Raw genomic sequence first — 57,226 nt, 5'->3', positions numbered from 1 at the left:
ACGACGGTTAAACCATTATGAATACACTTATCGGAGGTCATAGTAAATTTTTTCGATTAATCGGCCGATTATTCTCGATTATTCTCAATTATTCCGTTTATTCTCATTTGATCCTCCGTTTATTTCCATTTATTCGAATTTATTTTCATTTATTCCAGTGATTATTTATTTTTACATTGTTTTTTTTATGTGACTGTGTGATAATAAATTTCATAAATATATATTGCAGTTTTATTTGTGCTTGGCTATACATCCAATTTTTTATATATGTTTTTTCTTCTTACTTATTTTGAATTAATTGATTAATTCCTCTATTATTTATATACCATATATTTTTCTTACTTACTGATGTAATTTGTTCAATTAGTACAGCATGTTCATATATTAAATTAAGTTGTTATTACAAACTAAATTTAGTAATTTTATGTTGGAACGTTTCATGTCTTTCAAATAATATATTATTAGTATTTGAAAATGCTTAATTCTTGAATTTATTTTTTCATTAAATAAATGTGTTACTTACACATGTAAAGTGTGCATGTATTGTTAAGCGTAGTGTCATGTTATAATAATAGAACTAAGTTAAATTAAGTTTATTTGATAAGTTTGATGAGTTAAATAAATTATTTTTTAATAAATTATGAATACACACACATAATTTTAATAAAAATACAAAATTATTTGCATAATTCTGATTAATCGCTTGACAATATCCCGTCGGTTTGATAAGCGCATACTATTATTTACAACACTGATATATATAAAAAAAATTATTGATATACCAATAAATCATACCTATTTATAAAAAAGTTTGAACTCTTTATATATTCAAAGTTTGAGACCTAATATTTTATTTATTTTTAATATAAACAGATAATTTTTTTAAATATATATAAAATATTTTTTTTCTTTTGGGTCCCCTTGAATCTTGGGGCATGGGGCGGTCGCCCTGGCTGCCCAGCACTAGGGCCGGCCCTGCTGGTTACATTTCTCATGTTTAACTATTTTTTTTTTCATAATTTAAGTTAGTTTATTCAATATTCACTATTTGATTAAGACCTAACGATTCTAATTACACATGACTTGCGTAATTGTGTGCCGTGCCATGGCCGGATCTTTCACATGACGTGTTGTGCCGTGCCAAATTTTCAAAAGCTGGTCATGGCACAGGACACACGAGTCACGGCACGGAACAATTACATGTGCCGTTCTGTGCTGTAACCGTGCCGTTCCGTGACGGAACCGGCTTCGCCGTGTCATTTTTCTCACTCTACTTGGAGGGCAAGTTTTCTAACTATTTAATATTCACAATTCACAAAGAAAATTTTCATTTGGTTTTTGAACATTTATTTTTTACACAGAGGGTACTGTTTTTATCACTAGATCAAATCATATGTAGTACCGTACAAGTGGAATCCACTATTTTACAGTTTTAGATTAACTCAAAACAGTGTCTATTCGGGATAGTGCGAGGAGCCAATATTATTTGTGCTTTGAGATTTGTGCAAAGTTAAAAGAACAGTCTGGGTCATCTCACTCGATAGAAATGATAAGCATAAATTATATACACATTCGATCTAGTTTTTATCATAAAGTAACATCAAATATCTTGTATTTTGAATATAAAGTGAATAGAATACATCTAGAATCAAGTTACTGCGTTTCATTGACTTTAATTTGCAAGAAATAAAGAAAAATAAAGAAAACTGAAGAAAAATGCTTAGTGCGGACGCACGGTTTTTAATATGGCCGCACTAACTACTTAGATGGATTTCTGGACGCGCGCCAATTTAAAAAGATATAATAAGTTATGCATCAAAATCCGTGCGGATGCACAGATCTCGATGCAGCCGCACTCTGGTCGCACAAAAAAAATCCTAGAGCAGTGCGGGTGGCCTGACCGCACTGTAGCAGAACGCAGAACTAGAGCCTGAACTTAAAATAGCCATAACTTTTGACTCGTAACTCCGTTTTGGACGTATGACCACTTTTTGGAAAGCTAACAAGAAGATCTACAACCTGAGAATCTAAAAAAGGAAACTTGGAGTCAGTGCGGACCCACTGGACCCGCAGACAGCCAAAATTACACGGTTTGACAGTTTTTCTATTTTTGGCGCACCAGGGGCGCGTTTTTACAGCCAAACTTGGACATGGTATTGTGAGAAACAATCCAAAGATAGCACCCACTAACCCCACTAACTCCACAATTATGCCTTTTGATTGGGCATGGTCTTTTGCTATAAGGGGGGGGGGGGGGGGGGGGTCATTCCCATTCAAGACACACAACTCTCATCTCTCTCTTTCCCCCTTGGTGCATGTCCATTTTCATAAAACACACACTTAGCGTAAAAATTATGCAGCCAAGGAAAACTTTTCAAGGAGGGAGAAGAAGGAGATTCGAGCAAGAAATCGGCAAGATTGAGGGTTTTGATCCAAGAAAGGGTGTAATAATTTCTTTATTTCATTTCTTCTTATTTTTGTCAATTTTTGTAATGGATCTCTCCAAGAGGGAGTAGATCTCTCTCTAGGGGTTTAGGTCAATGCATGAACTTGTTTAATTCTATTTTATTTGGATATTTGTTTTTGTTATGATTATTTTATGGGATTTGATTGTTAATTTCTGTGAATTATCATTTGTGTTAATTACATAATTAGTGCTTGAATTGTAGTTATCCCGTTTTGGATTTGAAAGAACCAAAATTGATTAGGATCAATAGGATAGTACCAAATTATGAATGCAAATACCCTAGGTTTGGATTAGGATCTAACCAATTTGTAATCTAAACCGGAACTAGAGAGATTAAGGTTAGGAACTTGGTGAATGACCTAACCGTGAAGTCAAATCCTAATTAGGACATCTCAAATCGAATCAGATATTGGTATGATGGACTTAATCGTGAAGTACCAATATTTGAGGAGAGGAGAGACTAACAAGAGCTTATGGTCTAGGTAGCTAGGGTGAAGGACCTAACCGTGAAGTCCGAATAACTTATGCACGTTATTAATTCACGAAAGTGACCCTTAATGACATATTAGGTTAGAAACCTCATCAAATCATACATGAACTTAAACAAATACCGAATAGATGGAATTATCAAGGAATTGTAGACCGAATACCCCTAGATCTCCTAAACTTGAAAGCAAACCAATCTTTCTTTTCTTTGTTTTATTTTCATCTATTGTTTAAATCTCCTTTCTTTCGGGTATTGAACCCAAACTTAGGACTATTAGAACAAACCCCCCAATTTACTTTATTTGCACTTTACTTTCTTTTATTTTCTGAAATTTATTTGACAAAGTTTAAGCTAAGTATTTACCATACTCCCTGTGGTTCGACACCTGGATAGTACAAGGGTAGGTTGTGCATTTGCAACTAACATTTCTTTGAGTGTTGAGGTTAATAAATTTAAAGGCATAAAGAGTGTTGAGGTTGTGCATTTGCAACTAACATTTCTAACCTAATATGTCATTAAGGGTCACTTTCGTGAATTAATAATGTGCCTAAGTAATTCGGACTTCACGGTTAGGTCATTCATCCTAGCTACCTAGACCATAAGCTCTTGTTAGTCTCTCATCTCCTCAAATATTGGTACTTCACGATTAAGTCCATCATACCAATATCCGATTCGATTTGAGATGTCCTAATTAGGGTTTGACTTCACGGTTAGGTCTTTCACCAAGTCCCTAACCTTAATCTTTGTAGTTCCGGCTTAGATTACAAATTGGTTAGATCCTAATTCAAACCTAGGGTATTTGCATTCATAATTGGGTACTATCTTATTGATCCTAGTCAATTTTGGTTTTTTCGAATCCAAAATGGGATAACTACAATTCAAGCACTAATTATGTAATTAACACAAATGATAATTCACATAAATTAACAATCAAATCTCATAAAACAATCATAACAAAAACAAATATCCAAATAAAATATAATTAAACAAGTCTCGCTTATCTTATTAATAGATTAGATTTACTTAACAAACTCAATGAATATAAATTCTTTAATCAAATGCGCAAACTTGTGAAATTCAAACATCCATTTGGATCATCGGATTTCGTCAGAATATGAGACAATCCAGTTCAAATATGTAATATATGAGGTGTCCGTGTCATTAAGGTTATTGACAATATGTAACGAACGTATCAAATTCAAATTCAAAGAACGAGGCCCCTCAGATGATGAGCATAAGCGCAGTAACTATGAATACAACTCACGTCTATTGATTTTACGTTAACATATAAATTTTAATTTTTTATTATTTAAAATAATTAAAAATTAGAAATATTTGAACCCTCCTTCATATTATCATCCAGCAGTTCGTCTTGACTAACTCGATCGGTAGCTAAGAGCATCTACATCCCTAAAACTCAATAGGATTTCTAAATAACTATTAACTAATTTTTAGAAATTATGGTCTATAAAGTTTCTAACTCTCACATTCCTGAAACTCATTTTAGAGTTTCTATTAAGCAACGTCAACAACAAATTAAAAAGGAGAAACAATTTGAGCCAATCATTTGACCAACATAGAGTTTATAAACAGTTTCTTAATAAGAAACTTTCCTACATAGTTTCTAAATAAGAAACTCTCTCACATCCCTGAAACTGAATTAGAAACTGCCACGTCAGATTAGAAACTCTAATAGTTTCAGGGATGTAGATGCTCTAATTGGATTGATATAAAAAGGCAGTATTTAATTGCCTGATTTTATTTGTACTTGTAATATCAATTGATATTATACACTGTTGTACTAATTTTGGACGAAATAGTTGAAATTCGTGAGTCGTCCAGCTTGAATCACGTGAAAGAATCTTTTATAACTCTAACAATGTATTAAAGAAAATACAATAATAATTATCAAGAAAATTGTAGACGACTTATGAGCAAATCATTTTCCTTTGCGATTTTCTCGTTAAATTATTAAAGAATAATGACTTGATGCTTCTAGTACTACTGTTATTTAAGAATGAGTATTTAGTCAGGTGACAAATGACAATATTGTCCGTGTGAAAAATTGTGAATTCAAAATTTGAATGAAAGTTTTTTATGATATTAAATAAAAGTTAGTTAGTTAGACTCCACATTTTTATATCAAAAATACTGTTGTTTTTTATTGCCGTCAATTTTGCGAGCCTAACAAAATAACGGAATAAAAAGAGACATTTTAACATTTTTTTTTTGAAAAGGAACATTTTAACAATTATCGAGGGAAATTTCGTCTCCACTTACAAACAAGGTTTATTTTTATGTATAATTAAGCGCGAATTTGACAATTGTAAGTCACATAGAAATTTAAATTTACGATGCTTCAAACTTATGATCTCTTGTGCGCTGAAATAGTGTGCTCCTATTGTCAAAGCAAGCGAATTTTTCTTTGACAAACCAAATATTTTTTTTCTTAAAATCAAATCTAAAAAAATGGAAGACAATGATATGCCGCAAACACACAAGAATGTGTTTTTATGCATAACACGAATAAAATAAGTCAAATTGTCTGCTAGCAGACCGCAAGACACACATGGCAGGCCGCCAGTCATCTGAAACATAGCTGCAGAAAGGAAAAGATTCTAACTGAGAGTTTGGCGACCCACAACTCATCTAGCGGACTGTGACTTCCATTTGGCCACCCACGACTTCAATCTGGCAGGGCGCCACCTAGTCCAGGCGAACCACAACTTTCTCCTGGCTCGCCGCCACCTACCAGCTCTTAGAAATTCAAATCTAGAAAAAAGCGAAAATCAGGTATCTAGTGGGCCATGAGATTCCTCTGGCACCTAATTTGAAAACTTGCCTTCTTCATTATGATGCCTAATTTGTTTCCTGATCTGTTCATGCCCCTCCTTAATGAGATTTTGAACCTTTTAAAGAGACAGAGAGGTCTTGGAACATATTTACCTCCCCTTCCACAGTTCTACACCACAATTCTCCATTCCTTCTCTTCTCTCCTAAGGAAACAAGGCACATAAGGCTGGCGGGTTGTGGAGCACTCTCAAGAGCAGCAAGAGATCGACTTTGATATTGGTTTAATCTTTATATTTCTTTCTTTTCTGCTACTTGAGTGTATTTCTTGTCTTGCATAGTTGTTTACATTGCTATGAGAGATTAATTGCTCTTTAATTCTAAGGGTGATGACTTGTAAAACTTGATAGATTAATTAAAATCTACCTTACTCGGTTTTGTTATCAATTATATTGTGATTATTTGTGAAATTGTTTGTGCTTGTTTTATTATTCTTGTGAATGTGTATTCGTGTACATAAGGCTATCTCATTTTAGTTGAAATGGAGATTCATTAGTACTTGATACCGGGTATAGTAGCAATGAATTAACCTTAGGGATTGGTATTAGTCCCACTTTGGTTCAATACCACTCCGCACCACAAGTACAATAGTTAATTGTCTATGGTGAAAAACTAAACATGAAGTCTAGACAATATATTAGATTTATATGATATAATCATTACCGGTCACGAAAAACTAAACGTGAAGTATTGGTAGTTGAGAATAACCAAACTAGTCGGAACCAACATCTTGATCAACTTGTGACGAAAAACTAAACGTGAAGTCCAAACCGATTAAGACAAGTTGTCAAGTGACGAAGAAATAAACGTGAAGTCCTTGACATAATATTAGAATTAGGAACTACAATTACACAAACATGATTGACCAACTGAGTAGGTAGAATAGTTGATTCGGATAGTGAGCCGTAGTCCTAGACTTTTCCAATCTCGTTCTAAACAACCTTTTAATTACTTTGTTTTATTTAAATTAATTTACAACCAACTCAGGCATTGAGCCCAAAACTGAACCAATTGCGAACAAACCCCTAACTTTTACCTGCACCTTTTTTAAAAGTTAAATTAAATTAGTAATTGTTATTGCTTTCCGTTGTTCTTGTATTCGACCCTGATATTATTCCGAGAGGTTGTATGCTTGCAACCAATAAAAAACTGAATGTTGGATAAAAATTTAAAATTGAATTGACCCAAAAATCACGTATACAAAATACTCAACATACAACAGTGTTATACAACACAATGAAGTATTGTAATGTAGTAAATATTAAAAATATATTACCAATAATTGAAAAAAAAAAATTGGACTGAACCGAGACATTAGTAAATATTGCAATAATATTTTAATGTCATCCACATCAGTGCATAAATTATCAAATTACTATCTATATCAATCGATTACGGGTGGTTGGATTTATTAATTAGTACGTTCGTTATGGGAAACCCGAATTCACAATCTTACCCGTTATGAAGAGGTGCTGACCCTTTATGAAGAGGTCCATTGTTTTTTATATAAACCATATCCTTCTGTCTCTTCTCTCAATCTAAGAACGAAAACAGTGTATGCCAAGAAAGAGAGAAAAGATAGAGAGCATCAGAAATACTCTATTAAACGCTTGAAGGTTTTAGGCTGTGAAAAACGCAAGGCTTCCGACTTCGGTTTGTGATTTCTTGCAGAACTAGTAATACTGCTACGCTCTTAAGATCCGCTTCCGCACGAAGATTAATGGAGTAATTTGTAAGTTATATCCGTTAATTAACACATATAAAAAAAATTCATACTTGGTTGTCTGATTTAAAGTTTCATTAAAAAAATTCATATTTGGTCATTCTGTTTATATTTATGCAAAATGAACGGAAATTTAACAGGACATTATAAATTTAATCCGAACAAGATAATGAACACTCTTAATTGGATCGCAACACGTTTGATCCGTTGGATCCCAACTGCCATGAGGTAAAAATGTATCAAATCCATACCTTGTGGCTTGTGAGATTTTGCAAATTTTGTGAGTTTCATTTAAGAACTGATATGGAGATATAATCGATCCTAATAAGGAAAGAGAAATATATAAAAGAGTTTCGCTAATATAACATTAATGTTATTTTAACTTATATAACACCAACTCTAAAACCTATCAAATCGACTTCAAATGGTGAATCCAAACCGATCTACTTCATTAGTTGTGCATTTACATGCAAAATTTATAACTTTTCGAATTTATTTAGTATTAAGTAAAGCGGTCAAATATGTGAGTTTTTAAGTTAATTTTAATACATTAATTTTTTAATATTTTTACCGCTTGATTTGATACTAAAATAATTCGAAAATATAAAAAAAAAATTGTATATAAACGCATCACTCATAATGTAAATCGGTTTGAACGGTTTGAATTAGTCGTTCGAAGTCGATTTGATAGGTTTTAGAGTTAGTGTTATATAGGCTGAAATGACACTGATGTTATACTAGTCAAACTCTATATAAAACACACTCCAACTAATATCAAACAAGTTGTTACTAAAAGCATTAAAGACGACAAGATAACAAATGATTGCAATAGCAACATTACGGCATCGTCGGCATGGATGTATGCAAGCAAACTGTCACAAAGAAAATGATTAAATTCACAATCAAAACTTATTGTCGATTTATTCAAAATATATATGATTCGTTCGTTTGTAATTAAACAAAATTTAAATCGCTGAATATTGGTAATCTGTCTCTGTTGCAAGACAAATAAACTATTGAAAAAAAAAAAATTATCACTTGGATTTTTTTTTAAATAGAATTAAAATTCTTTGAATGAAGGAGCACCAATTACAAAAAACAGCTCTGGAGACTGCAAATATATTTATCCACCGCATCAATGGTTCAGTAGAACAAATTTTAAATCCAACCAAATTATAAGTTATATAAAATTCCACTCAAGATGTCCACCGGATCGTAGATTGGAGGGATCTTTTATTTGAAAATTTTCTGTCATACCCCTCTTTTTTTTCTCTCTCTCTTTTCTTCTCTTTAAAATGAGGTCTACCGAACTATTGTTGAGGTGGAGAAATTTTGATGAGACCAAGTTAAAAAAGTTAGTCTATCGAACCATTAGGACCTGCTCCAGTTAGAGGTACGTGAAGGGAGGGGAAGAGATTGGAGGAGAAGGGATGTGTAATTTAAAGGTGAACGGATAAGAGAGAAGGGGAACGGAGATGAAATAAGTTCAAAATATAAAGGGTATGTTTGGATTGTGCAAGAATAGCGATTTTTGGGTTAGTAGTTGAGAATAGTGCTAATCCGATTGGTTTGAGAATAGCGCTAACTTTGAACTATTCGGGTTAGTAAAAATATTGTTTGGATTGTATATGTAGAATAGCGATGGAGGGATGAATAAAATAATTATTAAACTAGTCTAATATTTAAACTAATATTATATTACATTTAAGTTGAAATTTTTTAATACTAATCTAACATTTTATTTAATACTAATGTAATATTTTATTTAATACTAATCTAATATGATATTATATGATATTTATTTAATACTAATTTAATATTTTATTTAATACAAATCTAATATTTAATTTAATACTAATCTAATATGATATTATATTTATTTAATACTAATATAATATTATATTACATTTAACATTTAAAATAATATTATATTATATTTAACATTTAAACTAATATTATATTACATTAAATTTAAAATTAATATTATATTTATTTAATACTAATATAATATTTAAATTAATATTATACTACAAGTAATATTTTAACTAATATTTTATTTAATACTAATCTAATCTAATATTATATAATACTAATATAATATTTAAACTAATATTATATTTTATTTAATACTAATCTAATATGATATTATATGTATTTGATACTAATCTAATATTTAAACTAATGTTATATTATATTTAACATTTAATTTAATATTATATTATATTTAATCTAACATTTATCTTATATTAATCTAATTTGATATTATATTTATTCAATATTAATCTATTATTTAAATTAATATTATATTACATTTAATATTTAATCAAATATTTTATTTAATGCTAATTTAATATTTAAATTAACTCTAATTGAGAGAAATGAAAACTATTTTTTTATTAGTATCACTAACTCCACTAACTCTATTCTTGCTAACCCACCATTTCTATGGGTTAGTAGAATAGAGCTATTCTTGAGCTAACCCAATTTTCTAATTTGTGTTTGGATCACCTAAGATTAATAATAGTGGAGCAACCCAAGGTTAGCTCTATTGAATGAAGGAGCACCAAATTACAAAAAACAGCTCTGAAAATAGATTTATCAACTGCATCAATGGTTCAGTAGAACAAATTTTAGACCCAACCAAATTATAAGTCATATAAAATTCCACTCAAGATGTCCACCGAATCGTAGTTTGGAGGGGTCTTTTATTTGAAAATTTTCTATCAGACCCCTCTTTCTTTTTCTCTCTTTTTCTCTTTTCTTCTCTTTAAAATGAGGTCTACCGAACTGTTGTTGAGGTGGAGAAATTTTGATGAGACCAAGTTAAAAAAGTTAGTCTACCGAACCATTAGGACCTGCTCCAGTTAGAGGTACGTAAAGGGAGGGGAAGAGATTGGAGTAGAAGGGATGTGTAATTTAAAGGTGAACGGACAAGAGAGAAGGGGAACAGAGATGAAATAAGTTCAAAATATAAAGAAATAGTTAGCGATCCTTTCACCTCTGAATTATAAAGTGTAGACGAAACAAAATTGCTGCTTCTTTATCCCTATCTTTTTCCTTCACTTTTCATTAATAATGTTTCACCTTCTTTGTGTGAAGCACAGTCTTACTATGGTAGACAGAGTTTTCCCCTTCCTCCATCGAACCAATGGTGAAGTTGTTTTTTTTGCAGAAAAAAAAATCAACGGTGCTGATAGTAGATTTGAAAGATTTTTGTTAAAAAATAATCCTCGGTGAGGCCGACAGAGTCTGGTTAGAGGTGCTATCGGGTCGGATCGGATCCGGATACTATTTTATTTGGATCCGTACCCTAAAAGTGTTAGGGTCCGAATTTCGATCCATATACTTATTTGTTTCAAATTGGGTCGGATTCGGATCCGGATACCTATCTACTCGTAGATATTTCGGGTCCAGTCTTTCGATTCCGAATAGATAGATACCCATAACTTGTTTGTAGATTATCGGATTCAGTTCAGATACGGGGCGGTTCCGGATCCAGAGCGGGTATATGTCACAACTCCAAAGCATTTGAAAAATCATTTACATTTAAATATAATAATTTCTTAAACATCTCATATAATAAATCATTATAATATAAATTAAAAATTACTGCAAAATAAAAATTATACTATTGATCTTGTTCATAAATAATAAAATATATCATGCTACATAACACAATAAAAATAATAACTCTAGATTATTAGTTATCTATCTAATTAAAAAATACTGTCACATTGATTCAACATATGCAAGTACTCCTTCCATACTACAAATTTTTTACTTTTTTCTCATTAGAGTCTTTATAATATTTTGTGGAACTTTCGTAGTATTATTTTCAGAATTTGATTGTTGATTGTTTGGAGTACTCATGGTGTAACAAAAAATATTGAAAAGTTTTTTGCTAATAGCTTTTGAATTCAGGAGGATGGAGAGAAATAACTTTTGAAAATAAAAATATTGAAGAATAAATATAATTTTTAGAAAGTAAAATATTGAAGATGATGATTTCCTTTTCTATGGTTCAAAAAATCTATAAATGGAATACTAATAATTTGTAGAAAAGACATATCAATAAGAGAGCAATAAATTTTCATTATTATGCAAATGATATTAAAGCAAATATTGAAGGATGTATTCATAGCAATATATTTTATTTAAAAAATTAATGTGGTTGTTATGGAAGGAATAAATTTGGCATCCATTTGTGTATATAAACATAGCGAACATGTGACTGCATTATATTTTCTCACATTCAAGTTGTGAAAAAGTACTGGGCTCACCACGGCTTATGCAAAAATTAATATGTAAAGTTGTATTTTTATATATTAATAGTTATTAATATATATTTTATCGGGTATTTATACGGGTATTGGGTCGGGTTATGTTATGGGTAGGATAATTAAATGAAACCCATATCCTATCCATTACAGTATCGGTTTCGGTTCGGATCCGAATCGGATATTAAATTATTAATTTTGTAACTGTACCCATAATTTAACATGTTATATTTTTTAAACCATACCCTATTCAAATTAATCGGATTCGGATCGGTTCCGGGTCGGATCCGGGTAATCGGGTAAAAAGTAGTGGTCTCGTGGAAGTTCAATAATATATTTAATAAGGGGGGTCTGTATAAAAAAGCGGTTTTTCTTCAAAGTTCAAACTAACTACTCCTAGAGGCTAATGAATAGGATCCTCTCCAAATAGAGTGCCCGATTGGAGTCTCCCCTGTAATCGTCCGATTTAGACTTGACCGTTTAGATTGCATTTGGCTTACGAGGTGTGCAAACCGTCCGACAAAGAGGCTTGGGATTAATGACATGTGGGACAATAATGCCATAGAGCAACGAAAGGTCACGATCACGAGTAACCGACGCAGGTTGCTTGTTTGTATAAAAAGGACCAGTGGCAAAACCGTGAATAACTGTATCTGTAGTGCCAATGAGGCATGAATTCTATATACAGCACTGGACTGGGTACAATACTTCCAGCCGGGCAAATGTCACATCAATACCTGTTTAGAATATGTAGTCTGTTTTAAGATTCGTGTCGGATTAAAACGAACAACTAAGATCTCATTCTACTTGGTGCATCAATACCTGTTTAGAATATGTAGTCTGTTTTAAGATTCGTGTCGGATTAAAACGAACAACTAAGATCTCATTCTACTTGGTGCGGTACTGCACTTGACCTGAATTCATAGGCATCGGGGTCATAACCATTAATAGTCCTACTCACACACACACTCTCTCTCTCTCTCTCTCGTCTTACCTCACTGCACTCCCTCTCACTAAAAAGTTTATAATATTCTTTAAATCAATTCTGTTAAAGTATTTTGGTACAGTAATTTGTTTCCGAATTCCGAAGAGAAGAAAGAACTGGATGACTGCGAACTAGGGTTTCTTTAGCCGGATCTGGTAAATATTTCAAACATATTTTAAACGGTCTTTTGTTTGCTTTTTGTTTTTTTTAATCTTCGAGTATTCAGTAGAGAAGCCCAATGTTGTCGGTTGTGGGACTTGTTTTCTTACAAATATTGTCTTTTTGTCGTTTCTTGATTGAAGAATCGAGCAATTGAGAATTAGATCTTAGGAAATTTCAGTAAAGATTGTCGAATTTATTCTTTATTGATCGATGTTCAGTGGTTTGAGATCCGGGTGTGCTTTAATCGAAAGGCTTCTCCAATAAAAGGGTTTTGGTTTTATAATTTATGCTGTGAATGCTGCAGTTTAAAGTGCGGATTGGAAATTTTTGTGGTTTTTGCTGGGTTCCTTTGTGCTTCTAGCATGGAGCATTTTGTTCCACTTGTGATCTATGGTATTATAATCTCGCCTGAGGTTGGTATAGCTACCCATCGTAGTTCTATCTGTCAAGAATCGCTTAAAAGAAATTTGAGAATAATAAAGTAAATGCTCATCACGTGTTTTATTTAATGCATGTAATCTGTTATACTAAAAGCTGAAAGTAATGGTGCTATTATGAGTGTTAATTCATCGCTGCTTTTATATTCACTGATTTGTGAGCCTCCTGCATTTAATTGAAAAAGAATATCATAAATAGTTTTTGTTTTTGCTTTGCTTTTGGCATGGATAATTAAATAATTTCTTTTCTCCTGCTTTAGATTGAAGTCAATATGACTTGATCCTCTGATTAATGCTATTTTTTGTTTATTAATTAGGTTTATCTATTGTTGAGTATGGATTAGCGCCCTTCAAGAGTTAATTCTTCTTTCTTTAACACTTGAAAATGGAGAGAGAATTAGACACACTACTTGATTATGTTATTTTTCAGACATCGTCAGTCCAAAACAGGTAGCTCATGAAATAACTAGTGGTTGTTATTGTTAAATTTGATCTCCTTTTGTGCTTGTTAATGTAAATTGCATTAAATATTATTTATCGACAGATACGATGCAATAGCTTGTTGCAAGGGTGAAAGAGAGAAGCTTGTTTCTGGACCCCTTGATCCATTAGCACTGCTTCTAACAGATGCAAAGATGATTAAATCAAACTCAACAAATGGTACATTCAAGCTGCAGTCAAATGATGTTACTGCCTCGCCTTGGTTCAACAAATCCACTCTCTTGAGGTAGATACTGTAGTTTTTTAAATCATCTTATATTATTTTTTTTTCTATTTGATACGAAATTTGAGTTTTTTTTTTCAGATTTTTGCATGCAGTAAATTCGCCTGAGATGCTGAAATCTATTGGTGGAATCCTAAATGAGATGTCTCAGCTGGAAGAAACTAGAAAGTTCCATCTCTCTCTTTATTCAAAGGTACTTAAATTTTTTTTTTTTTGCAAAACGAAGATTAGCGATGTGTGAGCTTTTCTAGTTTTCTGATTTCCTTTCTGATCTATAGGAACAAAATCGCCTTGGTGGAATCTCAGGTATATTCAACTCTTACTTTCTGATCTCGTAATGCTTTTTTTTTTTTTCCTTTTTGTTTGCCATTTATTTTAATTAAACTTCTGTTGTTTTGCTGTGTCAGGTGGCTTCTTGGATAATGTGGGGATGGTACAGCAAGTAAATTCTTCTTTGAACATTTGTTATTCTATTGCGATTATTGTTTAAACACGCCACACATATCTGTTAGAGTCAGTAAACAGTAAAAGATGCTCTGTAAGAATGACCGGATTTAAATTTATCTACTGTTTTTTGTCATTCTACCTCTCTGAACAACAGCAAATGGGAATGAGGTCATATCAGCTGCAATAGTTTTTTTTTTTTAGTAAAGGTTGGAGGTCAAGCCACCCAACAATTTAATACCCTTGTTATTATAACAAAGGATTTCCCCCATCCGGGTTTCGAACCCATGACCTCTTACATAGAGATCATGTGCCTTTGCCACTAGACCAAAGACTAGTTCTCATATCAGCTGTAATAGTTTTCTGCAAATTTAGCTTGTTTTATTTTCAAAGGGCATAGTGCAATCTAGACAATCTCTGGTTGTTACCTAGGCACTGGGTTAAGTTGATTTTCATAGATTTATGGGTCAACATTTCCTAATTTGTGATTCCCCAATGTTTTATATTATTCTAGGTAAATGCTAGGACTGTTACATCAGAAGCAACAAAGTAAGTATCTCTCTTCTGTATTTCCATTTTTAATTTTCTCATTGATTCTTGTCTGCGCTATCAACTAACATTTTTTTTCTCACAGGAACGAGTTAATTCGAGCCCTAGATTTGAGACTCACAGCATTAAATGAGGAAGTGGCAGTAGTTTTCAGTGGGGCCATAGGCTCTAATATATCCCCGGAGGAGTTATCCTATCTTAGTTCATTTGTTCATCATTTTTGCACACCTGATTTGAGGTACTTTTCCTTACTTTCACCAGTTCTCTTGAGTTGTAATCTGTTGTGCTGATTTGCCACAGCAACGCGTATTAGAATATTAGCTTCTTTTACAATTGATAATGTACTGGTACCAATTGGAGAGGAAGTCTTTGCTGACAGATGCTACTCTTTTGTTTTATGCCTTTCAGGGATTCCATATCCAAGAATCTAAAAACAATCCTAAACCATCATCCTAGTGAACAAAACAGCAGTAACCAATCTGAATGTGCCATCAGGCGGATTAATACAACTGGTGTGTCCCCAGCCAAAATAGCACAGGTTGAGCGTGAAAGCTCTACTGAGAGTGAAGAAGAGAGAAGCACTTCTGGTGCTGAAGAATCTGAAACCATGGCAGAAAGAAGCCGTCCTGTCATACGGGCCCCATCCCCTAGACGATCAGCCTCTCCAATGAGAAGAGTTCAGATTGGGCGTTCTGGGTCCCGCAGGGCACAAGCTATTGCCATTAAGAGTCTCAGCTATTTCTCCGGTAGAGACAGGTCAACCTATGACCAAGGCCCAGATGACAGTGGTGAAGAGGGTGATAACCGGTCAACTAAAAAAACTGAAGTTAATGTCACAAGGATAAGTGTTAAAGATGCAATTAGTCTTTTTGAGTGCAAGCAGAAGGATGAGGGTGGCGATGGTAGTAAAAAGAAAACCTTTGGGTTTGTTGGTGCCAATAAAGCAGTTTTGCGTAGATGGAGTTCTGGTATGGGAGAATCATGTACTAGTCAGAATTCTTCTACTGATTTGGTTTCTGATAAAAATGATTCTACCAATTTGCTTCCTGAGAGGGATGAGAAGGTGGAGGAAGTGGTGAAGGCTGAGATTGAGAACCGATCTGACAAACTGGCACTGGAAGAGGGAGAAATGGAGGATCCAGTGAGTGTCACCACAGAAGAAATGAAGTCTCAACATGAGGAGTTTAGTGACAAAGCGTTGGCTTCAGCCGAGTGGAATCGTCAAAAGGAAGCTGAGCTTAATGAAATGCTTCTGAAAATGATGGGTAGCAAACCTGGTAAATACGGGTTGGTGGGTTCAAAACCTAATGATCAGAAAGGAGATCACTATAGTCAGTACAAGGAGAAAAGAGATGCAAAACTTAAAGGTCAGAATACTGTAAAACGAGTTGCCAAACAAGTGCAAGAGACCGTCAACAAGCCGGCATCTATTTCTAAAAAAGCCGGTGCTGTTAAAGAAAAGAAAATCTCACCAATTCCCCAGCAGAGGCAACCAAGGAGAAGTTCATCTCCTCTAGTTGCACCCAAAAAAGAAGCCTTGAAGGCAGCAACGCCAGCTTCTTCTAGAAAAGCATCTCCAAGAGCATCCCCACTGCCATCTACTCGCAGCTCTTGGTCCACTGGTCCAGTTACAACAAAATCAAATTCCTCCCAGAAAAGTAAAAACAGTACTGCTTTAAATAGTAGTACCAATAGTAATACACCAATCAGCAGGCGTAAGCCACAGCCACAGGTTACACCTCCAGCCCAGCCTAACCTCAAAACCTCAAAACCCATTAAAACCAGTAAGGAAAGCACAACTGGCCCAAAATTACCTGTAAAAGGACAAGAAGAGAAAAAGCCGAAGACAGTGGTGAAAACAAGTAGAGTTGCCAAACCGAAAAATTCATCTTCTTTGGTAGATGAGTCTTGTCCACCGGCCAAGCCAAGTTTGTACAACAAGGTCACTAAAAAGAGCAGTGTGGTACCATTGGAATCTAAACCGTCTTTGAAGAAAAGCCCGGTGCCAGCAAAGGCTAAAGTTTCTGCTACTGTCCCCTCCCCAAAGGACAGTGTGAAATCTCTTAGACAGTCCCAAGAGAAAGATATGCCTTCTTCTATGGCACCTACTGGAGTACCTGAGGTTAATCTTGCTCCACCAAAAAATGACCATGATACAGAGGTAAAAGTCTCACCTAACGACGAGCCAAATGTGAAAGAAATGGAGAACATAGTGGAAGTGCATTTAGAAGTGACCGAGAGTAGCTTTCCTGATTCTTCCCATGGTATCATCACTCCCACTGAGGTTCAGACAGAGGATGACTTGGGCATCTCATCAGCTGCATGGGTGGAGGAAGCTAACCAGTTGGAGGCTGAAGTGATTTCTGAAATTGGAGAACAATCACCTGAAGCCTGCCCTACTGACACTGTCATGGAGCCAGCCCTATCCTCCAGCCCTAAAATCCGCCATTCTTTATCCCAAATGCTACAAGCTGACACACATGAACCCGAAATTATCGAGTGGGGTAATGCAGAGAACCCACCAGCTTTAGTTTTCCAAAAGGATTCACCAAAAGGCTTTAAGAGGTTATTGAAATTTGCCAGAAAGAGTAACAATAATAGTACTAGCAGTAACAAAGGAGAGGCAAATTCAAATGGGTGGGCCAGTCCTTCAGTTTTATCTGAAGGGGAGGATGATGTGGAGGAATACAAAGGAGCCGCTGGAAGGAATGCGGGCCCAGTTCAAATCCGGGGGCATGGCCTGCAGAGGGGTTTTTTGAGTGAGAGCTTTGATGGCGGCTTTACAAATAAGAGAGGAATCGGTAGTGGAAAGACTAACACCATCTCTTCAGGTATGATACTTCTGTGGAACTTGAATAAATGACATTCTAGTTCTGTATTCATTAAAAATAACCTGAGCAACCAAAATTATGATATTTGCCAATATAACATTTATAATTTCTTCTTTCTGCAAGCAAAATACAAACTTTATTCAAGATATTTGCAAATAAGATACCTTATGTGCTTTTGAGAAGATCTACAATTTGACAATTTCCATGAGTTTCCAATAAGTTGTCCTTTCTCCAAGTCCAAATTTTACCATCATTAAAGTTGAGTCAAAGACAAAAATGTCAGGATCTCAGAAAAAAAAAAAGAGGAAGAGAAAAACAGTCAAAGCTGATTAAGTAAATTGTTACTATCTTGCAAAAATAGAAATTGTTGGGTTCTTATTGGCAACTTTGGTGGATGGTTATGTGTAATTTGTGAAAAGACATTTCTTTTTAAACCCATGCTTGAACACAGCCTTTGTTAATTGGATCATGGACTGGTTAGTACAGCATCCATGTGGAATTATTTAAGAACATTCATATGCTGAGAAAGTTTTTATTGATTTGTAAATCTTTGGCATTCTTTTATTTAGCTCAATCAAACGGTATAAACCTAAACTCCTTGAGCTCAGATAAGTTGCGTGAAGGGAATACTTCATCAACCAAAGGTAACTGTTTTCTAATATTCAAAATACTTTTTAATCTGTTCTTTCTTAACCAGAGTTAATGTTCTAATTTTTGCAACTCACGCCAAAAGCTTTCAGCCTGTTGCAAATGACCAAATTGGATGATAGAAAGATCTGTTATAGACCCAAATTAAAATATAATCAAACTAAAAAACTTCATTATTGATATTCTAATTCAATATCAAGTAGTTATAAAACAATTGGTTTTTGAGTAAATTTTTTTAGTGAGGGCAAGGTTAATATTTTGATAGAGTTAACAAGTTTGATCATTCGATATTTTTTTGCTATTAACACAATTAGACTGGGTTTGTTAGTTGCATGAGTAAGTTGGGTGATATCTGCAACTAGTCTGAAATACTTGGCACACATTGCAGCAGCTTTTTCTTGTTATTCTACTTAATTTTCTTCTGTTGTTTTTCACCAGCATCAAGATCCTTCTTCTCCCTTTCAAACTTTAGGAGCAACAAATCTAATGAAACGAAGCCGAGATAGATAGCATGTCTGAATTTTTTTTTAAATACTAGGAAATTATGTGAAGTTTTAATAGTTACCACCAAAATATGTAGATTGAGGTTGGTGTGAGGTTTATGTCTAGGATGAAGCTTCTCGGTTGCCCTTTGATATACTGTTTGTTTCTTCGGCTTTTGTCTGTTTATTGAAAGATATATAATGTAAGAGTGTATGCCGATGTAAATTTGTTAAAATTTGATATTTTAACGTTTCCATGTACTTTTGGGCAGGATTGCAGTACTAACATTTAACAGAATTTTTAGATTTTCTTTTGTCCGCTTCTTTTCTAATGCAAGCAGCGTAACCCTGTTAGAAATGTTCGGTAACTTGACATTTTCCGTACAAATAATATTGAGAAAGAAAATAGGGAATGTCGTTCTCTTTTTGTTTTGTTTTTCAATAGTTTTTGGTTTTTGTTTTCTATCCTTTTTTTATATACATCAGGTAGACAGGTACTCGTTATATATATAGAAAAAGAAGGCACGGGAGATAATAATATAAGAGTGAGGCTATGGTAATATGCATATGACACAATGATCTGTGTTATGGACTTGTATCTTCGTTTTCAAAGTCTACACAGTTGATATGAACAATATCTTCATATTAAAATATATTTTCAAATTAAATTTTATATTTTTTTACTGTTTATTTAAATAGAAATAAAATCACTTGATTTGAAAATTTTAGACCATTCAAAATCAGTGATTTATTATTTAAATAATAGTAATTTTTCTATATAAAAATATAAAATTTAGTCTACAAGTTTATTTTCACTCACATGAAAATTGAAGGTTATGTTTAATCATTCGGATTGTCTATTTAAACTCTGAAAATAAAAATATAAATGCATATTACCATAGTCTCACTCATAATATAGGGATGAAGGTGAAAGCAACTTGAATCTCACATACTGTAGTGTAGTAATTTTGTTACGAATTCCGTCACGTAAAAATTAACTTTGTTACCTGCATTTGCTGCCCTCGCGTGGTTCGGTTGAACTAATTATCTACTGGTCTACTTGTCTTAACGATGAGGCTTATGAATTGGCTCTGTACCATAGATATCCCAAACAAAACTTTTTTTTGGGAAATCAAATCCCTTACAAAACTTAAATGACTAACGAGTGATACTTTGTGTATTTTGTTGGGCGTTAACAGGCCGTACCATGTTGTTGGGCCTTTTTTCTTGGCAATCGTTTATACTAGGTTTCTCTGTGTGATTGAGGTTCACCGTTAACGGCCTTGAGAAACAATGGCTTCTGGGTTCTGATTATCTGGTCGAGCTAAGCTGAGCGAGGCAAAGCTCGAACTCGTCTCCTGTTAGAAACGAGCCGAGCCACGAGTAAGCCTGATTTTAGATACCGATCAAAGCTCTAACATCGGTATCTACTTATCTAATTAATCTTATTTTAAGATTTAGAAATGCAAATAATACAAAATTAAGCATGATAATATTTTTTAAAATTAACCTTAATCTTACCTATTAATGGCTCTCTTTTATATCAGGTGAGCAAAAGATTTCATAATCTGATTTCGAACTTGTGACCTCCCACACAGAAAATATTTATTTTACCATTAAATCAAAAACTAATTTTCGAGAGATCGTTAATTCTTAATTAATTATAACTTTTGATCAATAGAATCTGTATTCATAAACCATTGCTATGTGTAGGAACAATCTATTATGCTTCGTAATGAAATTAGTAGGCACTTCTCACTTTTGTTCAAAAAAAAAAAAATGCACACAATATATATATTTCTGTCGAACATGCAATACGATGAACATGCGACTGTAAGCAATATATTTTTTTCACAATGTAAAATATGCGAGAAATTCTATTACCGTTCAAGACATCAAACATGTATATTTTTCTGAAAAACAAGCATTTTAGGATGTTAAATCGCGAACTCGTCGATTCTTGTTATTAATTGATTTATGACATCTCACATGTGTGGAACGTCATCCATGCAATCTTTAACAGATGAACTAGGGAACCGGGGCAGTTCTGATGAGTATCAAATCAAATTTGATCTGAACTGTCTAATTCGTATTAAGATCCGTACTATTCTTTTTATAATTTACACAGAACAAGTATTTACAAATCTTGATATGACCAGATAGCTCGGATAAAACATAAAATCGAATTCGGTTTGTGCCCATGGGACCGTCACCACTCCAATGAGCTCGAAGTCTATAACAATTTGCATAGAGGTTCGGATTTCCAGAGATCTATCCGGTAATATGTTAATGGGCCAGAGAACAGCCCAAGGCCGTTTTTACACAATGCGTACAAGAAGATAGAAATGGCGGGAACACACCTCTCTCACTCCCTCTCTCCCTCTCCAGTCCCCCTCGAGCGGGGCGTACTCCACTGGACTTCTAAGCTTCTTATCTGAAAATCACAAGTTCGCGCTACAGCCGCCATTAATGGATTCCGTTCTAAAGGCAAGTTAAATAAAAAAGATTTATAAACTAGTTATTTATTTACCAGTAAAAATGAATGGTATTTTTGCTTTTGATATCCCAGAAATACTTCGGCTACTCCCATTTTCGTCCGTATCAGAAGGAAGTCATAGAGAAAGTTCTCGATGGAAGGGATTGCTTGGTTGTCATGGCCACTGGCAGTGGCAAATCTCTATGGTAAGTGGGGCTTCTCTGAAAACCCCCTTTTTTGCATTTCTGTCCTGGAACTTCTCTAATTTCCATAAGGAACCTTTCAGTTATCAGATACCTCCACTTATTTCCAAAAAAACTGCCGTTGTTGTGAGTCCCCTTTTGTCCCTGATGCAAGATCAGGTATGCTTCTTCCCATCAACACATAACTTTAACGATTTTTTCTCCCTTTTGCTACTATTTTGTACTTAAATATTCAAATTAGCTAATTCCTCTGATTAAAACAGGTGATGAGCTTACAGCAAAGGGGAATTAAGGCAGAATATCTCGGTAGCACGCAGACTAATCAAAGTGTTTCATTTAGCGCTGAAAAAGGATTTTTTGATGTATTGTACATGACTCCTGAGAAGGCTTGCTCTCTTTCTGAAAGGTGAGAATTTTTCTTGTTTGTAAGTATGCTGAGAAACTTTCAAGAATTTTTCAGATGACAGCCACTAATTTTTAAGATTTGCAAAACAACCAGCTGTTAGAATGCCAAGAAAGGTGTATTGTATGAGGTACGCTATATGTTTTTTTGCAAGTTATGGAGAGATCTTGAGCTAATATTATGAACTAGGGGGCAAATTGAGTTACTTTTCTCTCTGCCGAGACCTTGTTTTGGCAGAGGGGTGTTATTTGCAAATAGGCTGAAAAGGATAATACAATTCATAAGATGTTAAATGCTATTGGCAGATATGTTAATTTGCTGGTTTAGTTGGCTAAACAACCTATTTTCAGTTATTTCACCTCTCTTCCCTTTATCAAGTTTAGGGGTCTGTTTAACTGATGGTACATGGAGAAGCTTTCTTTTGAATTATAAGTTGATATGTGTTTATCTCTAACAAACTGTAGCATGTGTAATAATTAATAGGTTCTGGACAAATTTGCTTGAAGCTGGGATTTGTTTGTTGGCTGTTGATGAAGCACATTGCATATCCGAGTGGGGCCATGATTTCAGGTTTGGAATTGCACTTTGTAACCTCTTTTTGTGAAAGTTTTCATCTCTGACAGACATGGATGCGTGAAAGCTTTGGTCAGTCAGGGCATAAAAGAACTGGAATGAAATGCAAGCATTATTAGGGACACAATTATTCCAGGATTCAGATGAAGCTATTTATGAATATGAGTAGTTAGTTCCTTTATTTTTAAAACCAAGCTATTACTTGGTAGGAGTAAGGCTGATAATTGTCCTTGCTTCTGTCGAATTTCAGAGAAAACTGTGCCCAAGTGAAAGTGTTAAAAGGCTTTCTTTTTTTTTTAGTCAATGAAGTAAAAAACGTAAATTATTCTTTTTTACTTTCTCTCTGCAGAACTAAATCAAGAAATTAAGTCATGAGTTGTCTTTTTCATTTAATCTGCTTAGATACTGTTCCATTCTGACACTTTTATTAATTTTCTGTTCAGGAAAGAGTACAAAAAATTGCATTTGTTACATGACGTTCTCTTGAATGTGCCTTTTGTAGCTTTGACTGCCACGGCAACTGAGAAGTATGTGCACATAACTTTTATCATTCTATTAGAATTGAAGTTGTAAATAATTGACTGCCATGAAAATAAAAAATAAAAAATGTTTCCCTACCATGTTCTTAAGCACTTTTGAGGGGCAAGTTTGCTGATAATATGCCCAAAGGTCCATATTTTACATCCTTCTTCAATATAAAAAAAAAACTCATCATTTTTGAGGGTTTTACAAAGTTTTAGATGATGAGATGCGATTTTATATAGTTTTAGAGGGTTTTACAAGAAATTTTTCATTTTTGCGCAGGTACTATGGTACTTGGGTTTTTCAGGGTCATTTTGTCAAGTGTCCTTTGGTTGATTACTGAAATGCACACTTAGCTTTTATGCACATTTCCTATATGAAAAGGGAAATGCTAATTTCATATATCTTGCGTTTTTAGGGTACGTAATGACATTGTATGCTCCTTAATGCTAAGAGGACCTCAAATCACCCTAGGCTCATTTGACCGCACCAACCTATTTTATGGGGTCAAGTTATGCAGTAGATCTGGCTCTTTTCTTGATGAGCTTGTCTCTGAAGTTCAAAAATACACTGTCAATGCGGGATCCACTATAATATATTGCACCACCATCAAGGACACTGAACAGGTTCGTTCCTTTATCCTTTTCTCAATTTTTCTGGCAAAAAAGTATTTTTAAGGCGAATGATTATATTGATCAACTGATAAGCTTTATTGCAACACCCTATTCATTAAGAGAGATGATGTTTTTGCCGTTCAAGTTGTGGCATCCCCAGAACTTGTGTTCTGTAACCTGCTTTGATTAAATGCGCATTTTTCATTTAATATATTTATTCTCTCTCTCTCTCTCTAGATTCATGAGTTGCTGCGCAATGCGGGAATTGAGGCTGGTTTATACCATGGCAAGATGGGCAATAAAGCTCGGGAAGAATCGCACAGGTTTTATTTCTTGTTTGTTGTACCGTGGTACTTATTTCTTTTAAAATAGCACTGTCCCTGTTAGAGACAGCTCTCAATAAAACCTCTCTGTAAATTTAATAATTTTGTCCTTTCAAAGTAGAAAACTATAATTTTAAATAAAAGTTACCAAAAGTTACTTTCCTGATAATTGTCCTTCATTCAAAATCTTTGGCCTGAAATTCCTTCCAACTGTACACATCATTATTTCATACTAATTTCCTTTCCAGAGGTAAGGCCATTGTTGCTTTTTATTTTGTTTCCATCTTATTCTTAAAAAGAAAAAGAAAAAAAAAAGATGTCCTATATCATTGGGAGATCTTGGTGTTGAGTTTACTTTTCTTTTATCTTTGTAGATCATTTATAAGGGATGAAACACGTGTTATGGTGGCGACAATAGCATTTGGAATGGGAATTGACAAGCCTGATGTGAGATGTGTTATACATTTTGGATGCCCCAAAAGTCTTGAGTCATACTATCAAGAAAGTGGCCGTTGTGGCAGAGATGGTTTGCCATCCATTTGCTGGCTTTACTATTCCAGGGGTGACTTCGCCAAAGCTGATTTTTACTGCTCGGAAGCACAATGTGTATGTATGTTATACTTTCAAAACAAGCTAAAAATTGGTCAATTCAAAACCTGTCAGTGTCTTGTTTGGTCCAAGCTTGTATCGTACCAGTTCATTGTGCACTGGTTAGAGGTGAAGTGTTCAAATCTGCATTTAAAATATATTTTTTATTATCGGAGTTCCCTTCATTTTGGCAGGAAAATCAGAGAAAAGCTATTATGGAATCATTTATGGCAGCTCAGAAATATTGTGCCCTGGGCACTTGTCGTAGAAATTTCTTGTTGGAATACTTTGGAGAAAAAAATGCAAGTGCCTGTGGTACACTCTTCTTATCTTTTCTTTTTCATTTTTTTGTTCCCTTTTCCAATTTTATCAAGTTTTAGTTTTGCTGAAATATTATTCATGCCTAAGTTGGCAAGTAGTTGTATATCTTTTATATTTTCTGTTTATTTTCCAGATTTAGTTGGCACATGGTTTTCTTTTGACTGTTTTGTTGCGATTGGTTACAGGAAACTGTGATAACTGTACAGGGCCAAAAAGGGAAAGAGACTTGTCAAGAGAATCTTTCTTGCTTTTATCCTGTATTAAATTGTGTGGGGGCAACTTTGGCCTTAATATGCCTATTGATGTTCTTCGTGGATCTCGTGTATGTACACATTAATATAATCTATTGTTTCTCATGTATATTATACCATATGAACTATTGTTGCTACTTTGATTGCGCCATTTATTTTCAGGGTAAGAGAATTACACAAAATAATTTTGATAAGCTGCCTATGCATGGGCTTGGTAAAGATAATTCCTCAAATTGGTGGAAGGCACTTGGGGGTCTCCTACTGGCTAATGGTATGCTGGTTTAGTTCATACGTACTTATTTACTTCATCAATTTATAGTTTTATTGAAATACAAACATCTAGTGTTTGATGGCAGTGACAACATCTTTCTTTGTAGGTTTCTTGAGTGAAACAATTCGAGATTCATTTCGGTTTATTAGGTAAGTGAATTCAATGCTTTTTTTGGTAATATTAATTCCATCATAAGAAATCATTCCATGCATGTCCCTACAAAAACCTATAAATCATGTATGGCACCTAGAGGCAAGAGAAGTATCTTATAGCCCTCTATGACTTGGAAAATGTCTCTTTAACATTTTTTTACTTTCTTTCTAGTACCAAGATTACTTTTCTTTTTTTCCATTTGTTAGGATTAGGGAGGGATGTTCTTTTGAAACAAAGGGGGTTAAGGTGTTTTTAGAATATTCCTATTTATAGAGGCAAGTTGATGTTCCTTATTTAAAATGTGGCCATTACGAACCTTCTCATTTTGCTGGGTATATATGATTTGACCTTTTAGGGGTACAGATATAAGTGAACCTTATTCCCTGATGTATATTAGCTCACAGATGTACTATACTGTCCCATATATTTCAGTGTTAGTCCCAAAGGGGTGCAATTTCTTTGTACTGCCAATACAGCTCAACAAAAGCCATTGGTGTTAGCAATGACAACAGAAATGATAGAAGAGGAGGCAGTTGATTCTTCTCAGAGTGAAATAGGGAACCATCAATCCATCACTTCCTTAGACGCTTACAATTTTACTGAGGTATTACTAATCCACTTATGTCCATTAATTGTTACATCAAAGCATTAGTCAAATTGAAATAACTCTAAACATGCTCTAGTTATCCAAAATTAGTGTTGGTAGATTGAGTTCCAGTTAAACAAAATATAGCATCCTTATGTTTAATCAACTATAATGCTTCACAGTAATCTGTGCAAACTTAAAACAAGCATTGCAATATATATGGTTTGGTTGTGTTAATATGTATCTTGGAGAAAAGGGTTCATAACTTGTACTCATCCATACTAACACAATATCCTTTCAGTGCACTTGTTAACATGGATCCCTTGCAAAATACCCATTAGTAAATTGGTCACATTCAAATGCGGGAAATGTAATAGTTGAAATATTGAGTCTAACTTAAACCTTAAATTTACCTTTGTTTTGATAGTTTGATGCTCTAGCAATCATATGGTCTTGTCAAAAATATAAATTCTTATGTATTATTTTTTTTTTTACTGTAGGCTGAAACCAAGCTTTACAATATGCTGTTGGATACAAGAATGAAAATAGCAAAAGATAATGGGACCGCTCCGTAAGTAACTAATGTTTCAAAATCCTTGTAAATGTACATTTATTTTATTCTTCAGTTCAGTAAACTGTTTTACTATTTTCTTTTCCAGATATGCAATATGTGGTGATCAAACAATTATTAAGATTACAAAGACGAGGCCATCAACTCAAGCCCGATTGGCAAATATTGATGGTGTAAACCAGGTAAGAGACTTTATAAGAATTTTTTGACAGATGAACTTAGGGAAATTATTTTGTCAACAAAATATTGGTCTTGCCAAACTAGCTCCTCTCAACCTTTTTGGTGACAGTAGACAGCCTTTTTGGTCTAGTACCTTTTATGCAAGGTAATGCAGCTTAGACCACAATATGCTTTTAGCTTTGTTGACCTGATAGCAGGTAATGTAACTTTCTTTGATGGTTGTTAGAAGGATCTTGTGTATGAGCTTGCCTTATCATCTTTTTGTTCATCTTGATATTTTATGATCCCTTTTTTTGTCATTCTTTTAGCACCTTGTGGCGAAGCATGGCTCCATGATTCTCGAAACAATCAGTTGGTTGTCTCAAGAACTAAATCTAAAGTTCGATAGTGTTGGTCCCACAGTTCATATTCAAAGTAGTTCCCAATTGCAACATTCCTCTCAAAGAAAACCTGCTGCAGCCAAAATTGAGGCATGGAAAATGTGGCAGAATGATGGTCTCTCTTTTGGTGAAATTGCTGTGAGTCTACTTTTGTTCCTTTTTTTTAATATTATTATTCATAGTTGCCTTTGTAAAAACTTGGAAGATCTTCTGTTTTCCAAAACTTATGGAAGGGGGGTTGTAGGGAAAATTAAATAGCGTACCTCTTTTGTGTTTAATTACTTCTATAGAATCCATCTTGGGGACTTGCAAAAGAGTAGATTTTGAAGGACATATATTGCAAATTTACAATTATATTTCATTATTTCTGCATGACCTACAAGAGGATATTGCGATTGTATCCACCACTTATCCCCCTTTGCAGATAAACTCAGGATTCGAGGCCCTTGAAAGAGTAGGAAAAAATGAAATGAATATATCTACATTTATTTTTTTGTTGACAAATTTATCATGGTCAAATCCTTTGCACAATACACTGCTTAAGTTGGATCTTCTTCTCACTTGACAAAATAACTAGGCTAATATTTGTAATGTAAAAAAAGTGCAGACAAAATAACTTTTTGGGAAAAAAAAACAATACTTTTGAATTAGAGGGTTGGGGTTTGGATTAAAGATGTTTTCATTGGTCTACTTTTGAATTAAGGCAAAGCACTCACTGTTTGTTGGTATTATGAAACCCACTCATTCTGTGCAAAATGCCAAATCATGTACCCCTGCAAGTGGGTACATCAAAGTTGCTTTTCACAAAAAGACTGAAAGGAAAGGAAAGAAAAGAAAAGTACCTAAACTATACATTTCAAATTTAGATAATTATGTTTTTCTTTTTGAGGAAAATTTAGATAATTATTTGCACATGCAGAACTGGTCTGGAAGGGCAGCTCCTATAAAAGAGCAAACTGTAATATCATATGTACTTGAAGCTGCTCGGGATGGATGTGAAGTTAACTGGGTCCGGTTTTGTGAAGAAATAGGTTTATCGGTAGATATAGCCTCCCAGATTGGAACGGCTATTTCTAAAGTTGGAGCCCGGGACAGGCTCAAGCCAATCAAAGAGGAACTTCCAGAAAATGTGAGTGATATAAAAAAGAATCTTTTTTTGAAACTTATTTGTGACAAACTCCTTACCATACGTTGCATAACAAATATTTTTTATTGGAAACTTATTATCAGTTAATGTTTTCCTTAGTACTTAACTGATTACCACTCATGTCAATATAATATTTTGATAATTAGGAAAAAAAATGTTTAATAAATGAGATGATGATAAAAACCTTATTTTAAAAAATGCTAGTTAAATGCTTACTAACATTTTTTTAAATCAAATTAATGACGCAATTTATGTTTCTTGAGGGATGTTTTTTTTTTCAATTTTGTAATATTGAATCACATAAAAGACTCAGGTTATTACTTTCTAATTTTCTCTGCAAATAATGAAATGATTTGTGGGCTTTCTGCGATTTCTTGATAAGTAGGGGCATGCAAAACTTCACATTTGTTAACTATGGGGAATGAATGTCTCTAATTTCAGGTGACCTATGAAATAATCAAGGCATTTCTGACAATGGAAGAACTGGGTCTCTCAGTCAAACAAACTTTGACTGCCACATCCTCTGATGAGCAGCCTGAATTAACTGGTAACATGGAGCAACACCACAGGTGTGTTGAGTCACCACCTAAAAAGATCCAAAAGGTTCATGAACATGAGCTAGCATCCACCAATGTACCGGAAGCCACCGAAGATGCTATGATGCAATGGGTGATTAGCCATGATGGGGTAAGTTTGTTATGAACTGGATTAGTAGCTTGTACCAGGATGTATTGTACTGGCAAAGGCAATCGTTTCTGCTAAAAATATACTGAAACTACCATATGCAATACAGGATATATTTTGAAGAAGCTGAATTTATTTTCTTCCATTTTAGGTTACCCTAGAGGACACAATAGGGTACTTCGGTGGGTCGAAGAAAGATTTGGTGGTTGGCTTGTTGGACTCCCTTGAAGGTGAATTTTTGGTATTTAAGAAGAACGGCTTGTACAAAGCTATGTAGGGCCTTAATTAGAGCAAATCGTGATACTAGAACAGAGGTTATTTGTACAAAATTTGGGGCTGCTGTTAATTTTGCAAAGGTTCCTATTGTCTAGAATTTAAATCAGGTTATGTAGAGGCTGCTCTGGTATGCTCTTCTTTCCTCTATGGGAAGTGAAAAAGCATTTCCTTGTTGCATTTTGGGTAAAACCACCACCAGCTGCCACTTGGTTTAATTAAAAGAGAATTCTTGTGTATATTCTCTTATGGTACGTTTATTTGTGATACATCCATTGATATCTTCGTCGATGTTGTTTGAATTATAAAAAAAAAAAAAATTGTAAACGTCTTTGGTAACATTAGGATAGGTTATGTATAAAAAAATTTAAATGTGAAAGTCATTTTATCCATCAAAGGATTTGAGAAAAATATATTAATAATTTTGAAAGTGCCAATAAACTTTACAAATAATTTGATGCATGTATAAGTGGCATTCATTTTGTGTCAAACTTAACACAGTATTAAAATGATACAAAAAAATATTTATTTAAATTAATAAATGTTGGTAGAATATTAAATAGATGTACTACAAAAATCTATTTACAAATAATAGTTTACACTAGAGCGCATATAAAATTGGAAAAATCGTTTGCACAGATTCAGCAAGCATATCGTCATGTGAGTCCAAATCAATAAGCAAAATACGAGAAGGGGTGACAACTCAAATTAGGAGTAAGGCTACGGTGCTATGGGTTGCATTTCTATGCAACGGCTCAATATTCGAGTTTTTAAAATCCTAACGGTTGATCTGAACCGTTCAACATGATCTCCATATAAATATGTACTTGCAAACCAAATTTTATATTTTTTAGAATTTTTTTACTATTTTTTTAGATAGATAGAAAATCACTTTATCTAAAAAATTCGGTACAATTCAGATATTTTATTTTCTACCTATCTAGAAAATAGTAAAAAAAAATCTACAAAATGTAAAATTTGGTTTGCAAGTACATATTCATATGGAGATCATGTTGAACGGTTCAGATCGTCCGTTAAGATTTTAAAAACTCGAATATTGAGCCGTTACATAGATGCCCTCTATACAACCCATAGCACCATAGCCTTACTCCTCAAATTAGATCCTCTTCATTCTACTTTACGAATTATATATATTGATGCTGTTAGGAGCATATTTAGAATTTTCATAGGAGCAAAAAAATAGTGAATAAGATATAAATAACTAATTGGTTTCAAATTCATTAGTTTATCGGTAGATAGATAATTAATACTCCAACTTATAATTTTCAATGCTCTAACTTCTAATCCTCCTTACCATTCAAAATCAAAGACTCTAATTATAACTCGAATTTAATTCTAATTACAAATAAAAAATTCCAACAAATAAGAATGCATTTGCCCCCCGCCCCCCGCCCCCTCCCTCCCTCCCTCCCTCCCGCACCACTGGATGTGGTGATTGTATTTTTAGTTATGGAGAAGTAGATTAATTGTTTAACAATCTTGTTATTTTGATGATTCTTTTAAAGTATCGCACCATAATTTGTAATTATTTTAAATTTAATTTTCGAGATGTGTATAAGAATAAATCGCAAAGATATAAAAAACACTGAAGTTATATTTATCTTAAAAATTAAAATTAGACCGCGTTGTAGGGATGAAGATGGTTTGAAAGTGATTAAGAAATAATTGTTGAAGTCACTAATGCAGTAAGAAATTTTTTTAACAATTGTAGGGATGGAGATGTGATTATGCTGCAAAGTCTTAAACAAAAGCGAGAGAGAGAATAATGAAAATCGAGATAAATAAGAGAGGAAAAAAAATACAGAAAAAATCAAACAACTCATCATCCTATCGTTGCCAATAAAAGAAGTAAAGAAACAAAATAAAGCAAAACACTTTGATTGAATGATGGGTATTTAACGATGTGCTTTCTCATAATTATTTTTACAAATATATATTTCTTTTCAAACATACTGAATTAATTTGCACGTATTATATATCAAAGTACTTTTTGTATATTTAACCTTCAACAGTAACTGAGTTTTAAGTTTCTATGAAAACATTACACTTTCTCATCATCTTTCTTTTTAAAATCCTCTAACAGACGATTTCTTGGTTTTTTTTTTTTTATTGTTCTTTACCGTTATTTACTATTCATTAAAAACAATTTTAATTTCAAAGACCCACTTTCCGTAAGATATATCACCACAATTCAATACTCGTTATTAAATTAAACAAATTTAATACTCGTTATTAAATTAAACAAATTTAATACTCGTTATTTAATTAAACAAATTGAAGATTCATATTATAGAAAAAGTCTGATAGTGGACAGTCCAAAAATTCAATCCGGACCTCAACAACTGTTGAAATTCAATTAGGATCACAATTCACAAGCAACGTAGAATCGAAAATCTAATTGAAAAGCTCATGGACTTAATTTTTTTAATGCCACAGAAGAAACATCGGTAGCCGGTGCAGGCTAGGCCCATTAAGCCTGTATTAAGTATTAGTATAAAAAATAAAAAATAAAAAATTTCTATTAAAATGATAATTGCATTTTAAGGATTTGGAAGGACTGGCCCATCTGATGAATTCGTAATTTCGTATCCCCTCAGGTTACCTGACTGAGTAGAATTGAATCGGACGGTCCAGAAATGAAAATATTAACTTGGCACGCATCTCAAAGCACAAATAATACCCCCCCCTACTGTCATACGGATGCCCCATCTGATTCCATACTGCCTTTTCTTGGATCTATATTCATCCCCCAAACAATCTTTTAATTTTTTTGGAGAACCATTATTAAAAATATTTTATTTTAGGGAATCTAATCTATATAATTATTATTATTATTATTATTATTTCTTTACAAAATCATAAGTACCAAATAAGCTATTTGGTATGTCCATAGAGGTACCTAATAGACTATTAGGTAACCCATGCCACAATTTTTTTTTTTCACGGTATTTTGTGTGTGTGTGTGTGGGAGGGGGACCAAATAGGCTATTGTGTACCGGTCCTTTTGGATTAGGGTACTGTAATCTGTACTAATTTGAACGTACCGAATAACTTATTTAGTATTTATGACTTTGTTAAAAGAAAAAGTAATACGTTGGTTCTCTAAATATTATTTTTCTAATTATGGTTCTTAAAATAATCTTTTTTTTTTACTTGCTTATATTATATTATTTTAATTTATTGAATACATTTTTTTCTAAAAATAACAATAATTATTAGATTATAAATTAGATGTTCTGTTCGCAAAATCTTTCAGGGAGTGTGCTCTTTTGTGTGCCTGTTGGGTGAATGACAAAATATGCCAAAATGGTTTGGGATTTGTGACCAACCGGCAACCGACAACAAGTGTTATGTTATTTTTGGGATATAATAATAGCGCTTCTTAATTTTTTGTCCTTAGCCTATATGGTCCAGGTCCTGTAGAGAGACAAAAGAGAGACAGAGAAAGGGACACGCCATGATGAAAAGAAAAACAAAAATCACAGAGCGATTATGATTAGTTTCCAGGTTAGGTCCCCAAAGTACTTCCCTGAAAAGAGGAAAACAACAGGTAACTATAATGACAGAGTGGATTTTACTTTTCATACAGTGCATAGATGATTGAGTCAAAAAGTGATGTATATGACACCTGCGCTACATGAAGTAAAAACTGTCCTGTCAATATCTTCATCCCAAACAAGTGAAACCAGTCAAGCACTCAAGCCCTCCTATAGGATTTTTTTTCATAAACCATAATTAATAAAACATTTTTTACGGAACCAATATGATTGATTTTTTTTTTTCAAAAATCATAAGGACCGTGGGGTTCTCACGGTCTCAACTTTTTTTTTTTTTTTTTTTTTAAAATAGATTTTTTTTCCAGACCGTGGGTTCCCACGGTCTCATTTTTTTTTTTTATAAAACAGAATTTTTTTTAATTTTTTGTATTAAAATATTAGAAATGCTGAATATATTTCTTTGAAAATAGATGAAATATAATATAATTTGATTTATTAGAAAGACTGCCATAAATAACTCGGATCAATATTTTTCAGGTCGGATTTTTCGCGGTTGTAAGAAAAATTAATATATTTCTTTATGTGTTATTAGAAAAAAATAAAAATGCTTAGATTCTGAGTTATTGATCCCGGTTCAAAAGTCACTTCTAGATAATCCAGAAAATATTGTGATCCTTCTAGGACATTTAATTTATAAAAAGTTATATCTATTTTGAGAATTCTTTTTGAATAACAATCAGTAAATAACTTAAAAGTTTTTGTTTTTTTCAAAAATAGATACAATTTTTTATAAATTAAATGTACTAGAAGGATCACAATATTTTCTGGATTACCTAGAAGTGACTTTTGAACCGGGATCAATAACTCAGAATCTAAGCATTTTTATTTTTTTCTAATAACACATAAAGAAATATATTAATTTTTCTTACAGCCGCGAAAAATCCGACTTGAAAAATATTGATCCGGGTTATTTATTGCAGTCTTTCTAATAAATCAAATTATATTATATTTCATCTATTTTCAAAGAAATATATTCAACATTTCTAATATTTTTAATACAAAAAATTAAAAAAAATTCTGTTTTATAAAAAAAAAAAAATGAGACCGTGGGAACCCACGGTCTGGAAAAAAAATCTATTTAAAAAAAAAAAAAAGTTGAGACCGTGGGAACCCCACGTTCCTTGTGATTTTTGAAAAAAAAAAATCAATCATATTAGTTCCGTAAAAAACGTTTTATTAATTATGGTTTATGAAAAAAACCCCTCCCTATACGCTATATTAAACTCATCTCAGAGACTTAGACATGAGAGAAAATTGAATTTCCAAAATTGTAACATAAGAGATCGTGGGGGATAAAGTAGTTGGTTTTGGTGCGTGTTTTGGAAGCTGATTGATGACTTTTTTCACTTTAAATGCACTGCTGGACTGGATTGATAAGTTCCAAACGTAATTCGTAATACAATCTGCAAGGACAATGACAGCTCCTCTCTGTAGTCACTGTCCATGTGGCCTTTTGTGTCTGTGTCTGAGGTTTAGAGTCAAAAGGTTCTTTTATAATAGTCTTGACTTAACGATCTTCTAATAAAAATATGCTTCTCAGATCATGATAACTTAGTCCATCTGCATGTATTATTTTTTTTTTTAAGATTTCCTCCTCCTAAATAAATAATAAACACATTAAATATACAATGTAGCTACTTGTGGTCATTTTTGTTTAAACACAAAAACTAGATAAAAAAATTATCATGCTCATGCTTTTTGAGTCTCCAAAAAATGTTATGATATTTAAAAAATATTATTTACAATTTTAAAATATACTGTTAAAATATTTAGATACAATAACTCTGTTATTATTCTCATTTTATTAACATAATAATACATGGATCTCACCTAATTTGAATTGATAGGAGCATTTTATCAATGAAAGATGGGGCAATCACGTGCCTCCTAGAGCACAACATATTCTTTCAAAGGAGAAACAAAAAGTATATTCATTTAAATTGATAAATTCAAAATACTAATGATAATATTCTTGTCATAATATTTTTTTTAATTTCGTTATCCTCTCCGGTTTACAGGAGAAAGCAAAGAACAAGCGAAAAGTCCCGTCCAGTGAATCAGTGATTCTCTATCCCTCGTGCGCCAAAATAGATTCGACTCGATCGACGGCCACAGAAAATCCCATGCAACCTCCAGCGCCTCTCTCCAAATTAATCAAGAGTTGCATAGTGGCACAAATCTTTATAACAAAGAATAAGCATTCTATATTTACGCGCACACTAAACCCCTTTAACAATAAAAATAAAAATTAACTATTTTTTGGCACCATTATCGGGGACATTAAGTACTTCTCTCCCAATCAAATTCTCTCTTTTCTCTCTCTCTAGCCTACTCCACTCTTTTGCTCTTTTTTTTCCTCTTTATTCTCTAATGCGAAAACAAAGGAAAAACCAAATCCAGAATACAACAATCCAAAAATAAATAAGCATACAACCAAGGCGAAGCAAGAGAAAATATAGCGAATTAATAGATAAAAATGAAGGCATCCGCGCCACCTCAGGCGAGGCGGCGGAGGGGACCGAGCTTGGTGGTGCTTGCGCTGGTCGTGTGCTCTCTCCTCGTCCCTGTCGCGTTTCTATTCTTCTTTTCAGCGGGTAATTGATTGTGTTTTTTTTGTTTCAATGATCTTTTTCTGGGATCTGGTTTGGTTCGATTTCGTTTGATCTGAGACGGGGTTAATTCTGATTCACTTAAGCCATTGTTTTGATCCGCATTGTTCTTTTCGGGCTCGGATCTATGTTCAAGACAAACCGTCAGAATGCTCGAGTGAAATGGGATTTTTCAGGAACGGTTTGATTGTGAAGTGTGTGATTCCTCTTTCTGTAAAATTTCAGATCCAAGAAGCTCTAAAAAAATGTGAAACTGGATTTTAAATGAGAATGAGGCAAATGGATTCTTTTATTTATTGAAATGCCTTAATGATTCCTACCCCCATTATTTTTTGAATGATGATTATATGGGGTCTAAAATGATTAATTGCATTTTTTTTGTTGAATGAGATATGTACATTCTAATTTCCAGTACCCATTTTTTACTCTTATAATACGTTTTTAATATCTTGATTTCTTGGTTCAGGATATGGATCTGATGACCGACCACAAGAGGTAACATCATTTTCTTTATATTAGTTGTTTTTTTGATGAATTAATTGTTCAGAAATGAGCTTGGAGATGGTGGCTATGAACGAGCCAGTCAGTGAGAGCCACACAATCGTGCAACTTTTTTTCTTTTCTTTTTGCCATTTGCTCAACTACAGTTTTTTTTTCTTTTGTTCCCAGGAATTTGCTTTTCATTTTTCTCGTTTGAGGCCTGATAAAGAATCAGAGGTCAGATTCATAAACCAAAATTTGAAGTTCAATGTCACATTATTACAATTTGACAAAGAGTGATAAATTATGATGGATAATGTTGTTGTTTCAATGACATTTGTTTCTTAAATACAGGAAGTGCAGCATCAAGTAGATGAATTTAGGGAACAACCTATACCAACTATCCCAGAGGTTCTTTCTCACTTTCTTTAATAATAAGCGTTAATTAAAAATATATATATAAAGATGCATTACTAAAGATAATTTTAATTTTGTTATAGATTGGTACACAAACAACTATTCAAGATTCCTTATCAGGTACTAATCTCATATCAATTTCTTCATCTAAAGCTAACTTTTCTTATTTCCTTGATATTTCTTATACAAAGGTTGCAATCACATAGCTGTTACATTTATGGTTCTATCATGTACAAGATGATTTAATAGGTCTTAGGCCAAAACTTGGCATCCAACCTCTCCTGAATTAATCAAGAAAAATAGAACTGTTATTTCCTTGGTAATATAGTACTTTTGGTAGATACTGGCAGCACATTGCACTTGTATTCAATGGAAATTTAATTTAATTAGTGGTTGGAGCAATCACTATCAGGTTCTTATTATACAATACCTTGCTTAAATTCTAACTGTTACAACTGTAATTATGTTTTTCCTTATGCAGCTGTTCCAAAAGAGATCATAGTTCCACCAATACAAATTCCACCTCCAAGTGTGCATGTAGGAGTTAATTATTCCCAACTTTCCTTGCATCATACAGAGGTATTCATTTGCTTTACAACACAAGCCAATAATGCATGCATTCTCATTTTTCTGATTCTAGTTTTTTCTTATTTTAAGAGCAATGACACGGATGACAGGGGGAAGCGTTTCAGATTCAGTGAGGAGCTTGACAGGGCATGCCAGATCGAGTTTGGCAGCTACTGTCTATGGTCGATTGAGCGGAGAGAATTCATGAAGGACGCAATTGTAAAAAGGCTCAAAGACCAACTTTTTGTGGCTAGATCTTATTACCCGAGCATTGCTAAACTTCAAGGGAAGGAAGCACTTGCTCGGGAATTGAAGCAGTGCATTCAAGAACATGAAAAGGTTCTCAGCGAGTCTATTGTAGATGGTGACCTGCCTTCTTCGTATGTGCTTATGTTTATTTATTTATTCAATTGTTCATTTTGATTTACTGAAATTGGTATTCTTGTTAGCAAGTGATCGGATCCTTTAGTAAGTCTTGTCTTATTGAGAAAAAAATTGTGGCATTTTATTAGCACTACATATTGGTATAACTGGTGTGAAAAGAAGGTCATAGGGCCTCAGCTTAGAATCGCCCATTTTTGTTTGGGTCAGAATTGTTTATAGTATGTTGTCTTTTACTTTTTTTTTTTTTTGGATATGAGAGTGGTTTTGAACTTGTATGAGAGTCAGGTTTGAGGTGGGGGCCGGAGAGGAAATTGATTAATCCAATCTTTCTCCGGGGTAATTGTACAAGTCAATAACAGTACCTACCGATATGTTGGTACCTTAGTGTATGATAAAGGATGTTGTGAACCAAATGCAACTTGAAGCAAGAAATCTATTAGTAATTGTAGCATGCGGTTGCTAGTATTATTAAAGTTAGTAAAGGAAAATTCACACACAAACAATCACATTTTGTGAGAACAATATTAATATAACACAATTTTTTTTTTCTTGTTCTCATCTTTTATTTCAGTATAGCAAAGAAGATGGAGAGGATGGAACAGGCAATTGCTCAAGCGAGAGGATCCCCAGTAGATTGCAATAATGTCATCAGAAAGCTTCGGCAAATTCTTGACTTGACAGAGGCTGAGATACACTTTCACCAAGTACAGAGTGCATTTCTGTACTACCTCGGTGTTCACACCATGCCAAAAAGCATGCATTGCTTGACCATGAGATTAACCGTAGAGTACTTAAAACCCTTAACATCAGATCCTGATGGGTTTTCTCTGGAAAAGTTTGATATGCCAAAGTACAGACACTATGTTATTTTTTCTAAACATGTACTTGCTGCTTCTGTCACAGTTAACTCGACAGTGATGAGCTCTGAGGTATGAAAAAAAGCCCAACTTCTAGTGATTTTTCTGCTTATCGCATGAAGTGTAATACTGTTATTTGCAAATGGCACCCAATTGTTGTTATACTTGCAGCTATCCCCTTGGTTTTTAGGATATTTTTATATAATAAATGCTAACCGATGGATTAGTTTGGTACAGAAGGTTTTCTACAGTACATAACTTGACAGGTTTGCCCCTGAGTTCCTAATTTGGGATGAGATCTATTCTTTTTCTCAGTTCCAACATTGACTAATCATTGAGTTGCAAATTTTTGCCGAAATATTTATCAAGGGGTATTCTTGAGTTTGCAGAAAGACAGTAGGAAATGAATTTAGTCTATTTTTATTGACTTAACATTGAAACTTATTTAGTTTTTTGTTTTAATTTGCTAACTGTACATGGGAGAGTTTGGGTTCCTATGCTGCGAAGTAAAATGTTGGGTGTTATTTGCTGAAAGATGTTAAATTTGAGCTTTATCAGTTATCAAAGTTTTATTTTCATGACATCTGAATCTTATAATTCTTCTTTTATAGGTGACAGAAGACATGATTTTTCATGTAGTGACTGATGCACTAAACTACTATGCCATGAAGCTCTGGTTTTCAAGGCATTCTTTTAAGGAGGCAGCTATTCATGTAATAAACTATGAAGTAGTAATTTCGCAAAGCTACCTAAGAAACATACCAAGGGAGCTATTCCTCTCAGAAGAATTTCGTGTTTCAGTTCATGACCCTGACATGCCTCCCACAAAGTCACGCATGGAGTACATGTCACTTTTCAGCCACTCACATTTCCTCCTTCCTGAAATTTTCAAAAATCTGAAAAAGGTGGTTTTGTTGGATGATGATGTGGTGGTGCAGCGTGATCTTGCATTTTTGTGGGACCTTGATATGGGTGAGAAGGTGAATGGTGCAATGAGTTTTTGCGGTATCAAAATGGGGCATCTTAGGAAGTATCTGGGTGATAATATTTATGACGCAAAATCTTGTGCATGGATGTCTGGGTTGAATGTAATTGATTTGGAGAAGTGGAGAGAGTACAAGGTCACTGATAAGTATCTCCATCTTCTTGAACAGGTTAGTTAAATATGATTTTCTTTATTTCTTCCTCTTACTAATTTGTTTGTTGATTTATTCATTAAAGTTACCCCCTTGTGTCATTGTCAAAAACCTTAAAGCAGTTTTCTTGGGGAAAAGATTATTACACACATTTGCAGAAATTTAGCAGGAACCCAGAAAATGAAAATAAATGTACAGAAATAAAATTGGTTTGTCAAGCAACTCAGTTTGTACTGGTACACAAACGAATTCTGGTGTTACTGGTACTGGTGATAATCAAAGAAATGTCTGAACATATTTTAATTTAAGAAAGGCTATAACATATTGATTAACAACCTCCTGATTTCCTTTCCTTCCCTTTTCTTCCTAACTTGGGAGCACACACCAAGTCTTATTTTTTTTTGCAAAATGGCTATAAGATAAATTTACCTTGTGCAACATACAATGATTGGAAAAATTGATATTTTTCTGTTATGTGCTCAACATAATACGACATCATAATATTTGCAGTATCAAGATGAGGGACCAACAGCTCTACGAGCAGCAGCCTTGCCTTTAAGCCTTCTCACATTTCAAAACCTTGTCTATCATTTAGATGATTCACTGACATTGTCAGCGCTTGGATATAATTATGAAATCGACACTGACATTGTCAGTCGTACTGCATCTTTGCACTACAATGGGAAGAGGAAACCTTGGCTTGATTTGGGCATAACAGCTTACAAGAAGTACTGGTGGCGCTTCCTGACTAAAGAGGAGCAGTATATGAACGACTGCAACTTACATCCCTAGTTGTTGAAGTATTAGAATCTTTTTGGGGGGTCTCAAGCTATATTTCCCTAAGGGAAATTACAGCGGTGCACTTGAAGAAAAAAGGTTGTTAGTTGGTATATATATATATCTCAAGGTGCAATTGCACATGTTGATAAAAAGCTTAGGTTTATGAGGTATGCTACGCTTTAGTAGATTAGTTAGCACGGCAGAATTAAGTACTCTGCCAGCTCGAGATAATTTTTGCACTCACGATTCATTTTTCCCTCTTTTTCATATTCTTTTTCTTTTTTCTTTTTTACTTTATATTTCCGTCCTTTGTGAATAAAAGGACATATAGGTTTGACCCCAGACAGATAGGCAGGCAGCTAGTTAAATTAATTGTTTATTGCTGAACATTGATTATTTAATTAATGATGTAATCATTACTTCTCCTATAAAGAATTCGGAATACTAGTCTTATGATTAGTAATACTTTTGATCAAAATCTGTTCATACGATGTTCCTTGTGGTCATAGTTATTTCTGGTTTATTTCTGGTCATAATTAAACCTTGACATCAAATTAGCTATATTTTAAATAAAAAAAATAGCCTATTTTAACATCTAACATTACCGTTGCAATTCGCAACTGCTCTCCTAAAGTTAGCTGCTGCAGATTCTAATGGCTCAGCTCTGATTAAATGCTGCCCCTTTTCCCGGCGCACTCTTCTCCTTTGCTTCCTCAGCCGAGTTCAAATCCAGTGAAGTAACCCAAAGATTGGGTTTTAAAGTTAGACTGTCTAATTCGAATCTGTGATAATCTATCCAAAGTGGAGTGCACGCATCTTGAGAGATGAGTTCGAATCGCGAAGCAATCTCAAATGAAAGATTCAAATCGGACGATCCCAATCCAAAACCCAAAGATTGGGTTGGGGATCCGGACCCTCCTCAGCCTGGGGTAAAAAAACATAACCTCAAAACTGATGCTGACAAGTGAACTGTGCCAGAGGAAGTATTTTATTAGCTTGCATAGGTAGGAGATGTATTGGGAAAACGATGAAGCCGGCTGAGACGGTGGGCCTCAGCTATGTTTATCCTTTTTTTTTTGTTTTTTGCCTCGTGCATAATTCTTCAATTCAATCCTTCCTCATCTGTGTATGAAAATGAGTTAATGAGTTTATTACTCGAACGATTTATGGTGATGCTGGAGAGAAGAGGATCCTCTAGCTTAGGAACCGTTGTCAACTAAGCATTATTATTCTCACAGGGTGCTGTCTTCTATTCTTGAGGAAGCTTATTCATTTTCTCGATGATATATTACATTCACCATTGTTTAATTATGAAAAAAAAAGATTATGTTACAAAGCTTATCCTCAAGTTACAACTATTTTATTTCGTTGCTCCCAAAATTTGAACATTTCGAGTTCAGCACTGACCGTTGTAACGTAGCAACATGCATCATTTTAGTTTTTATCGCCAAATTTCAAATTTCAAATTTCAAATTTGAACAAAAACACTTGGTCAAGAGTCTCTTCTTTTATCTTTGAACAGTTGTGAAGCGAACATCTTTCTATCCCAGTTTTGGATCCAAAAAAGAACCCGGCCCGTGCCGGCCCATTTAAAATGTGAAATTCTATAGATCACGGTATCTGATTTCGCGGGAAGAAGATCTACCGATCTACAATGGCGAAGAGGAAGAACAAGAGCAAGCCTTCCCCTCCCCCTACCTCCCTTTCCGATTTCCCATGGCCGCTTTCCTCCTCCCCGCCTCTCGCCACAGTTGCGACCATCTGCCTCTTCTCCCTCCTCGTGCGGGTCATTGTCTCTCTCGGCCCTTACTCCGGCCAGGGGACCCCACCCAACTTCGGCGACTACGAGGCCCAGCGCCATTGGATGGAGATCACTCTGCATCTCTCCCCTTCAGATTGGTACAGGAACTCGTCCGACAATGATCTTTTGTACTGGGGCCTTGACTATCCTCCTCTCTCGGCGTACCAGAGCCGCGTCCATGGATTGATTCTCAACGCCTCTCTACCTGAGTCCGTTGCTCTCCGCACCTCTCGTGGGTTTGAATCTCATGCTTCGTGAGTGTTCTAGATATTTCTTTGTTTTATTTTTTTTTACAGGAAAGGTGTTTGTTAGATTGTGAATGCCATTAGCAATGGCGTTCCAAAATTGACTGGAACTTTTAGGTTTGGACATCTGGTGACCCTACTTATAATAGAGTATTTGCTTTGCAATAGAAATTAAATATGCAAATAACAATGGATGTATGATTTTTTCTATTCTAAGTTTAACTCTTTGCTTTCCTTTTTTATTTGTTTCCATTGAGTAGGCTTGTCTCCAAGTGTCAGCCAGTTACTTGAAATTAAATGAAGTAGTCGATACAATTTTTTTAATGGAACTTTTGTTTCATGGTTCTCTGTTGTAGGAAATTGGTGATGAGATGGACGGTGCTGTTATCTGACCTGGCAGTATTCTTTCCAGCTGCTCTTTATTTTTTGTGGGCTTATTCTCGGTCAAATTCTGGTGAAATGAGATCACTTATGTGGCTTCTTTCAATGATTTTACTAAATCCATGCTTAGTTTTAATAGATCACGGCCATTTCCAGTACAACTGCATTAGTTTAGGTCTCACTCTTGGTGCAGTTGCAGCAATTTTTTCAAATAATGACATTGTTGGGTCAATTCTTTTCACTCTTGCAATAAACCACAAACAGGTTAGCATTATATTCTCCCTTCTTTCAATATGATTTCTTGTTAATATTAATACTTATCCTATATTGTTATAGAAACATTAGAAATGTACAAAATGACGTTAATAATTCATGATACTAAACCATGACTAGCCTTATCTTTTGTTATAGTGAACACTGGTACCAGCGACACTCAACTGGAAATATGCCAATAGAAGGAAATAAAAGAAAACAAAAATCGAAGCAGTGGGAATACTAGGATGTGGTCTTGTTAGGTTCTTTTCAATATCTTTTGTATTATAAACACCTTTGTGTTGCTTTTACAGATGAGTTTATATTATGCACCTGCATTCTTCGGCCATCTTCTGGGGAAATGCTTTAAGCGTAAATATTCAATTCTTCATGCTATGAAGTTAGGTTTTGTGGTCTTGGCAACATTTTCCCTTGTTTGGTGGCCTTATATTCATTCCCTGGAAACATTCCTTGAGGTAAGTTTCTTATGCAAATTTTTTGGTAGACAGTTCTAGAAGTTTATAATATCAATTTTGCCCATCCAAAGGGCAGGTAGTAAATATTCCTTAAAATAACCAAATCTTAAAGATGTTTGATGTCCTTGCACCGTTTTTTTATGAATTATCTTTATTGCTGATATATGTTAAGCAGGTTGTTTCTAGATTAGCCCCTTTTGAGAGAGGCATCTATGAGGATTATGTGGCTAATTTTTGGTGTAGCACCTCAGTTTTTATTAAATGGAAGAGGCTATTTACAGTGGAGCCCCTCAAGCTTATTAGTCTGTCTTTCACCGTGCTTGCATTTCTACCTTCTTTGGTTCAGCAAGTGAAATATCCAAGCAGTCTAGGGTTTCTATATGCCCTTATGAATAGTTCGTTTTCCTTTTATCTCTTCTCTTTCCAAGGTATATTCTGATTCCATTAGGTTATTCAGTTTATCTTGCTTTATTTTGGCGGTGTCAAGTTCATATATTTTGGGTTAGAAAAAAAAGCTTTCAGATCAATAATTGCAGGGTTTTTCTTTCCAGTAGAAGTCAGTTTTGTAGCTTTGGCAATGAGTCAATCCGTTTGGCATCATTTTTATTCAATAAGAGAACTGGGTGGGTCCGGCTCTAGCCTGATCTTACATTAGAAGAAACACCAACTCAGACCTAACACATTCCACATCTGATTGGTCTAAAATGAAAATTTTGCCTCGTTGAGAGTTTAGGCTTTTTAACAATAGAAAAGGTTACAAATAAATACTCAACTGGTCATGTCATGTCATGTCTGGTTGGTGATTTCTCAGTAAAAAATGAATGCAAGTCAGCTGAACTTCTAGTGAGTAAATAAATGCTAGTCTATTAGGTCCTTCCAGCCAGTCTAAACAGATTCAGGCCGGGTCAGGGTTGTGGCATGCTGGGTCAGCTCATTGAGTCAACCTTTGAGTTTAGATTTGATGTTTGTATCTTCTATGATTAATTCGGTCATTCTGACCTACAGTTAACTTTAGTTATAACTAACTATAGAAGTGCATTTTGGAAAAACCATAGATCGCAGTTACATGCAATTGCTCATTAGACAATAGTGTAAGCGTATAATTTTTTTGGTTCTGTTGGTTATGTTTATTTCCTGATATTGGTATGAATGTATTTACAGTTCATGAGAAATCAATTCTGCTTCCACTTTTACCGGCAAGCCTACTAGCATTAGAAGAGCCACAGCTTTACTGTTGGTTCATACACTATGCCCTTCTCTCCATGTACCCATTGATTTCCCGTGACAAGTTAATTATTCAGTACATTGCTAGTCTTGGTCTCTTCCTTCTTGTTTTCTACTCTCTGGACAGGGCCAGCATGAAGAGAAGTAAAATTTATTCTAAAAATTTAATTTGGCTTGTGCCTTTGTTAGGCTCAGTGGTTCTTCATGTGGTTTATTTGCTGATGAAACCTCCGGAGAAATATCCATATTTGTTTGAGGCCTTGATGATGCTTCTTTCCTTCTCTCAGTTTGTATTTTTCACCTTTTATTCCAATGTAAAGCAATGGAAATTGTCCTGGTTTAATAGCGGGAAAAAGGATGTGTAATCGGAATAACATTTTTTTTAATTTTTATTCCAGTTTTATTTGTCATCAGTGTGTGCGAAACCGCAAGGTCAAACTTTTAGAGGTACCTTTTTGCTAGAGAATATAGAGGCAATAGGATGACATTGATTTTAGTGCACTTTATATATACTAGTTAAGTGCTTGTGCGTTGCAACGGGGATTGAAATATTATTTTGATCACTTTCTTTGATTTTTTTGCGATCTGTTGGCCTTTAAACACTCAAGAGGACAGACTCAATGTAGATATGATATAAAAATATGAATTAAACAAAGGGTATAGCATTACATGCATGCTGTTACAAAGAAAACCCTATTATCATGCATTTTTTTTTATAAATACTAATGAGATGCTTATACTGAAATTTACAAAGAAAAACTCTATTATGCATGCTTATAAATACTAATGATATGCTTAATTAAATCTCTCTTCATTTTCTTAACCAAACCAGAACAAAGTCTAAGCCCAGTATTTTTTTCTTATTCTCGGCTTAGAAGCTGTCCAAACAAATACTATAAAAAATCCACTAAATTAAATTAAAGTCTCAAATCAAAGCACTCAAGACTCATTTCAGTTTTAATTTATTTATAACTACTTGCATAGACCCAACCATTTATATTCCCAATTTACCAATTTGATTTCAGTCGAATCCATACCAAGCCAATTATACAAACTTGTGCTTAAGCCCCTCTAACAAGAATTATTTACCACATATTTCAAATTGATAAAGATAAGGCCTTCTAAAATTTGAAAGTAATTCACAATTCAGTTTATGGAGTTTCTATCAGCAAATACCAAAATCAAAATGCTTTATAACAACAACATATATAACACTGGTACAAGGTCTTGTAAACCAGCACCACCCAATGGAAAAGTGATGTGGTCGAGAGTAGAAATCTATTAAAAAATGACCCTCCAACAACATACCATTTGTTTTTTAAGTAATTGTTGTTTCTGCCGGTATTAAGCTAGCTAGTGCCAGTACAAAGTTCCAGTTAGGTTCAGCCTTTCAACATATACATATCTGAAACACCATACTCAAATCTTATAAAGTTTCTTTGTAACAGTATTTGCTTGACCATGAAAGTCTTGTCACAAGCATTTGGGCTATCTAGCGCTGCTATGCATATCTGTGCAATCTCCTCTCTTGAAATCTTGCCCTGCAATTACAGATAATAAAATCTCAAGGTTTTATGGGTGGTGATCTCACAAATATACAATAACCATCCTGTAGAATCCTCTATCATATCCTTATACTTCAGAAAATGCTCAAAATCATTCCACCTCCATTATTTTATTTGTTTTTGTGTCCTCTATTGAATTGTGTGGCTGGATTTCTTATTTGGATTTATTATTTGGATTTTAGAATCGTAAACAACTAAATTGGAATCCAAAAGCTACAAACTAAGAATCAACAAAACAAAACCAGTAAAAATAAAAAGAAACCAGTAAAAAAAATGGAGAAATAAAAAAGAGAAACAAAGGGAAAATACTTTACTCCTGCGACAAATTTGCCCCAAATTACTAATTTCATAATTTTGAGAGGCTTATTGCACGTGTGCTCCGAAAACGACATCTTAGCTAGCAGATGTCGAGGCAAGCAACACGTCGTTGAGGGAGGGTAGCAAGTGGCCGTCTCTTTGAGGAACTCTTGCATCAGAGCCATCGTCGTTCCCCATGGCCGCAAAATGGAAACCTAGAGGCTCCGCCTGATGCGAAATGGAAACCCTAGAGGTGCCATCTTCTCTCTGCTCTCTCTCGCGCGGCATATTGAAAAAAAAGAGACGCGTATTTGCGTTGGGAAGAAGCGAAGACAGAGGAAACACGTTTTTCTATTTGTTTAAGTGAAGTAATTATCATGTAGTTTTTTATGTGGCGTGTACATTTCAAATTAAATTTAGACTTTTATACGTCTGACTACATGAAACATATGTATAAAATCATGATTTATTTTTAATGGCTGAGATTGAGATCTGTTTTGATGAGTGGCTGAGATCTATAGAATGAACGGCTCATATTTTCTCTTGACAGATAGAAGATTGGATCCCAAAAAAATTTGCATGATATAATAGTAGTCCTGATTTTTTAATTCAAACTTGTAGTGTTGTAGTCATTATAGGGGTGTCAATGGGTACGATACAGGTACGGTGAAATTATTTTCATACTCGTATCCACTACGAATTAAAATTTACTCATATCATACTCATGTCCGTTAAGAATTTGCCTTATTTTACTCTACCCATATCCGTTGAAATTAGCGGATAACGAAACGGTAGTGGACGAATAACGAATAATACAAATATAATAGTTTTATTATTTTTACAAATAAACCATCAAAATTTATGATGTCATATATATATATATATGCAATCACAACTACTAATATAAAATTAAAATATAAATATGCAATTAATTCTAAGTAATAGTTTTTTACTTTTTTATTAAGAAAAAAAATCACAAATATCTCTTCTAACAAATTCAATTCCTTAACTAAATAGTAAAATGTTTAGTATAATATTCTTCTTATGACATAATTCATTTTCTATAATTGTCCGTTACCCAACGGATACAAAATAACCTTTATCCATACCCGTACCCGTTTATCTAACGAAAAGAAAATCCTTATCCATACCCAATAAGTTAATGAAATTTTTTTTTTACTCATACCCGTCTTATCGAATACGATACGGGTAGGATAAACGGGTGTCATTGACACCCCTAACTCAGTGCGCTCAATATATATTTTATACAAGTGAATTCATCATTTGGACTGAGCCAACTATTGTTCTTAGTCCAATTGAACAGTTTAACCCATTTCACAAGGACAGTGGGGTAAGGCTACGGTGCTATGAGTTGCATAGAGGGCTACGGTGCTACAGCTTTATATTTGAGTTTTTAAAATCCTAACGGTCGATCCTAACCGTTAATATTGTTCTCCATATTAATTTGTGTTTGGAGACCAAATTTTACATTTTTTAAAATTTTTTTACTATTTTTTTAGATAGGTAGAAAATCAAATATCACCTATTTAAAAAAATAATAAAATTTTTTCAAAAAATTTAAAATTTGGTCTTCAAACACACATTAATATGGAGAACAAGATGAACGGTTCAGATTGACTGTTACGATTTTGAAAACTCAAATATTGAGCCGTAGTACCGTAATCCTCTATGCACCATATATAGCACCGTAGCCTTACCAGGACAGTGATATTTAACTTCCGTCTAGAAATTGCAGAACTGTGCATGCTAAGGGAAAATAAACAACTGAATGCTTCTACACAGAAGCTACACATGAAGAAATACAGAAGATCAGTCCCGGACAATTTCCATGCCAGCAGTGTGTCAGTTCCGTTGGTGCCTGATCTAGTTCGATTAGTTCATTACAGTAAAGCGAAATGGATCACTTTTTGGCAGAACTAATTATCTTTTGTTAACTGATTATTTGTCTGGGTTGTTATCTTCTCTATGGTGTGCGTACAGGATTGCCATCTAGAGATCAGAAGATTTAATTGAACTCCGTTATTGGTAGGGGTGCAAACGGATCGGATACGGATTGGATAGTGGTAAAATCATATCTGTATCCGCTTTTAATTTTTGGATACGGATACGGATCGAATATTAGACGGATACATACGGATACTGATTGAATATCGGATATTCGTAGATATATACATAGATATTTTCATAATTTATGATAATTGTATGGTATATATCTATTATTCGGATACAGATAATTAAAATTCAAAATCATATCCGTATCCGTATCTGTACGGATATTCGGATATCAGATATCCGAATCTAATTTTCAAATACGAATACGGTCGGATAATATCCAACCCGTTTGCACCCCTAGTTATAGTTAAAAACCAATAATCAATAATAGTGCACGCAATTAAAACGAAAGGAGAAATGAAATCACCAAACCACTATATCCCAAAATGCACATATAAGATCAATCACTACAAAAATAACAATCACCATCCCCTCTTCACCATCTGTTATGGTATGCAAGATAGCGTTTGTAACGAGGGGTAGAGTTGTAATTATTTGGAATTTTTACCAACTGTTCGAGTCTAACCAATCGATGGCATTGATGTCCCATCATTTACCATCGGTTAATTTTATCCAACAGTTGATACAGATATACACTACATTATCATTTGAGATAAACCAATCGGTAGTTTTGATGGGTCAGGGCACCTTTGCCAACGGTTGGTCCATATGAGCAGTTAGTGTTGGGTAGATCAACAACTGTTTATTGCATTGAACAAATGACATATGTTATCAGGGACAGTGTCGTAAATACTTTAGAACCTAGATCACATATACATTGTCCATAGATATAAACAAATAGGGTTTGGATCACGGGCAGGGCACGGGCGGGTCGGGCATATCCGGGAACGGGTACGAGTAGGCATGGGCATGGGCACGGCGGGTATACGGGTACCACGGGCCGGGCATCACGGGTTTTTTTTTTCAAAAACCCTGCCCTGCCCGTCTTATACCCGTGCCAGTTGTACCCACGGGGGGCCGGGCGGTCCGGGTAGGGGGACAGTCCTGTTCGGTCCGGTTTTTTTTTTTTTTCTGTTTTTTTACGGTGTTGTACGAATATTATTACGTGTTTATAATTCAACTTTTAAAATCTAAATAGTTCAATATCAAATAGTGTATATAAATAAATAAAATTTGTAACTTATATATAAAAATTATTCGTGCCAAAAATTTGTATATTTATTTGGCTAAGTACAAATCTATTTATTTATTTCTTTACACGTGTTTATAATTTATTATATCTCGAAATTTTTAGTTTACATTTTAAATTGATAATATATTTTCTAAACGTCCATTTTAAATTGATAATATATTTTTTAAACGTTCATTAATTTTTAATAGGTTAAATAAAATATAAATAAAAAATATATTAAAACAATAGATTAAAAAATAAAAGTTACCCTCCTCCTTTATTCCGGGCTTGGGACTGGCTATGTAAAATAACATAGGCGGAGTTCTAACTTTTTTTTGTTAGTAATTCTTTCCGATTTTTTATTTATATCCAAAATTAAAATAAAATTTCAAAACATATCCGTTTCTTCCGTTTTTTTTTCAAAAATACCCAATCTGGAAATTTTTTTCCGGAATTAACCCCTAAAACCGGAAATTTTTTTTCCGGACTCTCTATTCTGTTTCCAGAAATTTTTTTCTGGAATCAGGATTGGCCTACATAAGGACCCCCGGGGTCCTCTTCTTCCCCACCTGTTCCCTCCTCTCCTCTCCCATTTGTAAGGTAATTATTTATTTATTTTTTATTTATTTAATTATTTAATTTTAAATGGTTTAGAATAATGTCCAAATAATTTAGAAAAATACCAAATAGTGTAGAATAATTTAGAAAAATACCAAATAGTCCAGAATAATTTTAAAAATACCAAAATGATTTAGAATAATTTAGAAAATACCAAAATAGTTTAGAATAATTTGGAAAATACCAAAATGATGTACAATAATTTAGAAAATACCGAAATAATGCAGAATAGTTTAGAAAATACCAAATGGTCTAGAATAGTTTAGAAAATACCAAATGGTGTAGAATAATTTAGAAAATATCAAAATAGTCTACAATAATTTAGAAAATACCAAAATGATTTACAATAATTTAGAAAATACCGAAATGGTGTATAATAATGTAGAAAATACCAAAATGGTGTAGAATAATTTAGGAAATACCAAAATAGTGTAGAATAATTTAGAAAATACCAAAATGGTCTAGAATAGTTTAGAAAAATACCAAATGGTCTAGAATAATTTAGAAAATACCAAAATAGTCTACAATAATTTAGAAAACACCAAAATGGTATATAATAGTTTAGAAAATACCAAATGGTGTAGAAAATTACCTTATTAATGAAGAAAATTATTCGATTAATTTAGAATTTATTTTAGGAATCTCTTTTCTTTTCGGATCCCTTTCGGAGCTCTGACTGTCTGATCGATCGGATCTGCGATTCAGGTTTTTATATTTGTATTGTTTTAATTTTAATTTAAAATATAATTAATTAGTTCATTTTAAATGGTTTAGAATATTGTCTTATTAATTTAGAAAATACCAAAATAGTGTAGAATAATTTAGAAAATACCAAAATGGTGTAGAATAATTTAGAAAATTTTCAAATGGTGTAGAATAATTTAGAAAATAGCAAAATGTGTAGAATAATTTAGAAAATACCAAAATAGTCTACAATAATCTAGAAAATACCAAAATGGTGTAGAATAATTTAGAAAATACCAAAATGGTCCAGAAAATTGCCCTATTAATTTAGAAAATTAATAACAAAATGGTGTAGAATAATTTAGAAAATACTAAAATGGTCTACAATAATTTAGAAAATATCAAAATGTTCTAGAATAATATAGAAAAATTTAAGATGATTTTCAATATTGTTCGAATTTTGTAGTATGGCAGACGAAGTACTTAAGTATAAATTTAGCCGCTTGTTGTGGATAGCTCCCGGCAATCATAGGGTATCTGAGGTGTCTAAGGAGGTAAGCATTTACTTATTTCATTTTTCATAACTCTTTAAGTAATCAAATTATATTGTAATTGATTTTTTTCCTACTTTAGAGTAAGGATATTTTAACCGTGAGACACTACTGGCACAAATGCGAGTATGATGAGAAGTACGCACCATTTTTAATTAGAATGGGCTTATATCAGATCGCGACATTGCCCGATATCGCCCTCGATGCGGTCCTCATTCACGGACTTGTCGAGCGGTGGCGTCCGGAGACACATACTTTTCATCTTCCCTTCGGAGAGATGACAGGTATTAACTAATTCAAATATATATATTTTTTAATTTCTTACTGACAAGTCAAATAAATTACAGTTACGCTGAAGGATGTGAGTTGTCTGTGGGGTTTGCCTATTACGGGGAATCCGGTAACAAAAATTACAGACTTGGCGAGTTTTCAAGGCCGACTGTATGAGTTGCTAGTGAAGGATTTCATGATGCGGCAAGGCAATAAATTCAAAAATTTTAACCTTCTTACAAGCATCTACGGATCTACTTTATTATGCTAATTCTATTAAAGCAATTCAAATGTATGCAAATGGATATCTACTCATTCATTACAAATCTATTTACTAAAGGTGATTTGGATATACCTCTACCAAATGTCAATTTGGTAAATAGAGAGAAGTCAAATTCTCTTCTAGATCTCTTGGATACCTTCGTTTGTCAAAACGGCCTCCTAGTGTTCACCTTGAACTAAACAAGGATTAGAAATACCTTGCTAGAGATCTTAATCTAATATACTTGTTCTTCTAATAATTTCTCACTAGAGAAACCAATAATATGAGAGGAAAAGGGATGGCGGCTAGGAGGGAAATGAAGAGAAGGAAATAATTTTTCCGAAAATTTCTTGCATGCTTACATATTGACCTTCTCTACCTCTCCTTATATACAAATATACTAGGGTTTCCATTGTGTAACCTTCCTAGTATAATTCTCTTTATTAAAAGAGACAACCCTAGCCGCTGCTACAGTGCGCGCTACAGTAACTGCCTCAACTCATATTCATTTTGGGTTTTAATAAACTTATGTTATAATATTTTTTGCACATTATTAATTATGTGTCATGTATATTATACTATATAATATGTACCATATTATACCAAATAATATACATGCACACTTCTCATAAATTTATTTTCGTTCTAAGCAGTCATGATATTTATTTATCACATATATATTATTCCATGTCATATGAAACAATATACATCATATAAATAAAATATCCTTCTTGTTTCTCGTTCAGTTGGTGTGACCTATATGGAGGATCTATGTTATGTTGGCAATGACATAAAACATTTTATTACCATAAACTATAAGCGGTATTCTAGCTATACATTATAGTTACCCAAATAACATAGATGTAAAGTATCATTTTTTACAATACACGATCCTTTAAAGTAACGTTACAAATAACATTACTTGTGTCCATTTCTTGCCACATGATATTATGAATAATATATAAAGTCGGACCGTGTCATCTTTGTATTATATTCGTTTCTTGGTCTCTTAAGTAAATTATAAATATATAACTGCACTTCAGTTATATTGCATGCATTATAATTCTACTTTACCAAGGGGCCCATAAAATATCATCACTCATTATAAATGAGGGGCAATGATACTATTGACATATAACTTTCTCCCGCACAAGTTATATACAAGGAACTAATATTTTTATCACCACTTATGATAAGCAGCTTTTAATACTAATTACATTATATACTTCTCATGTGAAAAAGAAATACATCTCATATCTTAGAATTCCGAGACACAATGAAAATATTAATGACACTAACATAACCCATATAATATTTTCATTTGTTAGGTCTGTTTAATATATGAAACATTTCATATACTCATGTTATTAAACGATAAGCCTTTATCAATATTTATAGAACTACAATGTACTTTAATCAACATGACAAACTTATCATGGTATATTAGTGTTCCATGCTAATAACCAAGTTTGTGAACATTTTAGAGATTTATGTTTGTCATCATATAGAGTTCTATGGTTCAAGACCAAGAGCATCTTCTTGAACACTTTTATAGATAAACATAAATTTCATGGAACAAAATGCATGTAGTATCCAATTCATAAACATAACATGTAAAAGTGATAAACATAAGATAACTTTTAGAACACATATCTAACAGCTAGGTGTGAAAGATAATGAAGTTAAGGGGTTAATGAAAAAGAAGGGAAAGGATACGTGTGTAACATTATGCAAAATATATATATTGAAATTGATAAATGAAAATAATGTACAAACTGTCTGAATGTATTTTTAGTGAGTAAGTAATATTTAAAGAATAAATATCATTAGCTTAAACTGATTAATAATGATGTATAAGTTACTTGAATGTGATTTATTATCAAATTGGTAATTTAAAATTATGTTTGACTGATATAATAGTTAGTTGTTAATTGAAATGTCTAAAATATTTTGAAGGGAATATTTGAAAATTAGAAATTGAAATTGCATGAGATATAATATACATAGGATTGTTGCTTGTAATATATATATATATACATATATATATATATATAGGACTTGGCTACGGTGCTATGGGTAGCTAAGAGGCCTCCCGTGCTACGGCTCAATATTCGACTTTTCAAAATTCTAACGGTCGATCCGAACCGTTCATCTTGTTCTCGATATTAATATGTGCTTGGAGACCAAATTTTAAATTTTTTGGAAATTTTTTACTATTTTTTTAGATTTATTGAAAATCGCTGTTTTTCAGACAAATCTGGATCATAAAAAACAGCGATATTCAATAAATCTAAAAAAATAGTAAAAAAATTCCAAAAAATGTAAAATTTGGTCTCCAAACACATATTAATATGGAGAACAAGACGAACGGTTCGGATCGACCGTTAGGATTTCGAAAAGTCGAATATTGAGCCGTAGCACGGGAGGCCTCTTAGCTACCCATAGCATATTAGCCAAATCCTATATATATATATATATAGAGGAGGGTTCAAATGCCTCCATCATGCCTCCATCTCTCTCCATCATTTTCAAAGTTCAAACAGTCGATCCGAACCGCTCAACCTAACCTCCATACTAAAATATGTTTGGAGACCAAATTTTATATTTTTAGGAATTTTTTTACTATTTTTTTAGATAAGTACAAAAATACTGTTTTTAGATGGTTCAGATTTACTGATTTTGTACCTATCTAAAAAAATAGTAAAAAAATTCCTAAAAATATAAAATTTGGTCTCCAAAGATATTTTAGTATGGAGGTTAGGTTGAGCGGTTCGGATCGACTGTTTGAACTTTGAAAATGATGGAGAGAGATGGAGGCATGATGGAGGCACAAAAACATGGAGGCATTTGAACCCTCCTCATATATATATATATATATAGTGTGTGACTAATATGCATTCGGTAGCACTTCGACCAAAGTGCTAACGATTCATTTTCTGATTTTTAAAGTCCAAATGATCGATCCAAACCGTTAGATGTCATCTCCATATTAAAATGTGTTTGGAGACCAAATTTTACATTTTTTAGATTTTTTTTTACTATTTATTAAGTCACTTTGAAAATCGCTGATCCAACGGTAGCTTCTGATTTTTACTGTTTGGTAAGCCACCGTTGGATCAGCGATAGCTTCTGATCCAACGGTAGCTTCTGATTTTTACACGGGTTCACGGGCACTGGCTCACGGGTACGGGTAAACGGGTACTACGGTCCGGGTATGCCTAGGTATTTTACCGAAAAGTCGGGTCCAGCCCGTTTAATGCCCTTACCTGTGTACCCGTTTAGCCGTCCTATACCCAGGCTCGGGCACGGGCAGACTGGGCACAGGCTGCCCACCTCGGGTTTTGTTAATACACTAACAAATAGTGATGTCGTATATATAAAAAAAGGTTTCTATCCCACAGATGCCTCTCTATGTGTGTAAATTAAAATTGTTTCTTTCTTCTAAATGTTAGTTTTGTGTTCTAAAAGTTATCTTAGATTTGAAAGACAACCAGTCGAACATGAAAAATAATCAGTACAGGACTAAACACAATTAGAAAAAGATAAAAAATAACTAGTAGAAGACGAAAGTCAAATAAAATAAGATGAAATATAACCAGTAATAGATGAAGTACAACCAATAAAACATGAAAACAATTAGCAGAATATGAAAAACGACCCGTACAAGATGAAAGACAATTAGAAGAAAATGAAATACAACCAGTAATAAATGAAATACAATAAATTAAAAATAACAAGTACAAGACGAAAGACAACTATAAGAAGATAATTATACAAGATGAAAGACAACTAGAAGAACATGAAAGACAATTATACAAGATGAAATATAACTAGAAGAAGATGAAAATCAACAAGTAGAAAACGTAAAATAATCAGAAAAATATGAAATACAACAAATAGTAGAACATGAAAGATAACTAGTATAAGATGAAGACAACTAGAATAAGATAAAAAACTAGTATAAGATGAAAAACAATTAGAAGAAGATGAAAGAGCACTAGAAGAAGATGAAATACACCTAGAAAAAAAAATTAAAAATAACTAGTAGAAGGTGAAAGACAACTATTAGAAGAAAAATGAAAAATAACTAGAAGAAAAATGAAAAATAAAAACTATTAGAAGACGAAATGCAATGAGAAGATGATGAAATACAACTAGAAGAAAATGAAAAAAATAACTATTAGAAGACGAAATGCAATGAGAAGATGATGAAATACAACTAGAAAAAGATAAAAATACAATCAACTTGTAGAACATGAAAGACAACCAGAGAGAAACAAAATACAACTAGAAAAACATAAAATACAACCGGTAGTAGATGAAATACAAAAAGTATAATATGAAAAACAATGAGTACAAGATAAAAGGAGTAAAACTAGGGTGCTCTTAAGCTCACCAAAGTTTTGGTGAGCTTAACTCTAAAACTCATCAAATCGATTTCAAATGACGAATCCGAACCGTTGAAACCCGCCTACCTTACGTGTGATGCATCTACATGTGAAATTTTTAAACATTCGAATTAATTTAGTATAAAGTCAAGCGGTCAAAAAACGTTCAAAAACTAAATGCACTAAAATTAATTTATTAACATTCTAATTTTGACCGCTTGACTTTATACTAAATTAATTCGAATATTTAAAAATTTCACATGTAGATGCATCACATGTAAGGTAGGCGAGTTTCAACGGTTCGGATTCGTCATTTGAAAAGGATTTGATGAGTTTTAGAGTTAAGCTCACCAAAACTTTGGTGAGCTTAAGAGCACCCTAGTTCTACTCAGATAAAAGACAATTAGAAGAAGAAATATAAGCAATAGTAGATGAAAGACAACCAATAAAATATAGAAGACAACAAGTAGAAGATGAAAGACAACTAGTATAACATGAAAAACAATCGGTACAAGATGAAATACAACTATAAAAATATAAAATATGTTTTGCCAATCCAATGGGAAATCCATCCAACATTGGAAGAATGCCAACCCGCTAGGAAATCCAACCAA

At 33.5% G+C, this 57,226-nt stretch overlaps 4 protein-coding genes across 8 annotated transcripts; all 4 read left to right on the top strand.

Moving 5' to 3' along the window:
- The first annotated feature begins 12,786 nt into the window (after window positions 1–12,786).
- On the top strand, window positions 12,787–19,365 carry LOC144555172 (uncharacterized). 4 transcript variants are annotated; one of them, XM_078303412.1, is made up of 11 exons: window positions 12,787–12,944; window positions 13,706–13,838; window positions 13,933–14,115; window positions 14,194–14,305; window positions 14,391–14,418; window positions 14,520–14,545; window positions 15,071–15,105; window positions 15,191–15,343; window positions 15,514–17,936; window positions 18,506–18,580; window positions 19,023–19,365. In XM_078303412.1, the coding sequence occupies exons 2-11, from the start codon at window positions 13,774–13,776 to the stop codon at window positions 19,088–19,090; spliced, it is 3,168 nt and encodes a 1,055-aa protein (XP_078159538.1). In that variant the 5' UTR covers window positions 12,787–12,944; window positions 13,706–13,773; the 3' UTR covers window positions 19,091–19,365. The 4 variants fall into 4 exon arrangements, with proteins under 4 accessions (XP_078159538.1, XP_078159536.1, XP_078159539.1 ...); XM_078303410.1 differs by having other exon boundaries at window positions 14,520–14,554; XM_078303413.1 differs by lacking the exon at window positions 12,787–12,944 and adding an exon at window positions 13,030–13,364.
- A 2,073-nt stretch (window positions 19,366–21,438) lies between these two features.
- On the top strand, window positions 21,439–29,831 carry LOC144555979 (uncharacterized). The gene is made up of 20 exons (XM_078304442.1): window positions 21,439–21,553; window positions 21,636–21,748; window positions 21,829–21,904; window positions 22,009–22,151; window positions 22,632–22,718; window positions 23,165–23,248; window positions 23,662–23,869; window positions 24,095–24,180; window positions 24,555–24,786; window positions 24,963–25,083; window positions 25,275–25,411; window positions 25,503–25,611; window positions 25,718–25,760; window positions 26,197–26,368; window positions 26,851–26,921; window positions 27,010–27,103; window positions 27,410–27,619; window positions 28,401–28,610; window positions 29,070–29,315; window positions 29,464–29,831. Exons 1-20 carry the CDS (start codon window positions 21,536–21,538, stop codon window positions 29,587–29,589), a joined length of 2,586 nt encoding a protein of 861 aa, XP_078160568.1. The 5' UTR covers window positions 21,439–21,535; the 3' UTR covers window positions 29,590–29,831.
- Window positions 29,832–35,413: 5,582 nt separating this feature from the next.
- LOC144555470 (putative galacturonosyltransferase 7) lies at window positions 35,414–40,871 on the top strand. Of its 2 annotated transcripts, XM_078303810.1 has the most exons (10): window positions 35,414–35,757; window positions 36,239–36,267; window positions 36,442–36,489; window positions 36,607–36,663; window positions 36,753–36,789; window positions 37,151–37,248; window positions 37,327–37,616; window positions 38,192–38,549; window positions 39,089–39,631; window positions 40,124–40,871. In XM_078303810.1, exons 1-10 carry the CDS (start codon window positions 35,640–35,642, stop codon window positions 40,403–40,405), a joined length of 1,860 nt encoding a protein of 619 aa, XP_078159936.1. In that variant the 5' UTR covers window positions 35,414–35,639; the 3' UTR covers window positions 40,406–40,871. The 2 variants fall into 2 exon arrangements, with proteins under 2 accessions (XP_078159936.1, XP_078159937.1); XM_078303811.1 differs by lacking the exon at window positions 36,442–36,489 and having other exon boundaries at window positions 35,518–35,757.
- Window positions 40,872–41,983: 1,112 nt separating this feature from the next.
- On the top strand, window positions 41,984–45,268 carry LOC144555556 (ALG6, ALG8 glycosyltransferase family). The gene is made up of 5 exons (XM_078303939.1): window positions 41,984–42,448; window positions 42,796–43,084; window positions 43,387–43,548; window positions 43,724–43,976; window positions 44,710–45,268. Exons 1-5 carry the CDS (start codon window positions 42,048–42,050, stop codon window positions 45,135–45,137), a joined length of 1,533 nt encoding a protein of 510 aa, XP_078160065.1. The 5' UTR covers window positions 41,984–42,047; the 3' UTR covers window positions 45,138–45,268.
- The last annotated feature ends 11,958 nt before the right edge of the window (window positions 45,269–57,226 follow it).

This window comes from Carex rostrata, chromosome 6 (assembly GCF_964058835.1).
Source record: "Carex rostrata chromosome 6, lpCarRost1.2, whole genome shotgun sequence".
Lineage (NCBI taxonomy): Eukaryota > Viridiplantae > Streptophyta > Magnoliopsida > Poales > Cyperaceae > Carex > Carex rostrata.
This window is presented reverse-complemented; position numbering and strand designations above follow the sequence as displayed.

What these genes read in the sequence shown, in the direction of transcription:
- LOC144555172 (XM_078303410.1), top strand. Translation starts at nt 13,774, where the DNA reads ATGGAGAGAGAATTAGACACACTACTTGATTATGTTATTTTTCAGACA. An exon ending in ACATCGTCAGTCCAAAACAG is followed by an intron (nt 13,839 to 13,932) that starts GTAGCTCATGAA and finishes ATTTATCGACAG; the next exon opens with ATACGATGCAATAGCTTGTT. An exon ending in TTTTGCACACCTGATTTGAG is followed by an intron (nt 15,344 to 15,513) that starts GTACTTTTCCTT and finishes TATGCCTTTCAG; the next exon opens with GGATTCCATATCCAAGAATC.
- LOC144555979 (XM_078304442.1), top strand. An exon ending in ATATTGATGGTGTAAACCAG is followed by an intron (nt 27,104 to 27,409) that starts GTAAGAGACTTT and finishes TCATTCTTTTAG; the next exon opens with CACCTTGTGGCGAAGCATGG. An exon ending in AAGAGGAACTTCCAGAAAAT is followed by an intron (nt 28,611 to 29,069) that starts GTGAGTGATATA and finishes CTCTAATTTCAG; the next exon opens with GTGACCTATGAAATAATCAA.
- LOC144555470 (XM_078303810.1), top strand. Translation starts at nt 35,640, where the DNA reads ATGAAGGCATCCGCGCCACCTCAGGCGAGGCGGCGGAGGGGACCGAGC. An exon ending in TATTCAAGATTCCTTATCAG is followed by an intron (nt 36,790 to 37,150) that starts GTACTAATCTCA and finishes TTCCTTATGCAG; the next exon opens with CTGTTCCAAAAGAGATCATA. An exon ending in TTTCCTTGCATCATACAGAG is followed by an intron (nt 37,249 to 37,326) that starts GTATTCATTTGC and finishes TCTTATTTTAAG; the next exon opens with AGCAATGACACGGATGACAG.
- LOC144555556 (XM_078303939.1), top strand. Translation starts at nt 42,048, where the DNA reads ATGGCGAAGAGGAAGAACAAGAGCAAGCCTTCCCCTCCCCCTACCTCC. An exon ending in TTGCAATAAACCACAAACAG is followed by an intron (nt 43,085 to 43,386) that starts GTTAGCATTATA and finishes TTGCTTTTACAG; the next exon opens with ATGAGTTTATATTATGCACC. An exon ending in CCCTGGAAACATTCCTTGAG is followed by an intron (nt 43,549 to 43,723) that starts GTAAGTTTCTTA and finishes TATGTTAAGCAG; the next exon opens with GTTGTTTCTAGATTAGCCCC.